Source organism: Orbicella franksi, chromosome 9 (assembly GCF_964199315.1).
Source record: "Orbicella franksi chromosome 9, jaOrbFran1.1, whole genome shotgun sequence".
Lineage (NCBI taxonomy): Eukaryota > Metazoa > Cnidaria > Anthozoa > Scleractinia > Merulinidae > Orbicella > Orbicella franksi.
Window position 1 is genome coordinate 18,427,818 of NC_138153.1, and position 71,536 is coordinate 18,499,353.

Sequence of the window (71,536 nt, forward strand, 5' to 3'; positions counted from 1 at the left end):
AAGACGACATGTAGTTTTCAGCGGTCACGCGAGACTTCACTTGAGAAACTTAGGGTAACTTTTGAGTTCACATGGACTTCTTACTGCAGTTTAATTAACGCCAAACCATTTTCATTTTAATCCCTTTGGAAACGGCTGCTTTTCTTCTATGCATTAGATAATTCGCTATTTAATCGTGGTCTACATCAAGTGACATACAAACATAGTTTCTACAATTTGGAGTATTATGTCGCTAAGGGCAAATGTCCAAAACTTATTTAATCAAAAAGAAACTTTCCAACTGGTTACAAATTGTATTTGGCACAGCAGGAACACTTATTTTCTTCTGCAAAGGGTGATCATGGCGTCACAAAAAGTCCAAGCTAAGGTGGGACGGTGAAGAGAACCGTGCCGGTTCAAGGACAAAATCGTAAGTGACTGGCTTCCTCGAAGAAAGCATGCCAGTCTTAACCGAAACAATACGTGAGGAGGGGGAGGGGAGGCAAGTGGGCTAAATATAGCGAAAACCCACAACGAAACGAAGCCAAGCATGTCGCGTGTCTTCCGTGATTACATAATCAGCCCTGCACGCGACTTGACATCTCCTAGTACAAAGAGACAGGACGGAAAACAAAATTTCAATTTGCGAGCAAATAAAATTTTTGCAAACTTTTCTTCCTCAAAACCCACGTTTAATAACCCGAAACTGATTACAATTGCTCCACGTTGGCAACATCCCGTGCAAATAACTTGAACTTCAGCAATAATAATATAATACCTAATAATAATAATAATATCAGTAGATTTCAATTAAAGTTCAAAAGTTAACTACATACTGAGGACATATTACTGCCCAGTTCTGTTGCCTCTGCATAAAATGACTTTTTTTTGCTTTAGGGTATAACGTCGGTATTTACAGAACATATGCGTATAAACGTGACTTTTTTTGACGAAACATTACGCACGGCAATAAGGTCCTTGCATATTAAAACGACGTAGCTATGTTATGGTCTGCTTAACCATTTTATAGTCTGTTTATCTGTTTGGTCAGTGATAGGTTTTTCAGGTTATTTAATGAAGATCGCATACTGGATGGAACTCTGGTACTTTACAGGAACTTCCACTATGCTGAACCCAGCTGAACACAGTCTTACGTTTTGAGATGAAAAAATCCTCCTCGTCTTCATCTGTTAAAATTGATCGTGAAGAACTTTCCGACGTTATGCTGGAGCATGCAAAGCTCGAGAGAGAATCACAGAAAGATTTTTCGTCGAAGGTGTCCTTGTCTGTGTTGACCGGCGCTGTAACGAGACGAGGAAACATCGTCCATGCGGTCTTTACCTCCTTCTCAAATGTTCCTTTTTGGCTTAAACTGTCCCAGTTTCCAGTATATTCTCCGCTTGGATCACTCCACGATCTGTATTTTCTCTCACATTGTGTGTCCAGGGTGACTATCCCGTTCGATTTCTTTCTCACTGCATTTTGGAAAACCAGCTTTGGAAATCTCGAGCTGCTTTGCAAGCTGCCACGATGGTTGTGGGATCCAATCAACTCTTTGTCTGAAGTCTTCCGAGGGTTTCGAGGAGAATCAGAGTAAGTCGTTCTGCTGTCGAACGTTTTCTCGACAAAAGGTGCTTTACGTTTCTTTTCCTCTAGCGAAAACTGTCTAACAATCTTTCTACTCATGGTACAGTCCAAGCCAGTTTAAGGCACGCAGGCCTATTAGCAGCAGTGAGGAAATAAACTTTGCAGTCCCAACAATCAGCACGTGTATGAGTGCGTGAGAGCACGCACGGATAGCATATACTTATTGACTGAACATTGAAACGCTCAGTGAACCATATTACTACCAATATGAAACGGTTTCTAAGCGTTTTGTGGCAAACTTGCTTGACCTGTTATAAAAAAAAACTGTCAATGAACGTTTCAGTTACAACGACAATCAATCAGTGAATATGTTATCGAGCATTACTTCATGAGATATGGTCGCAAAAAAAAAAACAGTTTCCTCTTTGACGTCACCTTTATAATGACGACAATGGAAAGTTGTTTTTCATTACTTTAATAAGCTTGCCCTAAGCTATAAAATATAACGTATTACGTATTAGTATTTACAAGAACTTCAGAATAATTGGATTGCAGGAGATTTTATTCCGACGCAAAACATTTAAGCTGTAAAACAAAGCGGTACTAACTAAATAAAACTATAAACAATCTCTGTAAGAACGTATGAGACCTGTACGTTTATGATTTGCAGGTCAAGCTATTGCATTGGCCTTGCAAATATTTTTCTCTTAGGAGTGTAGCGTAACTTATCATATCAAGATTAAGCTTTCACCCTTCGATGTTTGTTTTCTAACATTTTGAGCATTGCTTAATTAACACGAACGGAAAGAATCTTCGAACAAGTGTTCATTAAGTGGCTGTCATTAAAAATCACTGATTCATACAATAAATGCTTGACATTTTGAAGATTCAAGGACCGTGAAGCGTTTGCCTCAGCAAACTCCCGGCTGTTCGATATGTCACAAGATAATGGAATCTATGGTAGACCTAAGTAAGATCGAGGCTGACACAATTCCCAGTGAACAATCCGCAGTCTCTCACTTTTCTTCGTGCCAAATGGCCAAGCAATCGACACCACCTTAATTGTTTTTCTTCATGCTCGAGTTGAATAAATAAATTAGGTTCAAATTAAATGCACGTTTACGTCGAGCTATTTCGTGTTTGTCGTTTAGAACTATACTTTGAGAAATTAATTGTGATAATTTGGTCCGTTCTTTTGCAAACCGGTTAATCATTAACTTCGCCAGCACCAAGTAGAATCCGATTTTTAACAAAATACTACCGTTACAAAAGGTGCGAAGGGGGAGGCTCAATTTCTAAAATATCATGAATAATAATTTTGGGTGATTGTGAATTCTCACATCTGCAAAACTACGATACCTGCATTTGTTAGTTCAAGCCTTGTGAGAAATTTGCTCAGAGAAGACCCCTTTCTTAGCAAACATTTATAGGTATATGCAGCTCTTTAAAGGTTATGGTTTTTGAGTCGTTTCGGTCGGAAATAGGGTATAAAGATTGCGGCCGTTTTCATCTGTTTTGAAAATTTGGCCGGGAACAGGTCAAGTTGTTTCGATCAAACCATTTCTTTCCATCCAACTCAGAAACTCATTCCCTTTTGAAATATTTACACAAACTATAAAGGGCATTCCTGGCTAGTTGAGGTCTTGCATGTAGAAGGGACGCACACTACCTTAGAGGCCTGAAAATTGATTTTTTGGGTCAGGCCTAAATAGGCTGCCTCACGTGTGGAGTGCACATGAGTGCTGAACTCATTTGCCTAATTACTTGATCGCGTGATGACTTTAAACAATCGGGCGATTAAATGAACTAAATTAGAAAGTTTGATTTTCAAAAAGTGACCTGGTTGTGCAAGAAGAGTTTAGCGAGACGTGAGTTTATTCGTGAGTTTATTCGCTGACCTTCATCGGTTTGAAAGGTTGTGAGTTTCTCAGAAACTACTCACTCAAGTACAACTGAGCGAAAGAAGACTCCCACCCGGCCCTAACAAGAACATGTTCCTCGCAAAACGACTGCGAGTTTGATTGTTAATTGCCAGATGACGCATTCGGCAAAAATTCGAAACTTGCAGCTGTTGCTCTTCTCGAAACTTCTGCTACTCTGTGACACATAAAAGCTCCTTAAGCAGTGACAATCGCGCCTTGAAATGAAACAATGAATATCGAGGAAACAACAGTTTGTACGTGCTCATTATATAGACAAAAGTTAACACGTGAATAACAAGGTCAAGTTGTTTCTTGACGTAGAGGTTTCAAGGTTGTTCGTAAAGTTTCAGAAAGAACATTTATTTTGGGGTTTGGCCAAGATTACGAGTTGCTAATTAAATTCTTACTCATTTACTCACCCGAGACGTAATTACATAACCAAAAGAGCAATAAGACTTCCACATCGAAACAAAATAATGAACACGGAAAAAGATAGTGTTCTGATTCCACAAATAAGAATTAACTCGCGAATTCGGAATTCAATATTTGGCCTTCCAAATATTGAAAACTCAAGATTTCGAAATTCAGTCTTTCTTCGTTTGGCTTGCCAAATATTGAAAATTTAACAAAATATTTGGAAATCCAAGATTTGATTTGTCGAAGATTGAAAATTAAAGATTTGCATACCCATGATTCCAAATCTTGAATTTTCAAAATTCGGCATGCAGAATCTTGAATTTCAATATTTGGCAAGCCAAACTTTTACTGTCCAAATGAAATGTGGATAGCAAATTCAAATAAGGAAATTTTTCGCAAAATTCAAATGGGGAACTTGAATTTTCAATATTTGGCAATCCAAATCTTGAATTTTCAATTTTTTGGCAGGCCAAATCTTGGAAGTTAAAGACTTGAAAGTTTAATGTTTGACCCGCGAAATATTGAAAATTCAAGTTTCGGAATTCAGTATATTTGGCTTTCCAAATATTGAAAACTCAAGATTTCGAAATTTGCCTTTTCTTGGCTTGCCAAATATTGAAAATTTAAAAGAATATTTGGAAATCCAAGATTATATTTGTCAAATTTTGAAAATTCAGGATTTGCAAAGTCAAGATTCCAAATCTTGAATTTCCAATATTTGGAAATGAACATTTATAGCCTAGAAACACTTAAGCACAAGGACTAGAAAGTACCATTTTAGCATTACAAATAGACCGCGAACAAATGAATATTTCCGACGTTGAATTGCCATTAAAACGACCACATTTCAGTTCAAGCTATTTTGAAAGCTGGACTAGACTCCCTGTACCAAACGAGAAAGAGACTACAGAATCAGTGTTGCGAGGACAGTCACGATTTAACGATGATACGAAACGTTGTCAAAATAGCATTCAAAAACCTGTTTAACAAGTTTGCTTGTCTGTCGACTGTTCTTTATTTGTTATGTAAGCTTATTGTGGATATCACTTGTCATGTAGTCATTGTAAAGAGCTTGTTATGTAATCCTCCGATCTGGTAAAGCTGGCAAAGTGGCTGAATATGACTACAGTTGACGGTACCAAAATTTTTATTTTTCTTTCTTTGGTTTGAGAAAAGGTCGTTGCTGCGAGTCACATGCAGAGTAATAAATCGGTAGTGAACTATGAACACCTTCCGGAAACTGAACGATCAGCTGGTCCCAGACCGCGAGGTCCTGAGCGCCGCGTCCAAACTATATACTGAAGAGGTTGTGACGAGAAAGTCATTTTCTTACAACGAATAATTCAGGCCAGGATGCAAAAGTATTCTGTAACATTTTTATATACACGATTTCAAGCTACCATATTCCTCTACAATCCCAAGCCGCAGTATTTGCTTCAAACCTCGATTATCTATTTTCGAATTCACCATAATTTACTCTCTTTGCCTTCCCCCCTCAAATTTTCCCAAAACCCTTACGAAGTTGTACAAGCGCAGGGCTTGTAGGCGGCAGTTTATACGACAGACAAATTTTGATATGTTAAAATTCTAACCGGGCCTCGAGACTTATTAATTGCTTTTGTTTTGTTTATCTTGCCCTCTGAGCCAAGTTAGAATTTTAATTAACCGAGATTGGCCTATTCCTGCCTTGAGATGCTTCGCTCTCAAACGTTTTTCTTAGTTCACTTGATAAAAGACTGAACATGAAGGGATGTGTTGGTTTGTAAAAAACAGTTTTCTTAAGTGTTTACTTGGCCTACTACTTGAGTGATGTAATCCTTCACTGCAATGTAAGGTGAATATTCACATTTACAAGAAACACAACAGAATTTTATCAATCATGCGTGCACTCTTAATTGCCTTCAAAAGTATGAGGTGTAAATCACTAATGAAGTTAAGAGAAAATGGCACATTTTATGCGGTACGCCCCCAAAGTTGGAATGGTTTAGTAAGCGATCTCACCGCCTCTCACCGGCATAAGAAAATACATCAATTAAGAACATTTGTCAAGTTGTTCCTGTTTTTGCTTTAGATGCAATGAAGGGAACTTCAGCTGAGGAAAAAGCATAATTATAAGCTCAGCATGATATAGATACGTGACTCCAGCACTAACATTAAGGAAGGCCATTTACCTAAAAATAGGTCAAATGGCTGTGAATTGCTGGATAGGTTTGACATTTATTTCAGATACATAGACACGCTGACTACAACCCTTATTTTGCGTTCTTTATTTCTTTCTTTTTTCCGTTCTTAATTTTTTTTTTTTTTTCAGCCGCTTGCTTTTACCTTGTTATGAAGTGTTGGCGACTTTCATTTAGATTACTTGTTTATTTCTCTCTGTTTCCCTATCATTGATGCACAATACAAGAACTTGTCAAATTACTGTGTATTATATTCACTTCTCTTATTGGTTCCATGATCAAAGCACCCGGCTGTGTGTTGGTTTCGGGGTGACGTCTTAACCCGAAGGTGTATCAATTAAAACGTTTAATTCAGCACGGCGTGTAATTTATGACCGCAATCTGTCTAATAAACTGCGGAGTTTTGGAATGCAAATTCATACGAAACAGTTTCATCAGGTCATAGTGTAAGAAAACAATTACCTCCCATGGTGACGTCTACGATTAATCGACAAAAATACTTCCTTTATTTGTAGACTCGGAAATGTGACGACAGCAACTTAAAAGTGTCCACCTTGTATAAAGGAAGCTAAAATAATAAACAGAAATTGCAAAATACCAAAGAAAATTGCAAGGTATGTCAGCTTCCAACAGAACATTACAATGAACAATTTAACGTCGTTAAATTTTAGTGCGTTTCTGTGAACAAAGCAATTTTCGCTGATGAAACATTTGCGTAGACGTGGGTGAAAAGGGAGTTGAATAATTTAAACCCATATTTGTCCACACATAGAACTTTCTCCCAGTGAAGCTGAAAGGATCATAAGTGGATAAAGTTGACATGGGTTGGAACTTCGATGAGGTGCCTTTAATGATAGTAAGTGTTTGATTTCTTCTTTATTAATCGAGTGAATCTTTTTTCCTTCGCTTTTCGATTTACAAATCGCGCGCACTTTAACCGGAATTATTCGTTGTCATAAAAACCAATTTAGCTCTAAAGGCTAGCTTAATTCTTTCAAATACCCTTTAATCTTGAGGCAGCTGAGATAAAGACGCAAAGCTTTTTACAAAAGAGTACCTGTGAGTAAAAAACAAGAATACCAATAAGTATGAACGAAGACATTTACACAACAAAAACAAAAACACAGAACAGTCCGGAGCGAAGAGTGGCGAAACTGAGCGGAAGGAAATTTTAATATTAAAAAATGCCATCGGAACCCTAAAATCTTTAATATCAATACAAGGGCCTAAATTATGACATTTTAAATTAAACGTCAGCCATGTATAAGCGCTATTACACCATAAAATTCGAACTCACAAGGAACTTTTACACTTGAATAGTAATCGTTCGCGCTTGTCTTGAGACTGATAGTTTTCTAAGATCTACTCAAGATAATGAGAACTCATCAAAGATTTTTTTTCTAGGAAACGAATTTCATTTCACCGAGATGCATTGTCGTGAGGAGTGAAAGTTGGCACTTATGAGTTTGATCTACATTTTGAGTTGTTTTTCTTTTGCGTTTACGAGACAGTTCACAGAAACTCGAGGTATGTTAATGTGCTTTATCCATTCTAACACATGCATTGTTTATGAGCTAACATAAAAGGTCTAACTTCTTCTTTTGCAGCTGATAAGCTAAAAGCTTTGCCTGCTGGGACATCTGCGGAGGAAAACTCTTACAGCTGCGAACGGTGTTTTTATTACATGATTTTTTTATTTGCACAATTCTGAATCTGGCAAGTAATAAGGACATTTGAAAAATTCGCCTCATAACAAATACAGAGGGACCGGTTGCTTCGTTTTTCATTGAAGATATCCAAAGATATTGCGACTTTCTCGATAATGTACTCTTGAACTGGGCGCTGTAAATATTTAAAGAAAATAAATTAGCTCAGTTGAAACTTTTAGGTATTAATGTGTTTTGCTGTGAAAACAAAATGCAAGACAAAGGCGATGCGGTCAAGGGCAATGTTTTGCAAAACGTCCAAAACAAGTTTAAAAACGCACGTCATTACAAAAAAACCATTAATATTAAAATGCAACTATTATTAAATTTTGTTATTTTCCACCAGAAAACGTTTCGAAACCGTGAAGAACAATAAGACAAGGCTTTCCTCGACAATACTCCAGCAGTTGAAGAGATAAAATTTCTCACTTGGTTTACAAATGGCAGGTCTTGGTATGAAATTATAGAAAATGAAAGCGACGAACGCAATACTTACTCTCTGCTGTTCGTATATTGTTGGTTTTTTATCAGCTTTACAAAAACGTTTTAATGCTTTAAACATCAGACTGAACAAATAGGTCACAGCACAGGTAAAAAACATGGTTCTGTCTAAATTATAGCTTTGCAATGTTTTTCGCAATCGCTTCATTGCAGAAATAATCTTGAGAAAATTGCAGCAAGTAGTATACCAGCCGCCATGTTGGTGTCCTTCCTTTGGGAACCGATATGGCGGCCAAAAAATTGAACAAGAAAGAAAGTAGATTCTGCCATCAATATCATTCGTTTCACTTCTTTGCTCTTTAGGTATAACTTCTGAATTAACCTCCGTGTCTGAATTTAAAAAAAAGGTATAAAAATATACGTATAACATAAGTGTTTTAAGTATTCTTATACCATGTCATAGAAAATACAGCGAATCAGAATGTAGGAAAGCTATTGTCTATTCGGCGGTATTGCATCCAACCTTCCCATCATGCATGTGTCTCGCGTGTGTCCCTTTGATTCTGTTGGCCTCTGCATTTTCTACGGCGTAGTATAAAATAAAGGCTTGTTTGTATACCAAGAAAATACAGGTGACTCGTGGGATATTCCATGGTTTACCACTCGAAAGCGTGAGCTAACTGCATAACTAGCTATATAGTATGTAGAGAGGTTAATTTCTGTTATGTCTATATTCAGGACATTACTCTTGCCATAACATGAAAAAAAAAAAAAATACTACTATAGGACTCTTTACAAGTCTTTTCTGTCGCAGGATGCCACACAAACGTAACACGTCTAAATGGAACAATAACAAGCCCCACACTTCCCCCGAAGCAAAGCGTCTCCTCAGGGTACACCTGCAACTGGAATATTCAGCTGACAGAAGCTGACAAACCCCGCCACGTTGAGCTGCGTTTCATTTTGTTTGACTTCACGGGTGTAATGCCGCATTGCTCACACGGAACTTACGTGGAGTTAGTCATCGGTTGTAACAGATCGAAATCTATCGGAAAATTCTGCGGCCAGCTTTCACTTCCGGTGATATATTCCTCCGACCACTGTCTCCAAATTGTGCTTCACGCCGGAAGTGGAGTGGGTTTAAAATCGGGTTCAACGTTCCAAGCCGTATTCCAGCAACGCTTACTATCAAGGCGTAAGTAGGAACTTTGTAGATGTCTATCTATCATAAGTAGAAATGGCATCCAAAATTTATTGTGGAAGGGAAATCTTTGTATACAGCATTTGCGTCATTAGCGAAGAGATCCGCTTTCTGATGCTATTGCCCTTTTCCTCTGTTTCAGAAAGATTCCTGGTACATAACCTTTCCTATGGAAATGTGTTCCACTGGCAAGCTCGTTACCTTGCATATCAAACTCATTTCCAACCTAAATTCGAAGAAAACTGTTCTTTACCGGTTTAACTTGTGATATAGAGCATATTTTCGCCTTCTGCTGTCCCTTGCACTGTATAGTAACTTTTCCATTCGAAGCGATTCTACACACTGTACCCAGTCCCCACTCCTTGTGCTGCACCAGTCCCCCAAGTCTGGGCCTGCTGTCCCCGCAGCACAGTTAATCGTGTTATGCTCTGACGAGCATAACACGATTAACTGTGCCAGGGAATTTGAAACCGATATGCGATGTATTACATACTTTTTGTGCGTGTGGGTTTAAAAACTCAGAATTTTCCAAAGAATGCACGGACCCATTAACCAGATATTTAGCAGTTTTTGAAAGTCAGCATCTCTTATCATAATAATATTACTAACTATACACCCGAAGAACTGATGGCGCCATGACGACAGACAGCTTTCGTATAACTCTCCTGCAATGCTCTCGCTGGTCTTTGAATTGTTTGAACGAAGACTTGCCAAACCAGCACTCATTCCTACGACTGGACCAACTTCTTAAACAGATGTAATCTGGTTCATATTCTTAATGCTGTTTTTCTTCTTTGGTCTTTCAGCCGTTTCGCAGCATTACCGTAAGTACCTCAACAATTTTAAAGTTTTAAAATCGCCTTTGACCAGTTCGAAGAGTCTTGGGGAAAGAAGCTTTTACCGTTTGTAAATAATACAACAATTTTGGTCGTCTGTTCTTCCCAAAGAACATCTGCTTGCGATTTCTGTAACGTTTATCTAGACACGTTAGATTTCAATATTACCTCTAACTTAATCGTAATAAACTAATAATTTCCCCACACTTTTGGCCACAACCAACGTGCTTCCTGTAAATTGAAAAAGATGTAACCAAGTACGGCCATTCAAAGGAATGAATTTAAGTCTTAGTCAGGGCACATCTAACAAAATTGAGAGAAAAAAACGGAAAAAAAGTCGAATAAACAAGCAACTTCGACATTAAATCTCCAGAATATAGCTTTCTTTTATGTAATAACTAAAACTGAACTAGTCGGGCGATTGACAGTTCATAATCATGACATCTTTCAGATGGTTGTGGCAAAGAACTCCGCTCCAATGTACGACATGGGAACATCTTCTCCCCACATTGGCCCCTACCCTACCCCCGGTACGTGGACTGCGTGTGGCACGTGACTACCAGGAACGATTTACATTTCAAGCTAGTATTCTTTGATTTTGACGTCAGGCTCACTGACGCGTGCTCAGAAGCTGACTTTGTGGAGGTGAAGACTGGAGGTTCGCTATTAACAGTTTATATTGTCAATTTTTAGAAGATTTTCAACAATTGCGTGGTTTGCTATGAAACGTGAGAGGTCAGAAATACAGCTTATACTCTAATCACCCTGAAACGAATATAATTTTTTTTTAACTAATCTTGATAAACATAAAAACAGCATCAGGAGCGGGCATCTCCTTTATTGATACAGGATACATCTAAAGTAAATACAGCAGTGAATAAACAGAAAAATTAAAAAGTAAAGTTGAAAGAGATGCCTCGAGCGGCTCTTGCGTAACTTACAAATTCTTAAATAGCCTACTAACCTCTAAAATACTTCTACAGTTAACACGAATCATACAAAGGGAACATACTCCAGCGTAATTAGTAAAACCGTCGTTTCAAAATATATATTCAAGGAGGGTTTATGCTTCAGAGTTCCAGCCATTCTTGGCCCCAGTGCCTCAGCTTTTTTTGGTCACGTGCTCGACATTTTGAAACGATTAACACCAGGGACAAGAATGAGTTCTGACAAACACCATTTTACAGGGTACCCCCGGTTACGATCCTCTTTCTCTTTAAACTTACCCTTCTGTCCACAGTTTTATTTTGTTGATTGATTGATTGATTGATTTCTTTTTTCACTCTCACGTTTCTCTATTACTGCATATCCTCTCTGTCTTAATTTCCCAAGGAGTTGGCTTCAGCAACGGAAGATCTGTAACAAAATCCAAAGAATGCGGTACAAAAGAGCCGTTTGTTCTAACTATCGAAGGAGATTCAATATTTATCCAGTTTAAAAGTAACCTGGTCACTGGAAAACGTGGATTCATGGCTGGATTTGTCACTTATAGTGCTGGTATGTGACTGCTGATCTTGCTTCAGATACTAAACTTCAATCGAATTAGACGCCAGCTGCAAAAACCTTTTATACATAATTAAGAACGTGAAGAATTCATTTTGAGGCGAATAAAACAAGGGCATCGTTTAATCAATATAACAAGGGATTGCAAAAGAACTTGGTTGCAAGACATGAAGGGTAAAAACCTCACAAAAACCTAAGGCCCTGAACACACTAATACCGTCCACTCTAAAAGGCCCGACAATGCTGGTGAAAAACGGCGGCTTTCGAAAACGGTTTCTAAAGTGGAGTCATAAATTTGAAAACGCATCATTTTGAAAACGCTGGGCTTCTAGTGTGGACAAGTGAAAACAGAGGCTTTTGAAAAATGCGGTAATTAAAAAAGCGTCATATATAGTCGCTTCCATCAGCATTTTCGGGAGTATTAGTGCGGACGATAGGAGAAAACACATGAAAAAGTACGGGTTTTCGAATGAAAACGTATCGGTGTGGACAGATGAAAACATAACGAAAACGACAGTGTGGGCAAAAATAATATTTGAATTCGTTTTCTTTGGGATGAAAACGGAGACTTTCTAAAACGCATTAGTGTGGCCAGTTTCTGAATTCCACTATTCAACAGTTAATTTAAGAAATTTACATGAATAATAAACCGTATCCCATAATATGGCGCATACCTTTCATCTTGGTTATAAGTACATGCGTGTTCTTTAGTTGTGTACAAACTGACTTTGTCTTAAAATTTTTCTTTCGATGATTTCCCTCAACAGAGAGAGCCGGATTTCAACCTCAAGTTTTGATCATGCTTAGTGTCATATTTTTCACCCTCTTTGCCTTTGCGGGAAAGGCACTGCTTAAAAAGCTATTAGAGAGGAAACGATTCAACAACAAGTCTATTTTCGACCTGTCAGGAGGAGATTGCGAGGTTACCAAGAGTGTTTCACCTGTATTGTATTTACGAACGCCGAGGGAATCAGTGAACGGGCCCAAACTCCTGTCAGCGGCGCAGTCACCAGGCAACGGCTCTGAAAAACATGTAACGTTCGAAACAGCCGCAGCCAGAGACAAGCAAGGTTCAGTGAAAACTATCATTATCGGAAACCACGAACCAGAAATTATCTGATCATCATTTTTACTTGATCCTCAGTCATTCGTAAGCTTTTTGGTGAAATGTCTACTCGGAATCACCCTTTATAAGACGTAAAGCTGAAAGAGGTGTTCGGGGGGGGGGGGTGTTCATTTTTAGCGCGTCGCCATTTTGTACTTGATGCCGTCACATGCTTGATACTTCTGCTAAATAGACCGGCATTTAAAACCAAAATGATTGATGTGTTTACAATTTTTTCTATTTTGAAATTATAATTACAACAATTTTGCACCAGATTGTCTAACAGTAGAGATCTGCTTGTAAGTTAAACAGCGACCAGTCGAGTAGCAGTAAACTGCATATCAAACAAACCTGTTTTATAAAATTTATTAACTACGCGGAAAGAAATATTAAAAAAAAAGTTATACGGAAACAAATGATCTCAGCAAGTTTCAAGTCAAAGAGAATAAGGCAACTAGTATGATGACAATTAAGTAAATTTTATACATTTAAGCACGTCGATCGGATCTCGAAGAATTAGTTATCGTCAAAACATTAGTTGTCGACGAGTCTCGTCGACCCTCGTTTACAAGGACGTAGTTTATTCTTTGTTCAGAAACTCTGAAATTATTGCAACTGAAAGGTTATAAAAAAAACTGGTACTGAAAAATGTAAATTTACATGCATGGTATTTTGTGACTGGTACAATTGCATAGTCGTTTTTCCAACACATCTGGGGAAAATGGAGATAAAGGTGGGAGGGGCTAACAATTAATTTGCGTGGATACTCAACGTTCGAGTTACTTAAACGCGTAAGACAAATTAATGCCCGAAAAGCATGCAACGCAACACCATTGCGCCTCAAATTTTCTCCTCCCAGGTTTTCCCAACCTATTCTTTTTTTGTTCTTTTTGAAACTAAGGAGTTCTTATACAACAAAAAAAGAAAGAGCAGGCTGTTCATGATGAAATTTATTAAGCAAAAAGAAACGCTACAAAATAAATACAAAAATAATAATTAACATGTAAATTCCATGTTGCCGTGCGTCTGTTCAATAATAGATGGCAGCTGACGTCAAAATATGGTAAGAAAAACGTTGCACACGAGGCGATCGCCAAGAGTGTCACTGATGTTCTTACCACATTCTGACGCCTTCTGGGATCTATTACTGAACAGACACACGGCAACACGAAATCCACTTGTAATATTCTCTACTTGCACAAATCCCATAAAATACCTCTTTAACCCCCCACAATTTTGCATAATCATTGTTTGTAATTTCTCCTGGGACATGAAGATGTTCCAACAGAAATCTAAAACAATGCCTATGCAAATTATTGGGGGTAAAAGAGGTGTATTATGGGATTTGTGTGAGTAGGAGAACAAAGAAATACAAAAGAATGTTAATGACGTCATTTATACATGTATCCTCCAATAGATCATCAGTAACAACCAGCAAAAATGCGGACTTTATTATTATATTATTATATTATAAATTTGACGGGTATTTCACAAGAGCCTTTCAAATTTTGTATTCAATCAGTGATTAGGATCAAACTTATTGCAATGGAACCCGCCTCACGGCCACTCCGTTAATACGGCCACCTCGTTATCACGACCACTTTATTCTGGCCTGAACAAAAGTTCAGTCAGTCATTTTCTTACTCCAAGAACCTATTTAATATGGTGACCAGATTAACAGGCTTCCACTGTATAGGAAGACACAGTGAATCCGGCCCCCATGGGCACTAAGCATCATTTACATCAATACAGTCACCAATATCCAAATGAGTTCAAGTTCAGACCATCTGGGACCTGAGATAACTAAGTACCTTCCACATGGAGTTTTGCAAGCCATTCTTTTGATTCTCTCTCGTTATCAGTCACTCAATTGTTTGTATAGCATTGCTACATGTAAAACCACACAAAGTATCTCAAGGATTAAATTGCAACCAAAACTACGGGAATAGAGCGGCAGTCTTCAGTTCACATTTCTGTTATCCACGTTCAACATGATTTGAAGGCAGAAAGATGCAAAACTCTATTAATTATACCGTCTGGAAAATTTGCCAATTAACTTTAAGGACCATTTACATGTATAGTGATCCTCAACTTTTTAATTCTAATAAGCAGCTACTCCTATGCAGACGCAGGCGGTTATGACAGAGTTGTCACAAAACAGGATCTATGTTGAAGAAAAAAAGAAAGAAATAGTCAATACTCTGAACGTTTTGAGAAAATGGGAATATTTGGGCCCTGTTCGTATTGGTATATTAAAACGTCTGTTTTGCAGCTGTGCTAATGAGTAGAACACCAAATGTCATTTACAACATGCAAATAGGCAAGCGTCATTGTTTTACAAGAATTCTCCCAGAGTGTGAAGATATACAGTCAACATAAAATATTGTCAAGCAGAGATGCAACAAGCATAATGGAAATCACTAACCACAGTCTACTATATTCTGGGAACTACCACTGACCTTACTTGATGCATTTGGATGATTACTGTGGGGGGTAAGGTGGAGCAGTTGCAGTAGATGGTGCTGAGGGGTAGGGTGCTACACCTCCAGGTGGCTGCTCCGGTGGGTAGGGAGGCACTCCCCCAGCTTGTCCAGGAGGGTATGGTGGTACTGCCCCAGGCTGTCCAGGAGGGTACGGTGGGGCTCCCCCAGGATAAGGAGACACTCCACCAGGTTGTTCAGGGGGGTAAGGGTAGGGTCCGGATTTGTCTGTGTGATTAAAATTGACAATCAGAACTATGGAAAATGAATCTGCAAGGTCTTAACACAACTCAAGCTTTTCTGTGGGGTGGGGGGGGGGTGTTAGTTGAGCACAAATGCAAGGCAATGGCTGTCACATTGTATGGCTGTTGTTTTGGATTTTGACCCTTTCAAATCAGAGTTGCCTGATTTCATTATAGGTTGTCAGGGCAGAGGTGATAACGATACTTATAATGTGACGACATACACTGTAGGGGATGGAACACTGACAAAATTAATTGCAAACAACCATGCATAATTGCACCTGTTCCAATCATTTCCAAGAGAAACAAGAATTGGGTTGAAAAATCGGACAGTCAATAAATCTAGGGTAAAGTTAGTGTTAGACTGAGCGGAGGGAAATGACTCCCAAAGCATCAGGAGTTTTGAAAAATTGAATGTTCCAAAAATATGCATTCCACTGTAAATGCAACAAGTAATTTTGAATACTAAGACAGTATGTAATGCGACATTGGTAAAGGGATCCTAATCAAGTAGCGAAGAATATACCGAGGCTAAGTCCTGCTGCTTATGTGTATGCCGTAGATTACGAGCAGAATATTAACACATGGTTCAATTCAGACATACATGTATTGTACAATAATGCTGAACTGTGTATCCAAGGCCTTAACATGCATGTTAAAACATAACTGAACAGCAGGCTTTACAGCATGGTTTCATTCGTTTGTTCGTTTGTTCGTTTGTTTGTTTGTTCGTTCGTTCGTTTGTTCATTCATTCATTCGTTTAAACCGCAGAAAAAGTCTTATCAGTAATTAAATCATCATATAGTATATATCTAGTATTAGGACCTCTATGTAAACCACTTTTAGTGATGGAGCTTCCTAATAAAAGATTGTTACTACTACTAAAATTTTACTTCACTGCAAGAAGAGAATAAACTGCTATTAGTCCAAATAGGTTATCAGATTAATATATTAAATTGATCACATGGTTCAAAAAAGTACACAAAACATTGATTTCATCAACTTTACCTTGCGGTGGGTAGCCTGTCCCTGCAACCTGGCTGTAGGGTGGAGGTGCTTGAGTGGGATAGCCTGGCTGTTGAGGGGGTCCATACCCTTGCTGAGGGGGTGGCCCATAGCCAGGTTGTGGAGGAGGTGCATAACCTTGCTGAGGGGGTGGTCCATAGCCTGCTGGTGGGGGTGGAGGAGGATGCTGTACAGTCATTTGTTGTGCTGCAGCTCCTTGTTGTTGTGCCCTCATGGCTTGCTTCCTTCTGTATACACACACATAGCAAATGCAAGCGATAATAACTATTGGAATGATAATGCCAACCACAATTCCAATTATAGAAGTACTTCTGCTGCTTCCTGATCCTGTTTCTGTTGAAGTAAGTGGAAGAAAGATAAAAGTTGCTTTCATCCTTGATCAGTGGTCAAACATATATAAATTACATCGTAAATATACAAAATATAACTAATATTTAACAATAAATTATTATTCACCAAAGGCGAAGTGAACATTAGTGAAAACTCACTGAGACAAAGTTGAGGTGAATATTCACCAATGTTCACTGGGCCTGAGGTGAACAATTGTTTAAGTATAATTTTCAGAGGTGAATATCAAGAACAACAAAATAACGGACTAAAACATAAAAACACAGATGCAATTGTTTGTTTGCATACCGGTCAGTGTAAAACGCAGACTGCAGACGAGTCGTAAAATGCAGACTGAGGGTAAGATAAAATATTAATAATAAAAAACACCAGGATCAAATGCAGATCAAATGAAGACTTGGGGTGTTCGTACGCGTATCCGTAATTTTTTTCCCCAAAATCCTGAAAACTCAAACCAAAGGCATCTCCTAGCCTTATTTAAACGTTACATCAGAGTAAGAGAAAAATTTTGAAATCCACTTGTCTGTCGGACAACCATCATAGAGAATTTGGTTGTCCGAGACCCAAAAGTGCTTGTCCAAAAAGATTTATTCAAACTGTATTTAGAAATAAAATCAATTCAACATGTGGCTTTTGGTGTATTTTAATTTATAGCAACATTAATTGTGAACTATTTACAAGGGTACAAATGTTATTAAAGATAAAAAAAAAAAAACGAACATTTTCGACTTTATTACAAGTAACTCACCTTATACCCAGTCCCTGCAGATACGATGACTTTATTGACTCAAAAACATTCAGGTGTTTTTTTTCTTTTTCATGACATTTTAAGCCTTGTAAGTAATTTAATTCTCCTAAACCTAAAGCGAATATCACTGCGTTTTCTCTCCTTTTCATAATCCTGCTTTGCATGGACCTTGCCTTTCTTCTTGCCATAACTACCCGAAGACTCAGTGGATTCTTTGCTTGATTATTTGGTTGACTGGTTTGGAAGGAAAGAAAACAGCGTGGACTGACGCTTTTGAGATTCCGCCATTATTGACTTAAATTTAGAGCCTGGGGATTAGTCTTAACAGGCCTGGTTACTGAGGCCAGATGAGGTCACCGAAACAAATGAATGGCTGTGGAATAGCGAAATTTATAGGAATCTTTACACTAATTTTTTCAAGTTAAAGGTTTGCTGTTATTACTGTTAGACATATTTCAATTCTAGTGCAACTTGAAGTCAATTTTCCACTGTTTCTGTAGTTGTTTAGACATCAGAAATGTGCTTGTCCCACGGACAAGTCATGTTTAAGATTTACATGTCCAAACTAAATTTCTACTTTTCCTGGACAATCGGACATAGGTTTTGGCACACCCTGTATATTATCAACCTCAAGTTCTTGAACTCCCCATTTTGTTGAAACAAGTTTCCCACAAGTGCCTGAACTAATTGCAATTCTATGCATCTTACCTTTGTTTACGTGTCAGCCATTTTGAATTTTGTCTACGCGATTAGGTCTGGGAACGACCAACTCTTGCAGCGCATTTCTTTTTTTTTTCCTGTTCTCATCGACAAAGTCCTAATGACGTTCAAACCACCGCCTGTCTTAGTTGCTTCAAATGGCCTTGGAGTTGTTCAGAACACAAGGCAAGCAAAACACGACAGCACAACAACTGGGCACGCTAAACTTGTAGGTATCGAGCCTACAATGTTTGTGAAAGACATTCAATCTTTGTACTCAACTTTAATATATCAAGAGGTTTGTAAATTGGTATTTGCTGAAAGGTGATAGTCGGCTATCCAAACATGGGAAAATTAGAACATTTCGCCATTGTCAAATAATCGTTAGTATGACTTTATTGAGTGAGGCCTATGTGTGTTTCATGAGTCCTGACCTGACATTTTACAGATACAAACACTCTTTATTTTATCCTTATGACTCATTTTTTATTATTAAGGTCATTCCACTGAAATAGAACCACGACCAAGGCAGGCAGAGGAGAGAGTGCCTGGGGACAAGGTTGAGATAGAACCTGCACGGAGATTTTTGTCAAACTTTGCCTATTGATTGTCTATGTTATAGGAACTTAAATTTTGAAATAAAAATGAGGGGTCCCCATGTTCGTTTAGGAGCAACAGAACCTTGTTTTACCTCATTAATCCTTATAACAGCACCATGATTATAGTCACGATTGCTTGCTAAATTCACGTTTTCGACGATTGCTTCATGTTCTCCACTGAGAATTGGTCCATATTTATTTTACATAGAGAAATTTGTTACTCAATTCAAAACAACAGAAAAAAATGATAGGTCACCGTACTTGTTTTCGAGGTAATGATGATTTACTTCTATGGCGAGGTCCAGCCGTAAAGAAAAAGGCGCCATTTTTTAATGCGTGCACACTAATCACGTGTGAAATTATGCACAGTAGGGATGCACAGTGCAATACTGGGGAATGACCTTACGGTTTGCATACACGTATGCAGCCGTAGTTTTAATAATAAGCTTACAATTGTACATCGATTGCCAATCAATTTACCCATAGAGCTTGGCAGTTAAACCAACGAGCGAAACACTATGAAAAATAAATTCATCCGGTACCCTGTTTTATCGTTGTTGACTTCATTCACAGTTGTCATCATCGCCTAAAAAGGAGTAGCTTTAGTTTGAAAAAAAAAAATTTCGGTCAATCCATCTGACCTGCTGGCAATCGATACAAACACTGCGTTTACAATTCTTATACGTCTTGAATACGAGTTCTTGAAAAGCTTTTTGGCCCAAGGGTGACAGCAGTCATTTTGAAATTTCTCCATCCCTTCAAATATCCTGGACTTGGAGTAATGTCTTTTGAATAAAATGAAAACTTCATTCAGCAACTGTCTGCCATGTTTACTTGCCACGATGGCAAAGATGACGAGCTTAGTAACCAGGCTCCAGCAGGGTGAATATAGCATTATATGATGAGCTTTTCGACCAATCAGAATGTCCAATTCTTATATTCACCTCTTGAAATTATACTAATAACAAATATTCAGTATCAGTCCTTAAAATACATTTTTCAAAGATTGAATATTCTGAAAGTGCATTTACATGTATTTACCAGTAGATTTTAGATTTGTTTATTTCCTTTAAATATGTCCTTTCAAAGAGGACTGTTTTGTACGCTTAAAGGATATTTACACCTGGTAAACTAAAGGACAATTTGCATTATTGTACATATGACGCATTATTCTCGAACAAAGAAATCTCCTGGTCTTTTACTCCGAAATTAAATGTCCATCAAACTTCATACAGGGTGTTGGACACTCATGTAATAACAAGCAGTACATTTTGTACTACTGAACTGAGTTCTAAAAGTAGCCTTAAGGAATGAAGAACTTTATAATATCACTTACTTGAATCATACATGACATATCCAACAACGAACCCTCGATCAGTAAAAAAACTGTTGGATTTGAACCTGATCCAAATTCTCCTATCAGATGACGTAAAGTAAAATGGATTCCGTTTCCCACACATTGAATCCTTTATTGTGTCTGATCGATCATATGAATCTCCACTTCTTCCCCCTACAAAGGTATTTTATATATATAAAGCACTATTATGAAACACCATACACAGTACATAAATTGAAACGCAACTATTAACATTCTAAATGTTGAATAAATTCACTCCATGATACATGTACAGGCACAGATTTTCAAAATTCTCAAGGGCCAGCACTCTGTCCACCCCCCACCTCCCCCTCCCCCCCCCCCCAATGCAGCAGAGGGTAACCCACTCTGGCAATCTTCCCCACATTGTCACATGTATTGTGACCGAATAGTGCTCCACCTACTTTACAATTTCTGCCTGTTGTTCTTTATTTCAATTTGAAAAGCCTGTATCTCAAGCTACTTTGTGGACCAATCAGGATTAAACAAAACACAACCATCACTCGCTCGCACAAGTTTTACTACAGTCTACGCACTTTGTACTGTCTAGATGTATTTGCGTACAGTTTTGATTGGTTAACTGGATTGTCTGGGTCCTTTATGATTGGCAAGAGTGATTACGCTGCTTTTGGTTTTACGACACTCAATTAAAAACTGCTCTCTAAATGGCATTGTCACAATAAAAGCCACGATGATGGTTTTCAACTTGGGAATTACATGTAAAGCAAATGTTCTACTTACCTTTTATTTTCAGTTTGTCCTTATCACACCCAGAGTGATATTCCAAATCAACGTCCATAACAGCAATTTTAACATTTTTTCCAACCTCAACGTCAATCCTCCAATAACAGTCCCTAAGAGTTGGGTAATCCCTAGGCCATCTTGGAGAACTGAAAACTCCAGAAGTGGAGGTCAGAGTCTTAGGGGAACTCTCGTAGTATGAAGAACACTCGGCTGTTTGTTAAAAGAAAAAAAAAATACAAATTTTCAAAATTTGGTAAAAGATATAAAGCAACACCAGGTTAGAATGAGCAGAATGTTATTAAAATAGCTAAAACAGTTCACAATTTATTAAATACAGGTTAGTTTCATTGAATAAAGATCATTGTATAGCAAGGTACTGTAGTCTCGAGGTACATATAAATCCAAGCATGCTTGCTGGCTCTTTCTTGATCGGAATATTGCCATAGACTATTTCCATGGAATTGGTCATAAGCCATGTATTTTTTTGTTTTTGAAAGCATGGCCTGAGTGCCATATAACAAAATACTTACAAACATAACTTGCTTGAGCCATATTGGGGAACATTGACCCTCAGATGTCTGCACTTGTTCCGTACTGCCACGACCTAGGGCCACTATTCCACAAAACGGCCCTTGTGCGGGGTTAGTAAGAGGTTTCGAATATTACGAATAAAATCTATTAAGTTGCATAAATTAATGTACATGTATTTACATCTACCAACTATATTTGTGCCGACTATTACGCAGGACCACAAGGAAACAGATTAATTAAAATTGAACCTAATCTAAATGTAATCACTTACCCCCAACACCACTTGGCCCGCCTATAATTAAAACAAATGAAAAGCAATCAGTGTGGAGCAGCACATAGAAAAAGATGCAATACATAACCATCCAGCACATTCCATATTGCAATGCACAACGCTTAGTTGCATTTCATAGCACGCCATATTACATGTTTTGTGCTATTAACGTTAGTGATGATCATGGCTAACTCAAGCTGACTGGAATGTGTTGCCTTATTCCACATTCTTTTTCTGGGCGATTGAAAGTTCTGCACAACGAAATACAGTTGAACCTCCCATCGCGACCACCTATCCTCAGGGACCTGTTTTCCAAAATACCAACAGTTTCACAGTCAAATCACTATATTTAGAACCTCCTGTATGCGACCACCTCTCGTAAGTGAAAGCAACCACTTTTAGGGCTAAAAGTTTGAAACTTTCTTTTGTTTTCAACCTCCCGTAAGCCACTTGACAGATAATAGAGCAGAAACTGGATAATAAGGTGTTGTAACATTATCCCATTCCTGGGTTGTAAAAGATACGCAAATTTCTCAATGGGAAGTACCAGATTTTTCTCAAAATTGACTTTTCACACAAATAAAACAATTCAAACTTGGGGTAAGTCTCTTCAGTTAGCATATGCTAATGAGGTAAAATTTTGACCCAATATGGTCTAATCTCTTGCAAGCGACCACCTCCCTTAAACGACCATCTAGGCTTGGCATATTAGGTGGTTGTTTACCGGAGGTTCAACTGCAATGTAAAAATTTGCTGAAAATTTTACTTTTATTATCTTCCATCAGTTCATGGCATCCACACAACATCTTTTAATTCAATACCAAGCACTCTGGGAGCATAATATTATTAATTTCCCATCCCATGCCATAGTAAATTTTTTTCTAAATTAATTTAATTATTTTGGCTTGAAATTGCAGTTTTACACTTAACAAACATGTCCATGTACATGTACACTGTAGTCATATGCCTCCATTTCTTACTCAATTGAACACTGCTTTTTAAGGGTGCACTTAATTCAATGAGTGGGTGTCTCATTGAGGATTTATGGTACATGGAAATCAGTCATGTATGCAGACAAATTCTTTCCATTTACAGTCGTGAAGAATTCCCATTCCTGTGAATTTTTTTAAAATATACAGGGCTCAACGAAAACTTAAATTCCAGCTTGCCCTCGAGACAGGTAGCTCTCAAAGTTTGCTTGCCCTGGGCAAGTCTTAGTTTGCTCTTTTAATCAATGATTTTGTAGACAGATGACTTGCTTGATCTCTTGCCCATCAGGCTGGTGAGAATGAAAAGTTACTTGCTCAGAAGGAAAATATATGTGTACTTGTCTGGGACAATGGGATGGCACTTTTTTCAGCCCTGATACAGGATTTTTATTAATTTTTCACATAGAAGGGCATGTGGTATAAAGTAGGCAGGTACCTGAATTAGTTGAGGGCCAAAGGCCCAAGAAGCTAGGGGGTCCAGGAGCGTGCTCACCCGGAAAATTTTGAAAAATTGAACTCCCAGGAATGCATTTTCCTTGATTCTGAGAGGGAAATTCTTGTTTTGTCATTAGTCCTCGTTTACACAATTCTACTGGAATTAAACAGTGCTAGACATTACAGAATTGCTTGCTAAAAGTGATGTGTTACGCATTCCATTTTGGTTTTATTCTCTGGCACTTTTAGTTTTAGCAGAGCCTGTAAGTCCTGAATTTATGTTTTTCTATTCAGCAGACAGAGAAATGATTTTTAAGCCTGTGTTACAAAACACTTAGCTTTTTATAGGCTATTCAAGTAAAGCAATTGCGTTATGTGTAAATTTCATGTTCAGGTTCAGTGCACTATAATCAGATAATAAATGCAAATTAAGATTAGTGCTCATGTACATATGTTACTGTTACTGATAAACCAGCATGCAAAACTTGAAATGCATTAAATTACTAAAGCTAACCTTTTAACCTTTTGGATACAACTGAAAAAAATTATCCAGGACCCCTTGAGATCTGCGTTTTCTCATCATGATGAATTTGACCATTTTAATGTACAGAACCATGAGAATGCATGGTATTACAAACATGCAGCATGTCACGTGTAAGAGTTATGTAACAGCACAGGCACTTCACAGGAGAAAAGCCTGATGAATGTAAAGTGCAACTGCCCAAAAAACACTTTTCTTACAAAAGAAATCAATGCAAGGTAATTGACAAAAAAGGTTTTTAAAGGTATTACCCAACTCACAAAGAATAGTTAATTTTTGTTAGATGCTGACATGTGTATTTTTGTTTTTTTAATTTTGTACTTCACATACTTAAAGAAGCTGGGTACTCCTTTCAAAGTAGACAGGTGCCGGTAGCCGGCTTCTAATAACAACCCTGCTGATATAAAGTGACCTGTGCCTAATTTAATGTAGCATACCATGTCCAGCTTAATTCACTTACCACAAGTATAATAGCATGTATACATGATTGTATGAAAATAAAATTTCAATTTAATTACCAGAGAAAAGAGAAAACCTTGAATAAGAGCCTCGAAACCCATGGCCAGCGCCAGAGCTGTTCGAATGGAACTTAATATGCAGGCAGTTGTCAGGGGAGTACACATTAAAAGGCATGTCTGGTAAACGATATTCAGCACAGTATTTTCCGATTGAGCGTCTTCCACATCCAATGTATATCTCCACATAATCATCGTAACAGTCTGGCATGTTACCCTTGATGTCAAACGTAGACCACGACAGCTTGATTCCGTAACCAGAAGCAACTTGGATGTCATACTGGCAGTTCAAGTTGTTGGCATAAAAAGAACTAGTCGAAAAGGATGGTGATGATACTATTCCAGTAGAAGCAGTAAATGTCTGGTCACAATAAACTGAAATAGGGGAAAAATAAGTAACACCAGTTACATGTAGTTTAGTTAATGGTAAATAACTTATGGCACAGTGGCAGTTAATGATCTTGCCACATGGAAATCCACAACTAGTGAATTTTTTGGATTTAAATATCTTAAAAAAAATAAATATCTTAATTGACCACTCCCCCAGTGGGGCTTTTCAGGGCCAATGAAACCAAATGATGAAACAAATAATGCAAATGAAAATAACATGGTTAAAAACCCCAACTAGTGAGAGGCAGACCAGTTGGCTATTTACAAGCATGACCAAGGAGTTGAACTAGGGTCTACTGAGAAACAACTCCAGCTAAGTGGTCAGAGCGGGACTTGAACCTGCGGCCTCCAGATTTCAAGTCCAGTGCCCTAACCACTCGGCCATACTGCCTCCGTTACATCTGTCTGGCTGATTGTGTTTTGTTTCTTACATGTTCAAATTAAACCTTTTTATTTTCTGCAGTACTATAAATATACAATTACATTAAACAAATACTAGCTGTTCAAACAGCTCCCACTTTCTATGCTGTACACATCTCATTTTGTACTAGTCAGACTGTCATTAATAGATTGAACTACAGTAGCCAGTACATGTACGTGGAAAGCAATATTATTATTGAAGTTGGCAGGCAGGCAAGCCTTTTTGAACTGAACTATTTATCAGAAATTTAAAAGTTCTGAAGATGTTCAAACCAGGCAAGCAAGGTGGTTCTCGCGACCAGTCAATTTATCTAATGCTACCCTTCCCCCCCCCCCCCACCCGTACCTCTCAGGCCCCATTTATATGGTCTCAGGCACCCGAGACAACCCTCCCCCCTAGTTACTGTATCCAGGCCAAGGTAACTTTTAGCTTTTTTCTTTGCAATATCAACCAGTCGTTTACATTAGAATTGAGAACCTGTCTTGGGGGCGGAGACAACTCGGGTGGGCAAGTTGTCTTCCCTCAGTAGGTAGGGTAACCCTGGCAAGCGTGACCACTTTTCTTGGTACATGTAATATAAATGCTTTGGCTTGCTTGACCAGGACAACTCTAAGTGTGTTGAGTGTCACATAATGCCTAGATTTAGGATTTAAAGCAGAAATTTGTATCAAAGAAGTGAAAATTAACTCGGCAAAACCTACTGTGATCGAACGACCGAGGGAAAGTCAAAGAAAGAGGGATATCTGGATATTTGATTGTTCAATAAGGGTTATAAATAATCACGCAGGGTCAACTTTGACTCAGCCTACAGGGACTGTACATTAATTTTCACATATAATAATAATAAACACTCAGTCAAGTTGCCTCAGGGGGAAAATTGTCTTCGGTACCCGAGACCATAACTGGGACCTCACTGTAATTATTTTCATAGAAAGTAATTTAAATTAATACCATCCTACCTGCAATTGCAACTTTCAACAGTGACAGTGCTGTCAAAACCAGAAAAAGTTTAGTGAAACCTCAGCATCAGATATCAAGATAAAGACGACTCATACTGGCAAGCCAAATAGTTAAATCCTGATTGAAATTACCTTATTGCACAATGATATGGTAAATAATTTGTCTATCACTCAAGTCTTAAAAACTGGACCCCAAAGTACATGTCCAGAGTACAATATGCTTACATTTAGAATAAATCTACTAACATTCATCACATTGCTGCTCTCTGATTGGCTACTGACTACTATCTAATCTGAACATTGTAGATTCATGTATATATGTACATATAGTGAGTAGCCTGTCAGTGTGCCTTTGTTAATAAAATGACAGCCACTTCTTTGCATTTTTGACTAGAAGCTTGGTAAACACTAAAACAATTAGATAATGAGCTTGAGATTTTTTGTGTGATTAAGTTGACTCAGGCTGAGCCTTAGTCAACTATCCACATTACAATCCATCAAATATTTTCCCTCATACACGATTGGTCTAAAGGTGCCATGTGACCAAATATTCCCTTGCTAAGCCTGAGGAATATCCAAGTGAATATTCCCCAATTTTTAGATCCTGCGTGACAAGAAAATTATTTAACAGACAATGAACACAATAGCCTCCAACTGACTTTAAAAACATGCTCAGATAGTCGTCCTTCAATATTACCTGTTCCCCAAAGCTCACTGTTCACGTCTCAGAACAAATAAGGTCCACAGACATATATCCAAGCATATTTTTGTGCCAAATGGATGCTATTGTTTATGTATTTTTGTGTCAGATGGAGGCTATTGTTTATATAGAAATCTTGAGTATATATAATAATATTCTAGTTCCCAAAGGTTAAAAGCTCTTTGCTACATTCGTGAGGTTTGGTAATTACATGTGTGGATTAATTCTGTCTCCTTTTGGTTCAAGTAATGTGAGGACTGTAGCTACTGGCACATTGGCTACAGATATATATATATATATATATATATATATATAGCTGTGTTCTTTACTAAGTTCCAGAAACTACAGACAGGTTGAGTACTCTTGGCACTACAATCTGGATCATCCCAAAGGAATTGAACCTTGAGTCAATTTGCCACAGCCAGTACTACAAAGACAAACCAGTTGTAGTATTTTTGCTTGCCTACTGATTCTCTCCGTCTCCAAGCTACACATCATTAACAGCTTCTCAAATTCCCACCACAAATAATCAGAGCCATGTCTGAATTAATTACTAGTGACTCAGCATTTCCAAATACATGTAATATTGACATCCGTCATTTGCATAATAAAAACAATTTTGGTAAAGGCATCAGCACTTTTAAGGCTTCATTCAAGGTCAATTTTATGTTATGACGGCTACATACCTGTTAGTAGTTGAAGAAACATTATCTTCCTAACTGGAATAAAGTTACCTTCCCTGCAAAATTTAGTCAGATAAAAATTCTGTAAGGGAATTAACGACAGAACCTATCAACGTAGAACTGTAAGCTTGTCATGAGCTTCAAAATTAGTTTATGGCACATATCCAGTCCTACATCAAAGTACACTGAACGTCGAAACTAACAACAAAGCTTTTTGAGCTTAAAAGGGAATCTTTATTCGGAGTAGAAACCCATAGTTTACGACATACAAAATATCTGCATGGCCACCTGGTAGTGCAGCTTTCAAAATTCTAGTTGTTATGCAAACAACTGTCGCTAGCCTGTTATTAACGAACACAGCAAACACACTTCCCGTTACAAAACAGGAACAAACATCTATAGACCCGACTAAAGTTTCCGCAACGATTTCATAAATAAACAAGCTTAAAACAAGGTTTCTGTACATCTTGAAGTTATCGCGATAATGTGAACGCCCTAGCTTCGCCATACACTATGTATCTATGAGGTGAATTTCTGCTCACCGTTCACTGTAGGTTGTCTTCAATCGTTTGTTTTCTTCCAGTGCAATTTCTCATCCACACAACGGGATTAAACAATCCAGATGACGGCGAGAGTGTGTCAGAGAGGGGAAGGTTGTGAAGAACAATGTGAAGAACACGCTTACAAACAGTCAACAAACATCCGCCTCAACCTCGTCCCCAGGGCCTTCTCCACTTTTCATGCATCTGCTACAACGATAGGGCTCAGGGAATGTAAAATCTGGAATATCGTAGGACTTCCGGAACACCAGAATACCTGAGCTGTACAGCGCCGCAAATGATCCCCGACCGCAAATGATCCCCAGACCGGAAATAATCCTCAAATTGGACCGCAAATGATCCCGAACCGCAAATAATCCCCGATGTAGACCGCAAATGATCCCGCCGGAAAACGAGGAATGGCATGGAGCCTCCTTCCATGTTTTTATTTATTGATTTTATTTTCATCATCCAAACGATAAATGTAAAGAAAAGATACTGACAACATAAACTACAATTTAAATATAATTCTCATGGTAATTCTCATTTTCTCTTGACAATTCTTCCAAGATATCACGGAGAAAAACGATCGTAAATAGCGATACCATTTCTCAATTGGCTCAATCTACAACAATAATAGCTTAGTACCACCAGTGAGAGCGATCGTGAGTATTCATGACAATTTGGTCCTACGAATGATATTCTGTGAGCTAGAAAATCCGCATCTCAACACTTCAAGCCGGTTTGGCTTTCGCATCTGCAATTTACAGCCTGAAATTCCATGCTGACGATCTAAACGTGTACTGACTCTGGACAGGAGAGCTGATTGGTCAAATTGCATGGTATGTTGAGCGATCTAACTGTTACCTTCATTACCCGTGGGAAACATAAGCGGAAAACCGAGAAACCGGATATTATTACGAACTAAAACCGTAAGCCGTTTTCGTGTAAGATTTTCAGACCAACGAAGTCTTCCTTCACAAACAACGTTAACCTGATACACGGGTTACCACTGCAACCCGATATCCGCTAAAAATTTCTTGCTACTGATTTTTAAAATCTATAACAAGAGTACCCTGGGTATCAGAGTTTTTTTTAGTTCGCGTGATTAACCAAAACCGGAAACCGCACTTGAAAAGTCTCTAGTAGTCACGGTATGACCAAACGTGCAGGGGAGAAAATTATACACGATTTATAAAATTGAGATGTAGAATATCGAGTGACTGATCTGACTTTTCCGTTCACAATTTTCGTTTCGGTTAAATTGTTATGAAATGTTATGGTTATAAATAGGCAAAGCCGATTACAAGGCATTCCGCGGAGCTTTTACGGTAATTAACCTACCCGAAGAACTATTTCTCCTGAGGGTGTCTGGAAGATCCGAATAGCAAATAGCGAATAGTCGCGAATAGCGAATAGCGAATAGTTCCGAATAGTGCGAATAGTCTCGAATAGTGCGAATAGTGGCGAACAGTCGCGAAAATTGGCGAATAGTGACGAATAGTCGTCAATAGTCACCGCTTTAGATCTAATATACAGCGTTAATTAATTATTCAAATAAGCAACAAAATTTCAGGGAATTTATTACCCTTTCTTCTCCGGACTCAGGCTAGTAGGCCGTTCATCGCCGACATTAAGAAAACAGAAAACACAAGGATAACCTAATAAGCAGCGGTTAAAACAGAAGAAATTACGTTTAGAAACACCTTTCGTACTGATAAGCGTCTGTGCTTTTTAGCGGAAAAATCCCATCCTAAGTTGCTACGAGGCTGACTGCGAGATACTGGGTACCCTATTCGTTACTATTTGTCACTATTTGCCACTATTTGCCACTATTTGCCACAATTCGCTATTCGCTATTCGGGACTATTCGCTGTTCGCTATTCGCGACTATTCGCTATTCGCTATTCGGGTTTTCCAGACACCCTTATGATGAGAATTATATCTTTATAGAATATGGTCACTTATGACTTTTTTCCGGCGGGATCATTTGCGGTCCACATCGGGGATCATTTCCGGTCCAATTTGGGGATCATTTGCGGTCGGGCATCATTTGCGGTGCTGTACATACCTAACCAGAATACCTTGTATTATAGAGGAGAGCTTTGGTATTTTCGGGTTTGGTGTTCATTGCGGTTTGCGGATTTTCTGTTTCTTCGCATTTGGTTTTCGATTTTTGTCAAAAATACTAGCGGGTTTTCGGATATGGTATCCGATGTGGCGTTTGCTTTTTCCTATTTGGGTTTCGGTTTCTCTTCGATCTCAGCGCCTGCACTGATCTCGAATAGCCGCGAAATGCAATTATTGTACCGGTTACCTTCCCATGTACAATCGCATGTTCGACCAAATTACAGGTCACACGTGACTGATTGATTCAACGCTCCGATCAAATCTCCAAACATTCAGTTCTTAGTTCTGAAATGGAAGTGGTAGATGAGGGATTTTCGATGGAAGTTTCCAGAGCTACAGCTTTTTGCGACTGCAAAATTGTAATCCTATAGAGGACTTTGTGCGAATTTTCCTCATTTAACCAGGCTCTATTACCAGCTGCTTTACGATAATGAGACTGCAAAGACTGGGCTCGCGAGAGCGGTGGAAATAAAGCCGATAATTTATGCAGATACCAGCTATGGCATTCACAAATACTGTGATGAAATTATTGTAGTTTACCCTTTATGCTCCATTGTATCAGATCGATTAGGGTTTTACTAATTGGAATGTGAAAAGTTATTCGTTTTGACGATTTTGAATGCGGTTTTTGTTTGTAATTGAGTTTTTTTTCGCGATTCTACGGCTTTGGATGATTTTTTTCGTTATCTAATAGAACCCAACGTCCTCTACATTTTCCGGCGTGGTCTCCTAAGGCTTTACTCCAAACGTTTTTATTTTAGCGCCTGGAAAACTGACACTCTTCGCCCCCTTCCACGTTTTTAAGTCAGCTACAGTTGTAGGACTTGTAGACATCAATCAACCTAGTCTGCCACGCGGGTTATCGGCAACCCAACCGCTTGACCAAGGGCCGGCCACAGAGATTTTGGGCTCCAGTCGACATTGGCTAGGTCAATTGGGCAATTCAACCAGAAGTCCTGGAAGTCTGACACAATTTTTGGACTCCCGACTCCTGATCCAGGCCAGGGAATGAAGATTCTGCCTGCGAGGTTCTTGCCAGAGGTGCTCTAGGCCTTTCCACAAATATCCAGATATTTGAGGGGATATTTAGAAGTTTCCAAGATATGGTAGTAGTTTTACCCATTGGAGTTTTCTTGTGCCAGGTCCAGCGGGTGAACGATTTTGGAAGTGTGAAACTGGCCGTTCACTTTGATTTCTTTCGGTCGGTTTTCCACTTTTCCGCTTCTTCTAGTGTTTTGTTTTTTTTGTTCTTTTTTTAGTGTTTAGGTTTTCGCTCATTTCCCAAAGTTCGGCCATAAAGTCATCATCAATCTTCTCGAAAAGAGATGTCATTGCTGTAAAACAATAGCAAAGCAGTTTTTACCGTTGCCTAGCGACCTGAGAGAGCCAGTCACTTCAAAGTAATCCCTCCGAGCAGGGAAATTTAAGAAAAAATGACCTCTATTTTTTGCGCAGACGCCCTTTGAGATCGTCACGCAATCTTCTTCTTTCGTACATGGCGTGGAAGAGGAAGATTGGTTAACGAGCCAAATGAGCGTTTGCGTAGGAGGCTACTGTTTCGGCCAATGAGAATACAGTAATTTTGCCCTCTATGTTATAAACGGGATTTTTGCCTTCAGAACCTTTATTTGTGGCAAGGCGTGCAAATACAATAGAATACCATTTTCTCGAACCTCCGAGGGAAACGAAAATTGGGTGCCACATTCAAGACAAATGACGTTTTCGTACCCCTTGAGGGTAAAAATTGCGATTCCTCAGCCGACAGTGAACCTGTTACATATCAGTTGAAACTGAATAAAACGAGTAATGGTGGAATCTCCATTTCTTGAGCCTACCCTTCCTCAGACATCGAGAAAACACGAACTAAAAATGGTTTCTCTTGGATTTGCTGCACTGTAATTTTACCCCGAAGTCTTTTTACTCGAACGAATCCTCGTTTCCCTACGAGGATCGATAAATCGGGATTTCTAGTACTCTTCGATAGGCTCTGTACTTTCGAACAGCCAGGCTAGTGCTCTCAACTCTAAAAATAATGCTAGAAAATGAAATCATCTTCTAGGGGTTGCTGTTGATCATTGATAATTTATGCATCAAATAAATATAACTATTACTGAAAAGGGGAAAAAATTGTTCATTTCGTTTTCCAGTCGCGAGAAGTCACGACAACGTTTCTCAATTTTTGGAATAAATCAAATGTAATTTGAATATAAACTGGAAGGAACTATTTTCGCCGGGCCCAAAGTTCCTTGGCGTGCTTTTAGGATCTTCTAGTTTCATAGATGGCACGATGTTCACAGATTTTTATGGCAGTCAGTCTGCTCTGGAGTTTGATGTTGTTAAGCAGGAAATCAGGTATATATGTTTCAAAAGAAACTTGTAGTTGTAAATTTACTCTGCTCAACATCTGTTTAAGGCGAATTTTGCGTCCCTTGGAGGATCAAGAAAGCAAATTACATTGTAAAATTTATCATTGTTCGAAAAATATGCTTGCAAGTTCGGTGTTCAGAGTCAAAGGGTTTGTTTTATCTACCTGTATAGTTGCACGTCTCCTTTTAGAAATCAAGATTTGATTTTGGAAACTAGATGATTTCGTATTGTGTCAACAAGAGCGACCAATATATGTTGGATATTAAGACGCCCGAAACTGAAATCTTCCTTTTATTTCTTGTAAATATTTTCAAAACAAAATATTGATTACGTGTGGAGATATTTTTCAATATATAAGTCAGTTAAAAAACCCTCTTTTATTATAAGTAACTGAATTAAAGACGGTTATTTCCAGGTGTTTTTGTGATGGAACTATCCCGGTTTGATTTTTTCTTGCTGTAACCCATCCTCTACCTAGACCGTAATTATACTTAATTCGGAATTTTTGTTCATCATTTCTGCATCAAATTAAATTATATCAACCTTAAGACCACAATGAAGAGGATATTTTTTTCATCATGCATTGCAAAAAAATTGCAAGGATTAAATAGATCTGAAATGTCTTGTAGACGGGTTACCCAACAAATGTTTCCACCATTTGATGCAGACTGTGAAACCACTATAAATTTTACCCTAAAGCTATAGAGATGAACAGAAATTTCTACAGGCCCCGACTGCTGCGAGTTAATCAGCCAAAACCATACTAGTCAGTATTGTCTATATTTTTTCTTAGCTGTACAGCATCATAGTCACACAGAAGTCTATGTTTCTCTGGAAGGAAATGATTGTGAAAGATGTGGTACAATCACTCACCCATGTCAGTCCATTGCGATGGGAATCCATCAAGTAGATTGGGGCGGACATATTTACCTGGATGGTACTGGAACCGAGCGAATGCCTTACCACTGCAACTCTTCAATGGCGCATGAGCAACATCTAAATATTAACATTCAGAAAAGTTTGAGTTTGATTGGTCTGAAATCCACACCATACATTTCTTGCCCTAGTGGCTTGTATTTTGACAAGTCAAGTACTCAGACAACAACTATTGTTTTATTTCGTGTTGTTTTTCGGCAAACGCCACTATTGTTTCAGGATTCTGATTTCAAAATTTTCAACTGCTCTTTTCAAGATACCTCCAGTGCTCTGAGAATTCACATAACAGATAATGCAAGAAGGCATTTAAATATTCATGGCTCTTTTTTCTTTAACAACAACATTTCATGTGTGGAAATCATTTTGTACCACAAAGATTCAAACCAGGATCAACTTCTTGCTTTAAATATCAGCGAGACGACTTTTATGGCAAATGGATTTCACAAACAGCGGTTTCCAACAGGTGTAGTGACCATTCGCTCACAAACTACGCTGCCATCCAGCAACATACATGTCCAAATATCTTGCTTAAACATCACATCTGTCAATAACGTTGGGTACTTTATGAACCTTGATCTCCCATCAGCTGTGACCAGCGAGGTTTATGATGATGTCAGATTGTTCAACAATACTCTTTCTGATTTGGTCAAGGCATCCACTGGTGGAAAAACACAAAACGTGGTGAATAGTTTGTACAATTCTAATACAAAGAAAACACGTGTTATGTTCAGCAACGTAAGATGTTCTCACAACCATTTATTGCGATGTATAAAGATTCATTCTGAGGAAGCCCAAGCGGAAATCCACAACTCGTCGTTTGTCGGACAGCGTCTTCGAAAGGAAAGAGGGGGAGCGATATTTTTTAACTCGACAGCACACGGGTCAGTGGTCATATTCAACAGCGAGTTTCGTAGGAACATAGCTAAAGGTGGTGGCGCATTGTTTACTCATAGTAAAAACGGAATTTTAACTCTTAACATGACAAGGATTAACTTCACCGAATGTGCAGCAGAAATGGACGGATGTGCAGTTTTGGTTGGCGACCCTGATTCTTCAAAGTTGGAAAACCGATCAACGCACAAGTTTTATGCCAGCATCAGAGAGATGTTAGTGTGGGGTTGCTTTAATTTCCAACAACAAAGCTACATTGTCAGAATCGTTTTATCTAATGGAAAAGTGGCCATCACTGATTCTTCGTGGAAAAACGGCATATCATCAGCACCTAAAGCTTTAATGATATCAAACACGGGTGGCGAAACTGACGTGCTTATTTCTGGCTGCAAATTTCTTGTCAACGCTAAAGTACATGTAAGAAGCGCTGTTGTAATCAGAGCCCGTAAAGCGCAAGCTAAAGGAAGCGTATTGATAGAAAACACTGTTTTTTCTAACCAATGGGTCACAGATCGAGATCGTCACGGTGGTGCCTTGTGGATGAGTCCCCAGTTCTCCATCAAACTGATAAACGTTGTTTTAGCTTCATTTGCGTACTCACTCCAAATACTAGGGTTATATCCAAAAGGACCTTCTGATACTCGCCCATTCCGCATTTCTATCTCAAACTGCAGCTTCCTTGAGAACAGCTTTGATATCTTGGCACATACAAAGGATCCAGCCCGTGTAGAGCTGGGCATCGAGAACACAATTTTCAAGAGCAGTCAAAGGACACATAAAAACTTCGGGCTCTATATCATTATTAGGCCTTTGGATGTACTAAATAGTTCCAGTGCAGTTATTAAAATTAACAATGTCACATTTGAATCGAGACCATGCAACGTTTTATCCTTGTTATTTAAAGGCAACAAAACTTTACAAATACAAAACTCAGTTTTTCGGAATGGTATATGTTTCCAACGATATGCGTGGAAAGGCGATATTTACGAGACCTCGACCGGTGCGATAACGGTCCTCACACCTCGTGATAAAGTCGTAAGTACAGGATGTGTCAAAAGAGCGGAAAGGAAAGAAACTCATCCTCAGTGGAGCTATCGAACTCATGCTTTATTTGAAGACAACATTTTTGAGGGAAACGTGGGGTTAATCGCTGGTGCTGTGCACGTAACCAACGGCTACACAACATTCCAAAGATGCACTTTTAGGAATAACTTTGCCATCGAACATTCTGGACACGTTTATTCCGCATATGGAACTGGCCAGGTGGATTTCAAAGATTGTTTCTTCTCTGCAACGAAGAAGAATATCACGATAAACAATACTACATTTTACAAAACGACCTTCTTCCTTTCCGAAAGTGGAGGACCTATAAATCTTCAAAATACAACTATGTTATCGTCTGCTGCTGAAAGCTATTCCTATCCCGTAATTGACATTTCCAATGGAGGCTTCGTATACATGGATGATAATTCGACCATCCAGTGCGAAATCGGAAATAAGCTCGAGTTGGATAATGCGACACATTTTGTATATACAGAACAAAACAAAAGCTTTTGCCGAATAAATGTCACTGTCTTGAAATACTCTTGCAATCTGTGTGGCCCTGGTTTTTACAGCATGCAAAAAGGAGTTTCACGAGGTGTAGTAGTCAACAATACTGTCAAGTGTCTACAATGCCCATTCGGTGCCACTTGTATAAGACGGAATATAGCTGCTAAACCAAATTTTTGGGGCTATCCGGTAAATACTAACCCACCGTCACTAAGATTCATTCTTTGTCCAGAACATTACTGTCAAAAACCATCATTGGGCTCAAAAGGATATAACAGTTGCCAGGGAAACCGAAGCGGCACCCTGTGTGGTTCATGCATTCCAGGATACAGTGAAACTCTCTTTTCAGCTGAATGCCGCAAGAATGAGGAATGCAATAATTATTATTTTTGGATTTCTATCATTGTGCTAACAACTGGATTGGCTTTGTACCTAATAATAAAACCTCCGATCCTGGTTTTTCTTGGAAATCAGATATTATGGTTTAACGGAAGGAAAGCCTATAACCAACGGGATGACTTGGGCCAAAACCATGATCACAGGGACAGAGGATATATAAAGGTTACATTCTACTTTTATCAAGCTGCCGAGCTGCTGATGGTCAGTTCCATAGAAAACCTCCTTGAAAAGATACCGTTCATCTACATAGTTATTGCCGTTTTTAACTTCCAAGTTCGAACCATCAATAAAGGGTTGGGATGCCCCTTTGTAGGGCTAACTGCGGTAACAAAGGAGTTGCTTCTTTCAGGTACCGTTTTCTTGACAATGGCCGACATTGCACTCGTGTATGTCGTCCATTCTGTCATCAACATATCAAGGCGTAAAGAAAAACCACATCTTCTCCATTACTTGGCCGTTTTCATGGAAGTATTGTTGCTAGGCTATGAACGGCTGGCAGAAACATCCCTGAAACTAATGCACTGCGTTTCGATTGGACCCAGAAAGTGGCTATTCATTGATGCAAATGTCCCATGCATGCAGTGGTGGCAGTATCTCCTTCTGGCCTATATCATAGTTTTTGTGGTTCCTTTCATCGTTGTTCTTTACTGGGGATCGTCCAAGCTCTACAGGGCTTCTGTTACTGCAACTGAGTTTCTTGCTGCGTGCATGATTCCATTGCCATTTCTTATCTACTGGTTTGTTAAAGCAATTTTGAATAGGAGAAACGAAGATTCCACGAATGCACAAGTTGTCAACAAAGATGTTTTGGAAATACTTCATGGTCCTTTCCGTAAACCACAGGGTAATGATAAAGGAACACTCAACTGGGAGAGTGTGCTGATTGCTCGAAGATTTGTTCTTCTTGCTTGCCAAGCGTTCATAACAAACTTGATGTTGCGTATGGTTTGTATGGTCAGCGCATGCGTACTGATAACCATTCATCACATTTTGAAGAATCCATATCGTGATTCATTGGCCAACAAAGCTGAAACACTGTCTCTCGGCGCTTTGTCTATGATTGCCGTGATCAATTTGGCAAAAGCGACCTTAATGTCGTTTGGTACAGCTATCGATGGCCCAGATATACCTTATTTGGAAGTTCTAGACTGGTTTCAGGTGTGCGCCTTAGGTTTTGTTCCAGTGTTGATATCTATCTTGTTCACTTTTGCAATTCTTTCCCAGCTGGCTAGGTTGGTTGTTTTTCTCATCAAGCTGCTTATTCGATGTTGGGAGAAGCTCTGTCGTACTTATTCCAAGCCAACGGCCCAAGAGAGGAGACCTGTTCTAGATATTGCTGAGCAGAACAGTGGTACCAATTCTTAAGACTGGGAGTAAAAACATGTCACTTGTTTTCAAAGCGTTTAACAACGTTCACGATTATCGAAAAGCTCAAGAATATAATGATCGGGCTTTTCCTGGTACACATACTGTTTTCTAATTTGGAAATTGCTCGATGAGGAGTTTAGACTTGCCCTTAGGCGTACGTTTGGCGAAAACAGCATTTTGTGTACCAATCAAATGATAATGAATTTAGGTCAATTAACTATCCTGTTTAGACCGGTTGAAATTTTGACAGAGGTTGATACATTTACACTAAGGATATATGCATGAACTTTCATATACTCACTTGTACATTTATACCAAGTTACAATGAATTTTAAAAAAAAATCAAAGTACCGCAATTACATATATATAAGCACTCAATAGGAATCCCATGGGAAGACAGGGTTGAACATCATGTCTTCATATCTTACTCCGCAGTTCATTTATATAATATTTCATATATTCACTTGCAAGAATAGTTTTTTTCCAATTAACCTAAAAGAGGAAGGTTCTGTTTGCGATAATAATAAACAATAGTATTGTAGACTTAGACTGTAAAATAAGCACTGATGAACTGTCAAACAGCCGAAGCATGTACATCAATGAAAACCTATAAACATGACCTAGTTTTGTTAAAGTTTACTGCACTAGTGCTCTAGTACTATTTTAATAGTTTTAGAGCACTTCTTAAAAGGAGTGTCATCGCGATGTACACGAGCCCAGAGTTTTAATCTCAGATTTATGTAAGATTATGGCCCGGTTTGTTCAAGCCCGACTAAGCTAACCCAAGAATAGAGAGAATTTTGATTTGAGTTTTGTAACTTTTCGGTGAGGGTTCTTGTTTATATTGTTTCTCCTTTATTTCTGAGTTTGAATAGTCTCAAACTTCACAAGATATAAGCTAGCAATAAAAAATATTTTTGTACAAGAAAAATTAGTACTTCGGTTAACTTTTAATCCTAGGTTAGCGCTAACCGGCTTTCGAACAACCCCGTGGCCCTTACTGAGGAAGAAGATTAACATCGCCGAAGGGCGTATGTCATTGCAGATCGAACGACATCATATTTAAGAGACTCGGCAAACAGGGCCTCAAGCAGCACTTATACACAAAATATAATTGTTAAAGAACAGTTCCCTTTTCAACGAATTATATCATATTTTCCTTAACCGAAGGTGTAACGTTCGAAACTTCATTTTTCTGTTTCGAATTTGTCACATGCCATTTTATCTACATTATCAAGTCTCCAAGCGTTTCATTCGACCGGCGACATGGTACTAGTATGTTTTTTTTATTTATTTCCAATTAAGCCGCCTACCAAGCAGTAAAGAAGCTTGAAACTAGAAAAGTCAAGGAATATTCTAATCTCTAGATAACACGTGATTGCGTGTCAATGTGCATTTTAATACATACAGTCGAAGCTCTCGTAAGCGACCACCTCGGAAATTCGAATGAGCTCTCGCAAGTAACCGCGTGGTAAAACAATGGAGGGTGGTCGCTTACGGGAGCTTAAGAAACTCATTAATAATTCACAGAAGAAACTAATGTTTAATGAGTGTCTTTATATCTGATATAGACACGGCTAAACTTTAAGTTTAATTTTTAGACCAAAATAACCATTACCGCAGTGTGCAGTTTCATGAAAGTTTTGATTTACATGTAAGCTTTAAAGACTCTGAGCGGTCGCTTACAAGAGTTAAAAAACAAAGGAAAAGTCCAGTTGGGTAATCGCAAAAGTGGTCGCGGTCGCTTACGGCAGCGGTCGGTTACGAGAGCTTTTCACTGCAAAGTCACAGTTCAAACGGGTTTCACAAAGGTGATTGTAACTATAGAACTGGTCGCTTAAGAGAATGGTCGCAAGGAGAGCTTTCGCATTTCCGAATTACGTTAGTGATTCTCTTTACTGAGTAAACGCATCGTCATGGTTATTAACCTGATGTTGATCCCTTATTTTACTTTCAGTAGCATGTGATGATTCACGGAAACGGAAACGGAAACTTTGCTATACTGCAAAGACCTAGCTGTGCAAGTGGCTATTGCTATCATATTGATTACTTGACAAAAAGCAAATGTTTACTTTAGAAACCTGTTATGGTCTATACCAACACTTTTGTCAGCGGTGAAGGTTTTATGTATAGCCAACTGACTGCAAAGCTGCCCGGCCCAAAGCCAAGATTTTGCATTGAAACTGAAAGATTCGGCAAAACCAAACATTCAGTGATGTCCCGTCAGCTTTTTATAGAATAGAGTATGACCAATAATTATTGAACAGCGATTGGTGAAGAAATTTCTTCCGGGTTCATGAATATTATTTTTTTAATTATTTAGACTGATTGCTCCTCCCCTTGAAACATTTCGGTAGCTCTTTCATCTCCGCAAGGTTTCCTAACTCTAACCACAGAAGAAGACAAGTTTAATGTAACGACATAAACGGGAAAACATTCGAGCTGATTGCTCCGCGTTCCTTGGAGCATTTGACGATGGCTTGTTGGTGGACCTGCATTGTGCTTCTTCTCGGTTTGATGCTGTATATCCGCAAATCAGGTAATTAAAATATTTGTTGTATAGCAGCGTACAGTGTACGTATCCTACAACTATTTTCGCTGAAAAGTTTCTTTAAGGCGGCAACGTAAGAACGTTGTTGTCTGGTGGTTATGACCAAATACTAGTAAGAGACGTATTTACGATTTTTAACGTGATCAGCTCCTCTCAAGGCGTGGTTTATAAAACAATAATCTGGAGTGGTGCTTCAAGTTCTAATTCTGTCGGTACAATAATGTTTTATCCAAATTTTGAAGTTTTCGTGATATTTCAATTTGCGTGTCTCTGATATACTGGGTCTTGCAGGTATAATTTTGTTTGTAACAAAAAACCGAAACAACGCTAGCTTCCTTAGTCATGGGGAACGGTGTGAGCAGATAGCATTTGAGCGCAAAATTAATATACCAGTGATCGATTGGCTATTTCTTGTTTTTGATTTTTTAAATATTTAAAATAGACCGCACTGATCTTGTAATATTTCTCTTAAAAACAAAGAAATAACAAAACCTCCTATGGAGCGGTCAGTTTTCAATTGATTCGCGAAAGCATACTGTGATCAGGCAATTACTCTGGGTTTGGTTTAGGTTTTATTGCCGTTAGAGACTGGTTGAGTAGTCTAACTGGTAAGTAATTGGTTTGATTTTGGTTTTACGATAGTCAATTAAAAACCTCTATATAATGTAAAAATTCAAGAGAGTACTACATCAAAGCATATATTATAATACGACTATGCTTTCCAAGGGTGTGGCAATTGAACATGTACCGTGTCTATATGTTAACCCACAGTATTCTTAGACCAAATCAATCTTAGTTATTTCACACGCTTTCGTGCTGTCACTATAAAATTAAAGCAAAGACAAGATGGAACTTTTAAAATGACACTTCTTTAGGTTTTCATGTTATTAATGTTGAAAGCGAAATTTTCAACAAATCGGCAGAAGCCCCGAGCTTCCCTCTTTTTCCATGTTTCCTCCAGGCGAAGTTTTGCTCAGTTTACTCAGCGAAACCAATCACTGCGATTTAACGAATAAAGTTCACTCTATTGAATTTCCGATAAAAGTGAAAGTTACCGGTTGGCGGAGACAAGAGTTTTGGTTCAGTACATAGAGGATATTACACGGTGGGGAGAAGATATGAATTTTACATTCGAGTGGCGAGAAAAATATCTCACGGGTGAACGCTTTCGTGCTGTCACCACAAAATTAAAGCAAAGAAAAGGTGGAACTTTGAAAATGATACTTCTTTAGGTTTTAGGTTAGGGTTTTTTAGGTTTAGGTTTTAGGTTACGTTAAGTTTAGGTTTTTTCTTAGGAGGCAGTGTAGCCAGGTGGTTTAGGGCGCTGGTGTTGTAATCCGGAGGTCCCGGGTTCAAGGCCTCCGCCCTGCCACTTGCGGAAATTGTTTCGCGGTAGTCCCGAGTTCAAATCCACGGTCACGCTTTGTGAATAGCCAGCTGATCTGCCTCCTACCAGTTGGGATTTTTAACTATGTTACGTTTATTTGAAATATCTGTTTCCTTTGTTTCAGTGGCATGCCTGTAAACTAGCTAAGCTTAGTGCTTGTACAGCTAGGTGCATGACCACTATAAATAAGATTTACATTACATTCCATGTCATGTTATTAATGCTAAAAGCGAAATCTTCAACGAATCAGCAGAAGCCCCGAGCTTCCCTCCTTTTCCCTGTTTCCTCCAGGCGAAGTTTTGCCCAGTTTACTCAGCGAACCAATCACTGCGATTTAACGAATAAAGTTCACTTTATTCAACTTCCGCTAAAAGCGAAAATTACCGGTCGGCGGAGACGAGTTTTGGGTCAGTACATAGAGGATATTACACGGTGGGGAGAAGATATGAATTTTACATTCGAGTGGCAGGAAAAATATCTCACAGGTGAAAGCTTTCGTGCTGTCACATCAAAATTAAAGCAAAGACAAGATGGAACTTTTAAAATGATACTTCTTTAGGTTTTCATGTTTTTAATGTTGAAACCAAAATTTTCAATAAATCGGCAGAAGGCCCGAGCTTTCCTCCTTTTCCATGTTTCTTCTAGGCGAAGTTTTGCCCAGGTTATTCAGCGAAACCAATCACTGCGATTTAAAGAATAAAGTTCACTCTATTCAACTTCCGCTAAAAGCGAAAGTTACCAGTTGGCGGAGACAAGAGTTTTGGGTCAGTACATAAAGGATATTACACGGTGGCGAGAAGATATGAATTTTATATTCGAGTGGCAAGAAAAATATCTCACGGGTGAGCGCAGCGAACGAGTGAGATATTGTTCTTGCCACGAAAACATAAAATTCATATCTTCTTCTTCCGAAAATTTTCAAAGATAACCGAACGTTGCCGAAGGTCACCGAAGATTGCCGAAGACTTTCGAGGAAGACTCGAAGATGTTTCGACGCTACACTAACAAATTTAAGTACAATTTAAGAGGCAAGCTTGATATCAGTGAAATCATCGATATCTTCACTAGTGAGGATATAGAAAATATGCCACTCGAGTCCCGGATGTGGTTTCGCATGAATTTTACGAGTGGTGTATTTTCCAGTAAAACACTCCTGTCTATATAATAAATCCAGGTAGTCGCATACACCCGGTAGTCGGTGGAATTTCTTTTTCTCGCTAACAAGAAATAGTATTACCCCAAATGCTCCCAAAACATGTCGCAAAAAGCTAAATCATAAATTTGCACTATGGCCTTAAATCAATCTCATTCTATATCGTGGAGAAGTAAGTGGAAAACTCAATAAACACATCAAGCCCGTTCTCTGAAGTCAACTAGATGTTAGCGAGACTGAGGCAAGTAAAAGTTCGGCCGGCAACAAATCGGAATCAATATCCATGCCAGATAAAATGAAACACTCGAAAAATAGCTGATCGTTTTGAAAATCCTTGTGAAAGTGCATAACCCTGTGACTGACGAAGTCGCTGCGGCGATCTTGAGACTGGGGCAAACAGCAAGAAAGACAGGGTTTGCCACATCAATGCACCAACTAGAAGTTACCGTAACACAGTAACTGTTGCAAGTTTGGTTATAAATTGGCGTAATATCAGAGTTCTGACATATTCAAAACACCTGTTTAAGAATTCTCCGTGTTCAGTAGACAGATATAAATGTGTTAGAAAGCTTATATTCGCGCCTCCGTTTCTGTAGGTTTCCATTAAGATTCTGCTTCACCTGTTGACCTTCCATTAACTTCATGTTTGGCGTGTCTGCCCCCCTCTCAAAACAACCGCCGCGACCATGAAACATCCTACGTGTAACAATTCATGATCAACATGCACGAACTTCATTTTGTTAGCTTTTACGCCATCCGATTTATTAAGCACTGTTTCCTCCAAAACTGCAGTGGTGTGTGATCTGTCCTCTGACATAATAATACTAACGTGAAAATATAATGGATGACAAATTAATGACAAGTTCTTTGAAAGATTACCAAGGTGCCTTTGTTGTGCTTTTTTATTTATTAAAACAGATAGAAAGGTAAGAAATTAGAACCTGTGAGAGCACGTATCGATTAGTTTTAACCCAGCCAGGTGCACTAGCTGAGATACTGACCAGTCAGCGGTGACTAATTTTGTTTCCTTATTTTCTTTAAACATTGCCAAATCTCAGACTCAAATGATGCCAAATTCAAGAGCGTTTATGTATCACTTTATGGAAACGACTCCAAAAGTTGCGGCTCTCAGAGTCAACCATGTCAGTCGATTGCACAAGCCGTTTGTCAGGTCCAAGCAGGCGGACAAATCTACCTTGACGGAAAAGGAACCGTCCAGCGTCCATACAACTGTTCAAGCAGTCTTCCGGATAGTTCTGGTATCATCATTAGCAAGAATCTGACTTTGAAAGTCTTCTACTCGACCCCTAATGTCTTCTGTGTGGAAGGATTTCATTTCCAGAAGACAAATGGTGAACAGCAGGCATTAAGGCTTGAGTTGTCAGGGATCGCTTTTTGGACAACACCTCTTACCTTTGAAGACTGGCATCAGGTTAAAATTATCAACTGTTCTTTTTATAACACCCCTAGAGCTTTGAGCATTCAAATACACAACACCATGGCTTTCCGGCTGGATATTGAAGGATTTTCATCCTTTCACAATAATTCGCAATGTATCAAACTCCTTTTACTGGAATATATCGGAAACAAAAGCCGCTTGATTTCCATTAATATCAGTAACACACATTTCGAACAAAATGGACTTTATGGCGTACAGAGATCTGAAAGAGGAATTATGAAGATAGCATCCAGCGATCACAAAACTTTAAAACAAGTAGATGTTCACGTTTTCTGTGAGAAGGTCAAGTGCGCTAAAAACCAAGGTCCTTTCGTACACCTCAACGTTTCAACAGCTATTACAAATGAGACATACAAAGATCTTGAGCTAAGCTTTAACAAGTTACCTTCCCGGAAAAACTCATTGGATAAGAAACCAAAACTTGCTGTGAACAGTCTGTGTTTCTCAAATGCAAGAAAAACTCGAGCAAAGTTTGTTAAGCTGAAGTGCCGTAACTATCGGTCCGTCCAGTGCATTAAAACTCAGTCTGACGAAGCAGATGTAGATGTTCAGGACGCCTTTTTCCACAAGCAGTCTACAATGAAAACAGCTGGCTCATGCATATCTATCGAGGCTAATATCCGTGCTTCGTTAAGAATTTTAAACTCTACGTTTAAAGAAAATGAAGCTGACGCCGGCGGATCCCTCTTTGTCGATAGCCCTGATGGTTTCTTATACGTCAACCTTACAAACGTTACATTCACCAGATGTAGAGCAAAGAAGTACGGATGTGCAGTAACAATTGGAAAACCCTCCTGGCGTGGACATCATAATCAATCAAGTCCGCAGAAACTACATTTGACCTTCCGAAATGTAACCATTGAGCGATGGAAAGGTAAATATTTCAAATGCACAGCTGTCCATGTTTTGCTAAAAAGTGGAAACGTTACAGTAGAAGAGTCCAAGTTTCATAAGAAAACGCGAACGACAGTCGAAGGTGCTTTACGTGTGGTTACCACTGGAGGTGAAAGTAATATATCCGTTTCCAAATGCACTTTTAAAGACGAAGCTGTAAAAGCGAGGAAAGGGTTCATTGTCGAGGTAGTTGCTGGGAACGGTAATGCAGGCATCGTAACGATAGCAGACAGTTTCATAATAAACAATGCAAGTGCAAAGAAAAAGGTGGCTCTGTTTATAAGTCCCAAATACCGCATTAGACTGGTTAACATCACATTGATCGCGTTTCGTTGCGGATTTCGTGGAGTATCATCATCTCCTGCAAATACCTCATTTCTAGTCGATATCTCCATTGATAACTGCAATTTTATTAATAATGTGTATGATGTAAAATTGGCAATCTATGATCCAACATTTGCCAAAGTGCTTGTCAAAAACACTCTTTTCACCAGCAGTAGTAGTGAAACAGTGAAAAACAGTAGTGAAACATATGCCTTTGGTCTCCTTATTCCACCACTTAAACACAACATTTCTTCAAGGGCCGTCATCGAGCTTGATAACAATACATTCCACTCCAGACCCTCGAGTTATTTGGTTCTTTTCTTCGAAGGAGATAAAAACGTGACAATCAAACGTACGATATTTCGTAACTGCATCAATGCCCACCGATATAAGTGGTCTCACAGCAACCGAAGTGGGATTTTTTACAAGACTGCTACTGGAGCTATTTCAATTTTAACAAACCCAGACAAACCTCGGATTTTGGGTTGTATTCTCTCAGATTCCTCCAAGGAGATTTACCCATCATGGACATACGACAGTCGTGTGGTATTTGAAGATAGCATCTTTGTGGAAAATGTGGGGTTGGATTCTGGAGCAGTTTACGTCAGTAACGGTTTCACGACATTTCGAAGATGCACCTTTCGCAACAACTTTGGCATTCGAACTGGACATATCTATTCCGCCTATGGAACTGGACAAGTAGATTTTGAAGATTGCTCATTCGCCACAACAAATAACGGAATGACAATTTCTAAACTCTCTACATTCAATAAACCTTCCTATATTCCGATAGCGGAGGTCCTATAAAGCTTAGAAATACATCTATGATCTCGATGGATTCAGACAGAAATTCCTTTCCCATGCTTGATATATCCAGTGGAGGATACGTCGGCATAGACCAAACATCGAAGTTGCAGTGTAGCGAAGGACAACAGCTTCTATTAGAAAATGCAACACACATCGTATACACGGAGAAAAACGGCGGCTTATGTCCATTGAATGTCACAGTTCTAAAGTATTCTTGCACATCCTGCCCCGCTGGTTATTACAGCCTCCAAAAAGGTACATCACGAGGTTTAGTTGTAGCTGCTGCTGTTGAGTGTCTGCCATGTCCGTTTGGAGCCAAATGTATTCAAAGTAACATAGCTGCGAAACCAAACTTCTGCTACCAAGATTCAAACTTTCCACCAGCGCTGCAATTTATTGCTTGTCCAGAACATTACTGCCCTTCTAAAGATTCACAACATTACAACAGTTGTCAAGGTAACAGAAATGGCACCCTCTGTGGACAATGTGCGGAAGGGTTCAGCGAAACTCTGTTCTCAGCTGAGTGCCGAAAATCTGCAAAATGCAACAAATATACTGTGTGGATCCTGACAATATTACTAACAGTTACATTGGTACTTTATCTTTTAATAAAGCCTCCAATCCTAAGTTTCCTTGGAACCCAGATCTTATGGTTTAACAGAAGGGTAGTGAATCAGTCAAGAGATGATTTGGGCGTCGTTGAGGATCCGCCAGAGCATTTAGACAGTGGATATATAAAAATTACCTTTTATTTCTACCAAGTTGCTGAGCTCCTGATGGTCGGATCTATAGAAGAATGCTTTCAGAAGATACCGTTTATGTACTTCTTGATTGCTGCTTTTAATTTCCAGGTTCGAACCCTCAACAAAGGAATCGGATGCCCTTTTGTAGGGTTAACTGCGGTCACAAAGCAGTTGTTACTCTCTGGTACTGTGTTCTTGGCAATGTCTGAAGTTGTCATCATTTATGGCGTCCATTCTGTGATAAACATAATAAGAAGAAAAGAGAAACCAGCCCTCATCCATTACATGGCGGTTATCATGGAAGTATTGCTGCTGGGATATGAACGACTGGCAGAAACGTCTCTTACGCTAATGCACTGTGTTTCGATTGGACCTGGAAAGCGGCTTTTCATTGATGCAAATGTCCCATGCATGCAGTGGTGGCAGTATCTCCTTCTGGCCTATATCATAGTTTTTGTGATTCCTTTCATCGTTGTTCTTTACTGGGGATCGTCCAAGCTCTACAGGGTTTCTGTTACTGCAACTGAGTTTCTTGCTGCGTGCATGATTCCATTGCCATTTCTTATCTACTGGTTTGTTATAGCAATTTTGAATAGGAGAAACGAAAATTCCACGAATGCACAAGTTGTCAACAAAGATGTTTTGGAAATACTTCATGGTCCTTTCCGTGAACCACAGGTTGATGATAAAGGAACACTCTACTGGGAGAGTGTGCTGATTGGTCGAAGATTTGTTCTCCTTGCTTGCCAAGCGTTCATAACAAACTTGATGTTGCGTATGGTTTGCATGGTGAGCGCATGCTTCCTGATGACCATTCATCATGTTATAAAGAATCCATATCGTGATCCACTGGCCAACAAAGCTGAAACACTGTCCCTCGCTGCTTTGTCTATCATTGCCGTAATCAATTTGGTAAAAGCAACCTTCATCTCATATGGTGTCGCTCTTGATGGCCCAGACATACCTTATTTGGAAACCCTGGAGTGGTTTGAGGTGTGCACCTTAACATTTGCCCCAGCATTGGTGTCTCTGTTGGTCACTTTCGCCATTTTGTCGCAGCTCGCAAGGCTCGTGGTATTTCTAGTCAAGAAATGTTATTGCACCTGGCGGCAGTTTCGTTCTCATCGATGGATCATACACCAACTGAGGGAACCTCTTTTGGATAATGCTGAGCAGAACAGTGAGGACAATTAAGACATATATATGTAAATTTTTGCCTGTTGATTTATGCTGGGTAACTGAACATGTTTGTTTTGATCCCACAAGAACTCTTACTGAAGACTGTCCAGAAATTAGGGCATACAAAATAAAGCGCAATGTAGAAAACTGTCTTAGTAAATAACTTCGATTGAAACTCAAAGTATATGAAATCTTAATCAGTCTCTTTTCTTGCCACTGAGCATGTAACGGACAGAGGAATATAGCCTTATTCCTAGCTAGAGCCTACCTTCCCACTATAGTCGTAAAGGGATGGATGATAAAACAGTGTGAGCTGATAATTGATTTGCTTAATATTAGAATAATAAAATATAATATGAGACAAGAGTAATTTGATTCTAAATTCAATTTGCGACAAACGTTTATTTGCTATCGTGAAGAAAATTGTTCTTATTGTGATTAAAATTCTGGAAATTGTTGAAAATGTCTAGTAGTATTCTTATGTTTCTTCACTTGTAGTTCGAGATTTTATTGGAGTTTTTCGAGAGTGTAAACTTATTGACTAGAGCATTTGACTCAAAGTCTCCTTTGCAACCTTTACCTGGCTCGTGTTCTCATGAGAGCTTCGCATGGCAAACCAAATAAGACAAGTAAAGGCTGCAGTTGAGACCATAAGGTAGTCTATTCTGTAATATCTCTTCTAGGACCATATGCCGACAAGATATAGTGTTAACAACCCACAGGGTCAAGCACTCGTCTTACACGTGTAGTTCAAATTAAAGTAAATAGGTTCTTACAAATTAATATCAGAGGTCAGAGATCTTTGAAGGCCGGGTCCCGAGGGGCGGGGAACGACCACATGAAAAGGTCTGGGACTAGATGCGCTCGTTGTCTCGGTTAGGGGTATAACTGAAGGATTCTGGTCTCACTTGGGTGTCCATGACGAAACGCAACTATTTTTAGCTGTCAAAGTACATTTTAGGATACCCTCCAAGAAATAATATTAGAAGAAGACTAAAAGAAACTCTCTTATTTCCGTTATAGTCTCTGCCGGTCTCTCGAGTCCGTTCTACTAGCGCGGGCTCCTTACTTGAAGAGCGGGTGGTAATCGAGGCCGCGCACAATTGAAGTCACGACATTTTAACCGCCCGGTGCGATTCAGACAAACAAACCATTGCATGGGCTACTTCTTTGAGAGCGATGTATGGAACAACGGCGTTCGTGAGCTCTTCAAAGCGATACTCAGCGATTAATTTCGCAATTTCGATGGCCTCTCTAGCTCAAAATGTTAGAGAAAACCCATAACATGCACCTTGGAATAATAATAATAATAATAATAATAATAATAATAATAGAGAGTCTGAAGGGGAGAGGCAAAGTATGATGGGCTGTTTATGAATACACTCCTTACGTCCATGGCAGAAAAAAATACTATCATTGTATCCGACCTTCAGGTGTATCACTCACAAGAACGCCAGCAAGCCAGCAGAGAAATACCATAAAGAAATACCGTAGATCCGATCCAATTCGTTGCCTTCTCGTGATGAAACTGGCCCGCTTGCCTTCGCATAGAAGACATGAAACAGTTATCCCTCGCTATTTATGTTACACTGACGTGTCGCGTAAACATATCTCGTATGAAATATATGCAGTTGAGGTCTGCTCACAGTCACAGATTTGTTTATGTGGTTGGATAAATGGCTCTATTAAAATCTGGTTGTTCAAATTGCACAGTACACCAGGAGCCATAATCGGGGACGGAGACCGTAAGTCCTGAGATCCGCGCGCACCTATGATATGGGACAATTTTTCTATTTTTAGAACAAATTGCGCCATCCTGACGTCATATATCCGCGCGGATCCACGCACATGAGGGGGGCTCTCGCGTGGATGTTGTCACGTTGCGTGATCAAATGATGAGAGTTGAGAGATCTTGAGAGATTATCTTGCGTATTTTTCACGGCGATGGCAGGGAATAAGAACCAGGGCACTTATATGTAGTTTTATGCTCTGAGCTAACGGAAAAGGTGGGTTTTTCGGGGTCGAAAACAAGACTTCAATCTCCCGCTGGGAATGAATAATAAGATCTGGTCGCGCTAGTTGTAAGCTTACGCGTATGTTTTTGCGTTTGTTCTGACTTAAGAATATAGCAAGAAAACTCTCTACTCTGGTATCGAGTTAATTTGTGAGTTTCTCAGACAATGGTTAATCTAACCAAAACCTGTTTTGATGGTTTCTTATTGTTTCTGCTTGTTTGGTGAGTTTGCAAAAGTTTTTGAAAGGAAAGTCTGACGCGTACAATTAGCTCATTTGCATAGTGCAGCTCGTGCACTTTCAAGTCCGAGTCGGTGTTTTCAATTGTCAACAAATCTTGACAAAGATTTCTTTTGTTATCTTTTGTGCTGAGATGCTGCAACAAATTTCACGAACGCAAAAAATGCTACTAACATCATGTGTGTTTCTTCAACATAAGCATAGTGAAGTTTTACACTGCGAAAATGAAAATAAACAAGGATTTTTGATAACTCGATCAACAAAATCGAAATCGTTATTCGAAGTTGATTAAAGAAAGCGTCAATGTAACTTTGCTGATTATTTCTGCTTTATTCACATATTTTTAGCTTAGCTTTTAATATGTTCTCAAACATTTATCAATCTTAAACATATTTAAAAACTATAGAGTTATTGTTTGAGTTCGATGTACGTTTTCGCACGAAAGTGCGGCGAAAGTACAATTTGTCATGTTTACTGACTGTACAAAACAAGCATCGGCGGGCGCTGTCATTCATCGACAACAGAGAATTTAGTGGATTGTTACACGAATAAAACTGAGCAGTATCTACGGACGTAAAGTTATTGGGCCTCGATGAAACAGCAAGCGTTGCTTACAATTCAGGCGAAACTCGAACTGACCAAACTAGCAATTATTTTGTTTTACTTTTCAGTGGCGATAGACTGGCAAATTGCTCGCAAGCGTGTGGCAAGAAGAGCTAGGAAACTATGAAGTCCTAAAGCTCTGCTATATCTAAATATATCCAGCTAGTTTTTTGCTGTGTAATGGAAAAGCAGTTAATCTTCAACATATGTGAAATTTAAAGTGGAGTAATGCACAGCTCATGTAAAAGAAGCATCCGTCGGAACACAACTTGGTCAGCGATATATATAAGCTTGAAGCGGAACACCTAAATTCGACACTGTCTTACTTCACTCAAACTGGAGCAGCTTACGACGAAAATACTTAAGAAAAATTCCAACAAACGTAAACGCGTTGACTTGTGGGCCAAAAACATGAAAAATTTCGGGAATTTCGGTCGCCATTTCCTCCGCGCGACATCCGCAAAAATCCTCGCAGCATGTACGCGCGTGTGCCGCAGGCGATGGCGTAATTTGTTCTAAAAATAGAATTATTGTCCCATATCATGGGGACAACCCCAATACCAGAAATGGCGCGCGCTTACGGTCTCCGTCCACGATTATGGCTCCTGAGTACACCTAATTCGGCTCTGCATTTTGAATTTTTGTATGTCGTCCTGTTCTGTGGTATTCGTTTGAGTGGACAGTTCGGGTTGTCAAATTTGGGAATTTCTGGCAATAAGTCAGCTAATAAGTCTTTTCTTCAAGATCAGGATAAACAGCTGATACGTTTCTTCGTATTACGTTTCCCTGTGAAGTATTCTGATCGCGTAGTAGCAACCGGCCGCCGCGCTAAAAGTTCTCGACTTCCAATTCCTGAGGGTTTTGGGATCTGTCGGACTTTGTAACTGACCCTCGTGTAGTAGGCTCTTTTCTGAACACCATTACCCACGGCAGCAGTGTTTGCTTCCTAACATTATTTATGTATGAGGTATATTTCTACACGGTTTTCGCCCAGTCTGTTCTGCCAAGAGAACATGCTTGATTTCTTTTTTGCGTTCTGCTTCAGGAAAGACCATTTGACCTACGTAGGCTAATGGACCCCTTTATGCCACAAATGGAAGAGGGTATAATGCACGCTTGAGGCGTAGAAAATTTGTTTAACGATGCTCGAGCAGAACGCCGCTTAGGTGGTGTTTAGCAGTTTTCCTAAACTTCAAAATGCCTCTGTCACAGTGATTTGGGTATCCCTGAGTTTTGGGTACCCCCGTACCCAAATCCCTAGTGTTTTGGGTATCCCCAGTGGGGATACCCAAAACACTGAAAGCTTAAGACTGGGACAAGTGAAATCATCCACAAGTGTGCTCAAAACCCAATTATCTTCTTACTAAACTTTGTCTCAATAAATTAAAGCATTATTTTACTTGATATAAAGACAACACGTCGCTGAAAATAGTCGCAATTTAGAACAGACTGTCTGATCCGAGTCCGCAGTATAACGACATGCAAAACCGAATTCGCGCGCCAAAGTGCCTTGTATGAACATGCGCTTGGTGCCTATCGATAACCCTTGAAATGCCGTTATTTTAAACACGAAAGGCACATTCTAAACCTCGTATAGTTCGGCAATTAAATTTAATCAATATGCGAACGAACACACTGAGATACGGTCGTCACGCAATATGCACACTAGTCTCAAGCTGTGACTGACCTCAGTGTATGCTGCCTGTCTGAAATAAATTTTGTCTTAGACTTGTTTATTTATCGCTCTTTCCTTGACCATCCCTCCCATTAGATTTTGCCGGCGAACAGTTCTCTATGCCATTTAACGAGGTTTTTTTTCCTTTGTTTTGGGAAGAAATCTAAAATAAGTATAAATAAAGTGGACAAGGCTTAAATCTTTGGACAGGGGAAACAAGTAAAAGTAGGATACCCAAATTCCTAGTGATTTGGGTATCCCCTTCTGAAGTGTTGGCTTGCAATCATTTCTTTAATTCAGGGTAGCCAAATCGACCGAAGATAGAAAGGCAAAGCAAACTTGCAAAGTCGAACGTCAATCAAGAGAGAAAAGGACTCGAAATGCTAAATTGTAAGGGATACCCAAATCCCTAGTGATATGGGTATCCCCTTCTGGAGTGTTTGTTTGTCCTCGTTTCTTTAATTCAGGGTAGCCAAATGAACCGAAGATTAAAAGGAAAAGAAACCTTACAAAGACGAAATTCATTTAAGGGAGAAAAAGACTAGAAATGCTAAATTGTAAGGGATACCCAAATCCCTAGTGATATGGGTATCCCTTCCTAGAGTGTTTGTTTGTTATCGTTTCTTTAATTTAGGTAGCCAAATCCACCGAAGATTAAAAAGGCAGAGCAAACTTCCAAAGACAAACGGCGTAGAAGAGGGGAAAAGAAAATAGAAATGCGAAAAATTAAGGGATACCCAAATCCCTAGTGATATGGGTATCCCCTCCTAGAGCGTTTATTTGTTATTGTTTCTTTAATTCAGGGTAGCCAAATCGACCGGAGATAAAAAAAAACAAAGCAAACTTGCAAAGACGAAAGTCATCCCGATGAGGAAAGGACTAGAAATGCTGAAATGTAAGGGATACCCAAATCCCTAGTGATATGGGTATCCCCTCCCAGTGTGTTTATTTGTCATTGTTTCTTTAATTCAGGGTAGCCAAATGAACCGAGGACGAAGAGGAAAACAAAACTTACAAAGACGAAATTCATTCAAGGGAGGAAAGAACTATAAATGCCTAAATGTAGGGGATACCCAAATCTCTAGTGATATGGGTATCCCCGTCCAATATGACTAGATGTTATCCTTTCTTTAGTTCGAATTGAGGGTAGCCAAATCGACCGAATATACCATTCACCATTCAACTCGGAAAGGACTGAGATGGGCTCCTTTTGAAATAAAAGTAACAAAAAGAAATTCATGCCTTAAAGTAGACCGAGAGTGTCCCCGGAGATCTTTAGTAAAATTGTTGATTTTTGACTGAAGAAAAATTTACGTGATACAAAATATTTAGTCCAAACATTAACGCGATATTTGCATGGTAAAGTATCCAGTTCATCTTGAATGCTGAATGCATAAACGAGCCAGTAAAACATTACAATCAACGATTATGTCAAGACGATCCCTCTAAATAAAATTTGTTACACCTTTTTTCGAAAGTTTTCCTGAATGTTCCCTACGAAGCACTGTGTCGAAAATTACAATAATGTAGGATAGGTTACCGTGTTTACAAAAGAGATAAGCTGGACCAATATTACTCTATTTATCCTAAATCACGTGCGATATGTCATCGGTTCACGTTACACTTCGCGGTAGCTGTACGCAAAGCTTTGTAATAAAGAAGTTGAAAAAAAAATTGACAGTTAGAACGTCTATTTTTCTGGTCTCGAGCATATGTAATAATGTAATATATATCCGACGGAAAAAACTACACAATTTTAAACTGCATCCACTCAAAACGTTCCTCGAGTCTTTATTCTCATTAGTTAGTCGTTAGTTCGTCGAGGCGTTATTGCATTTTTTGTGCACTTCTAGCTATGCCTTTTTTTCCCTTCCAAACAATCTTTTCTACAATTTTTCAAGTTAAAAGGAATAATTTTTACACCAAATTATATAATAGGAAAATGGTCACCATAATCATTTAAGAGAAAACCTGTGCTTGTTTTGTTGTCCAGCTAAGGAAATCTCTTGATTTTGTGTATGTTCACGCGCTCGTGTTTGCGCGCTAGTGACGAAAAAATCGTGCGCAGTAGGGATGCGCAATATAAGGAATCCCCTTAACGATGGGATGCGCAATATAAGGAATCCCCTTAACGAACTCTTCGCGGTGTTTCGTTGTCATGTGTATGGGAAAGTGGCTGTTGTTTATGGTAAATTGTTTTTACCATCCTTGTTTTTTGGAACAGATGGCCCAGAGCGTATGTGGAAATTGTGAATCTCCATTCAGCAAGGTAAGTAAACCTGAAATGCAATGAAAATGAGGAAAGTATCCTTACTCTCCTTTATCTGTAATAGAAGTCGACCATCTCGACTTGGCCTCGAGAAGGACGACATACATTATTACGATGAAGAAACGATATTTCGTGCTTCTCTTAAATCAAATCTGTACGTATGTTAGCGGCCACAAGGGAAACGCGTAATCTGATTGGCTTATGACAGCGGCCGTCTAACAATCGATAGAAAAATGAAAGGGAAAATGGGGTTTGAACTTCGTATTTTCTTGCAGTTTGCACATCAAAATATTGATTTGCTTTATAGATTGGTCAATGAGTTATGCTAAAAGAACTAAACAGTTCTCCCTCGTGTCCTACCGACTTTGATTAGACAGATGCCATGGAATATGGTGTGACTGACGAATCACGAAACTTTTGCATTCCTTTCAGATAAGCCAGTCAAAGCTGTGGAGCCTAATAATATGTAACGTTCTAAAATGTGATGAGATCATTGATCGTTGCCGGTAGGGAAAAAAAATTACCCCTTATACAAAATAATAGGAAATTTCTCATTTCGCACACTTTACGCGTTCTGATCAGTTTAGATTTATTTTAAAGATAACAATATTGTTTTTTCATTGTATTACTTCAGCAACCGAAACACTCAAATTGAAGAAAAGGTGGGTCCTGACTCACGTAATACGGTGGAAAAAAATCAGACGGTGCTGAAGGAATCTGTCAGTCCGTTGGTAAAGAACGAAGAAGAAAAAGAAAAAGATGAAGGAATGAAGTTGCGACGCAGATCCAAGATTAAGGTCAGTGTTCTTTTCTTTCCACCTGTCAGTTTTTTGTACTTCGTCTTTTCAGTAGTTTAATTTACTGTCAATTTTTGTTATATTGGTTTTAAGAGAGAAAATACAAGTCGTCGGAATGGTTAATGGCACACCATCTAAAACCGAAGCATGCGCAGTAAAAACTAGGGTAAGCTAGTATCATGGTGAACTGTGCACTAGCACTAGCAGTAGCACAAGCGATCTATCTATTTATCCATCCATCCACCCTTCCGTCCGTCCGTCCGTCTGTCTGTCTGTCTGTCTGTCTGGCTGGCTGGCTGGCTGGCTGGCTTTCTGTGTGTCTAACCCAGTAAACTGTATTTCGACGTGCAAGGGCCTTACTATACTTTTCTTAACTTTTTCTTCGAAAACAGTGAATCGGAAAATGAAGCAGCAGCGCAGAAGGAAGCCAAGGAAATGATCGACGAGGTAGAAAAACAGGGCGTGCTTAAAACGATCATCAAGAAAGCTTGTGAAATAAGCGAAGAAGCGCTCGCAGACCTTGGTCGAGGCGGTAAAAGAGGCTATTTAGCTTTCCGTGAGCTTACCACAGAAAAAGAAGGCGACAATCAAGGCGTTGCAAGCTTTCGACAAAGCTTAAACGCACGATTGCAAGCCTCAGAAACCTTGTCAAGTGCCTTGGAAGAACAATTAGCTCGTCGCTTCCCGAAGCACTTGAGATCGGACAGAGAGACAGTTGCTGGCCCAGCGGTGAAAATGATCGCCCACCGTATGACATACGTAACCGGTGAAATACTGCGTCGTTTTAAAAAGTGATTTTTTTTTCTCCTTCTTGTGAACTCAATTTTGACTATGGGTTTGCCGAGACTCCAATCTGGTAGTACGTACCCAACTGTCTCTATACTGCAGAGGACACAAAGATTCCATAATATCATTAGTAAAAACGGTTGAAGAAATTACCGTATTCAGGCAATATTATGAGGTAAAACTAGAAATTTCCTATCCTTACCCATAACATGTCACTGGAAATATGGGTATGATCGGTCGACTAAGGATACCTTAATAATAATAATAATAATAATAATAATAATAATAATTATACATTTATATAGCGCTAATACTATGAAATATTCAAAAGCTCTTTACATATAAAAAGAAGCTCACAAACTAAAACAAAGATCTATAAAAAGGATAAAATGTGCTGGAAATACAACAATATAAAACGGCTCATGCAACAAAAATTATAAACAGTCATAGGCGATTTTAAAAAGATATGTTTTCAATCTTTTTTAAAAATGTCCAAAGACGAGCTTGATCGTATGGCCAAGGGCATACGACCATTTCATTTTTCATCAGGGCATACGACATGTCATTTCTCCTACTTTCCCTAACATTATAAAGCCTAGTTTCAACATTGCCTACTAGATTATATTTTCTTTGTTTTGTTATTATAGTCAACCTAACAGTTGGTTATTTCCCTTTACCCCTATTATATTTTCATAGACCGCGTCTAAAAAACAAGATAATTATATTAGATGGAGTGTGTAACAAACTGCTGATTTGTAAAGCTGTATTCTCGTTTGGAATGTTCTCGGTAGAGAGCCATGTATTGGACGGGGATACCAGTATCACTACAGATTTACATATACCAAATATTCAGCTTTCCCTTACATTTTAACATTTCCAATCATTTCCTCGTTGAATGGTGAAGTCTTTGTAAATTTCCTTTGCCTTTTTATCTTCGGTCGATTTGGCTACCCTGAATTAAAGAAACAATAACAAATAAACATATTGGAAGAGAATGCACATATCACTAGGGATTTGGGTATCCCTTACAGTTTAGCATTTCGATCTAGTCCTTTCCTCGTTGGAATGACTTTCGTCTTTGTAAGTTTTCTTTTCCTTTTAATCTTCGGTGGATTTCCATACCCTGAATTAAAAGAAGAAAAAAAAGAACAACAAACACTCGAGAAGGGGATACCCATATCACTAGGGATTTGTGTATCCCTTACGTTTTAGCATTTCTAGTCCTTTCCACATTGGAATGACTTTCGTCTTTGCAGGTTTGCTTTTCCTTTTTAACTTTGGTCGATTTGGCTACCCTGAATTAAAGAAACAATAACAAATAAACATATTGGAAGGGGATACCCATATCACTAGGGATTTGGGTATCCCTTACGTTTTAGCATTTCTAGTCCTTTCCACGTTGGAATGACTTTCGTCTTCGCAAGTTTGCTTTGCTTTTTTATCTTCGGTCGATTTGGCTACCCTGAATTAAAGAAACGATAAGAAATAAACATATTGCAAGGGGATACCCATATCACTAGGGATTTGGGTATCCCTTACGTTTTAGCATTTCTAGACCTTTCCTCATTGGAATGACTTTCGTATTCGTAAGTTTTCTTTGCTTTTTTATCTTCTGTTGATTCGGCTACCCTGAATTAAAGAAATGATAAGAAATAAACATATTGCAAGGGGATACCCATATCACTAGGGATTTGGGTATCCCTTAATTTTTCGCATTTCTTGTCCTTTCTCCCCTTCAAGGCCTTTCGCCTTTGAAAATTTGCTTTGCCTTTTTAATCTTCGGTCGATTTGGCTGCCTGAAGTAAAGAAACGATAACAAACAAACACCCTAGAAAGGGATACCCATATCACTAGGGATTTGGGTATCCCTTACAGTTCAGCATTTTGATCTTAAGTCCTTTCCTCATTAGAATTAATTTCGTCTTTGTAAGTTTGCTTTGCCTTTTAGATTTGGCTACCCGAAATTAAAGAAACAATAAGAAGCAGGCACATTGCAAAGGAAAGTAATAGGAGAGATAATCAAGGAAAGAGCGATAAATAAACAAGTCTGAGACAAAGTTTATTTCAGACAGGCAACATACACAGAGGTCAGTCACAGCTTGAGAACGGCATGTTGCGTGACGGCCGTATCTCAGTGTGCCCGCTCGCATATTGATTTTATTCAATGGCCGAACTATCCGAGGTTTAGAATGCGCCTTTCTTGTTTAAAATGACGTGCATTTCAAGGATTATCGATAGGCACTAAGGGCATACTCATACAAGGAGCTTTGGCGCGTGAATACGGTTTTGTATGTCGTTATAAATGCGGACTAGGATCGGACAGTCTGTTATAAATTGCGACTATTTTCAGCGACGTTATGTGTTTATATCAAGATTAAGAAAGCTTTTATTTATTGAGACAAAGCTTCGTAAGAATATAAATGGTTTTTGAGCAGAATTATGCATGATTTCACTTGCCCCAGTCTGTGGTATTTAACACTTTCAGTGTTTTGGGTACCCAAAACACTAGGGATTTGGCTACGGGGGTACCCAAAACACGGGGATAGCCAAATCGCTGTGACACCTTATTCTGCGTGCCCGGCATAACATTTGCTCTTCCAGGAGCCTGGGAACGATGTCTTTATTTTGCCGCGCCTTTTCGGTCGGTTGGTAGAAATCTGGAGCTAGCCAAGATGTTGTCGTTCCCAGTTCTTATCGTTCCATCGAATGACGGTTACAAAATGGCGGACGAAGCGTATTTTGAATAGAGTTCAAATTCTCCTGGCGATTGCAAGGGAAAAATACGTTGGAGCAACTTCAGTGCTTAACTTTACCTATGGCACGAGTGACATTGTACATAAGCTTCACACCTTAGACCAGTCCACCGCTTTTTTATCGGTTGGAATGCAATGGCTGCTTCGAATACAACAGATAAGCTTATAACGAAACCGTCCCTAACTGCTTCTGTCACTTTACCGGTGGAAACGACATCAACCGGAACCAGCAACGAGGGAGGTGGAGACGTCCGAGGAGGACGCAATAACTCCTCAGCTTATCCATATCGTTTGGGCTCCGATATTCCCAACATCCCTAACATACCTTCGCCTTTGTTACGACCGCCAAAAATCGGACAGAAGCCGACTGATGTTACTGTGACTGCGGAATCGAACGCTCATTTTCCGTTTTCTTCTGCTTCTGTTACAACTGACGGTGTTGGTAAGTATAATGCAGTCTGTTTAATCGTTTGCGCGATATATCGATGAGTTCTTGTCGGACAACTACATGTATGTCGCAAACTTTAACGTATATACACTTTGACAAGCGCGTACATGCCTGAGGTTGCAGGTTGAGACTATTTTTAGAAATATTACACATGGCTTACCTGGTATGGCGTCTCGTTCAGGCAGCGTAGTAAAGAGTCTGTTTCTAGAATTGTTAGGCCAGTTCCAAACGCCGCTCCATTCATGCGCCAAACCTAACTGATGAGTTAAGTACTGCAGAAGAGCGGCATTTGAATCAGTTTGAATCAGGCAGGTTAGGTTTGGTGCGGCAAACAACATTAAATGCGGCAGGGTATGTCACATGTGACGTTGGAGCAGCAGCTGATTCATACGGCGTTCTCCTCATGTGTCGAACCTAATGCATACAGCTATAAATTACTGTAAGGTATTTTTCATAGAACAGGACTCGTGATTGGCTCAAAATTGAGTGGCAAGACCAGTCATGCATGAAGCTCAAAGTCGTCGCTAAAAATAAAGACAACAAAATACCAGTATGTCTTCGATTTATAAGAAACGGAACTGTATAAGCGAGTTCCTTTAACGCAAATTCAGTTTTTGCCTTTCCTGCATGATAATAGCCCAGCTTATGAGATTTCCCTTTAACAAGTCGAATTACCCAAGAGAAAACCTGTCTAATTGCAAACCCTGAACCTTGAGTTTGAATTTGCTTCCCTAAATATTGCTATAACAGCGAAATTTTTGTCAGCTTTTCTGTTTGGACAGAGTTCTTGAATTCAGAACACATATTTTCTCGTCGAAAATTGTTACCACTGGCTTCCCGAATTAAGTGCGATGCAAGTACGCTGTCTGAACCAGCGGTTGCTCCGAAGTCACTCTAAAGTCGTACTTTATCAAGTTTGGCTCGGCACATGAGTAGAGTGGCGTTTGGACCGGGCCTTAGTCTAGTTTTGGTCAGGTTTTTACTTTAATTGCATTAATAATTATTTCCTCTGTTTGGGTGATGGCATAATTTGCCACTTCTTGGCATTGATTTGGTCATAACAATATGAGCTTAATCAATAGCTGTTATTACAGTTGAGCCCACGTTTCAGCGATATTACTTTCAGTGCGCGCGAAAGCAAGGCTTTCGGGTCAACTGAAAACACCTCAACAAAGAATCGTCCGTTCTTTTGACCTGTGGACTGTTCTCTTCGTTTGTGTTTGTGGATCTGGTCGTTCATCTAGCCATATTCTGTCGTGAAAAGCATGGTAAGGCACTGCATTGCTTATGGATGTGTTAACAGAAGTAACAAGCCCGAATGTTCAAAACTGTCGTGGCATTCTTTACCTGTAAACAATGCTAAGCTTCTTCGAACTTGGTTGCTTAAAATGAAGAGAAAAGACCCTCCTGTGTCGAAAAATTCTTACCTCTGCAGTGAGCACTTTTCTGAAGATTGTTTTATGTGGTGTGTGGGAGGAAAAAGGTATCTGAAAAGTGGATCTGTTCCTAAAAGATTCAGTTTTTCATCGGAGGAAAAGTCAAGGCGGAAAGCTCCTGTTTATCGCTCCGCTGCACATGAGACAACAAAGCACCAAGTCAAAGATGAAGTTATACTGAACTCTCAGTCTAACCCTGTCAATAATTTAGTTGAATTAGAATCTGTTAATATGCCATGTCAAGAATGTGTATTTCCTAGTGTCACTGCTGATAAAGCTGAGGTGGTTAAAAGCAAAGAAGAACTTTCAATGGAGCAGCTTAAAGAAAAGGAAGAAGAAGTGAAGCGCTTAAATGAATGTTTAGAGGTTCAGAGGAAGGAACTCCAAGAAGAACTTATTGAAAAATGAAACAACTTGAACTAGGACGAGAGCTTAGGAAAGAGTTGGAAAGCATGTTCCAACAAAGTCTCTTTAACATTGATAACATTAAGAGTAATTCAAAGTTGTTGAGATTCTATACTGGGTTTCCAAACTATGGAGTTTTCAGCATAGCTCTTAGCTTTTTAGGTAGGGATGCAGCCTCTAAACTTGTGTACAGCAACACTGAACAAAATGATGCTCAAAAAAGAGAGAAGGCAGGCCCAAAAAGGACCTTGTCAGTGGAGGAGGAATTTTTCCTTGTATTATATCGCCACAAAGTTGGTCTACTTGAGGAGGATTTAGCTCCAAGTAACTAATATTGTCACTTGGACAAAGCTTATGTACTACAGATTCAAAGAATTAGATATTTTCCCTGACAGACAAATAATTGAGTTACACAAGCCTGCATGCTTCAAAAACAAGTACAAGGGAACAACAGTAATCATTGATGCAGCTGAAATGTACATAGAAAAACCTAGTAACCCAGAAGCACAGCAGCTCACATTTTCAACTTACAAGAACACTAATACCCTCAAGGCATTGGTCGGTATTACTCCAAGTGGCAGTGTTTGTTTTTATTTCAGATCTCTATGGTGGCTGTATTTCTGATAAGGAAATAACCAGTAAATCTGGTTTTATTGACAAATTACAGCGAGGAGATGAGGTCATGGTAGATCGGGGGTTCAATATTCAAGAAATGTTAGCCTTGAAAGGTGTCAAGGTGAATGTTCCTTCATGAATCAGTCAGGACAGTTTACTAAACAGGAAATTCTGGCAACCCGAAGGATTGCAACCCTCAGAATTCCTGTCGAATGTGCAATTGAATGTGTAAAGAACTACCATATTTTAGACTTCATTCCAACAACTCTATGCAAGAGTGGCCTTATTGACATGATTTTCTTTGTGTGTGCAATGTTCACTAATTTTTTGCCACCTCTTGTAAAGTAAAAGTCTGCCTTTAGATAGTTTTTCCTCTATTATATCTAGTGCCCTAGGGTTTGGTTCAGGCCTCTAGGCCCTTGGTGAGGTATCTTATTAGAAGAGGACTTTGTAGAGTTAAGAAGCTTACAAGCACAGTTGCATTGCATGTTTCATAAATAGATTGTTGCAATTAGCATATTTACTTAAAAAAGTACCTTCCTTGATTAAGATGTGACAAATGAACTCTGCCTTCAAATATGTAATAGTAAAATACAGAATAACTGCGTTGAACACATGGGACAAGGCTACATGCTTCATGTCATTGTTTTCAGTCACACGAGATCCTCTTTTTGTTAGCATTGACCTAAGCTACCAGTTCCAGTAGGGAAGGGGTGGGGTGAAAGGGGTGTGCCCTCAAGTCTTGTGTTGGCAGATTTTCAGCTTATTTACACATCACCATGATCAATGGACAACTACATGTATTTTTCTCTTCTTCATTTCAGTTATATCAAATAATAACAAAACACGTCTTTACTCTTTTCCTAACATAACAGGTTTACATTGCATTTTTGCATTTTTTTTCAGTTTAAGTATTACTGTATTACTGTATACAATAACAACTCTCAGTGGAGTACAATCTTGAAAAAGCTGCATCTCTGGGATGTTACAAAACTAGATCCTGACTGCAGCAGGCATAGGTGATCTCACCAGCTTGCTCTCTGGAATTGATCATGGTAACATTGAGCTTGTACTTTATATGGATCACGTCTCCATTTTCAGTAGTGACAACTTCGATATTTTGTACATGACCATGTCTGAATAATCCAAATGCCTTACTATTTAAATTTAAATTCTTATAGTCTTTATTGCCTTCATTATCTCCTGATTTTCTCTTAATAAAGTGATTCATCATGTTCTCAATTGTGGACAGTGGAAATTCAGCCCTCTGGATGGAACATCAGTTTGCAGCCTGTGGGAACTCGTGTAGAGTGTTCGGAGAACTCGTGCTCGACGAGGAAACAACTTTATTTTTCGCATCAGATGCAAAGTGTTTCCAACTTTCAGTGAAATTGTTTTCCCATCCATTTTTTATGTAAGTCACAACTCTACAAAAAAGAAAACGTTATATACGTTTGAGAGGGCAAAAAACTGTTATTCTTGCACGAAAGTAGGGCAGGAAGAACGATCTTACATCCCACTGCTCACCTGTGCATTAGTTCACGTTTGTAGGCGAAGCGAAGGGCAGTAACAACACTGGCAGGTGAAACACACACCCCGGAAACAAAAGTAACTGTCAGCGACATCTTCAAGAGTTGTTTTCGTTGTCGCATGAGGTTTGCCATCTTTTGCTGTTTCTGCATGGTATGAAAGCCATGATCTCAGCCTAAGCTTTGTCAAATGACGAGGACAGTTTCCGCTGAGTAGTTGTAGCCTCTCTTGTGAGAAAAATGCAAAATCCAGAGAGGAACCCATAATTATTATTATTTTTCTCGAAGTTTTCTCATAAGGCGCTTGTATTCTCTTGGAATGTTGACCCGAAAGCCTTGCTTTCGTGCACTCTGCAGCTAATACCGCTATACCATGGACTCAACTGTAATAACAGCTATTACCTTTAACGTTTGGAGAGCAGAAAAGAATTCTTTACTCTGTTATGATCCTAAAATTTTAATTCTACCTTTTTAAAAAGATTTTGTAAATACCACTTAGTTTAATAACAGTGCTAGTTTAATTGTCCACTGTTCGGTACATGATTATTAGGACAGTGTTTCTGCACTGTAACTGCTTACTTTCTTATCCTCTTCACCTCTCTCCTTGATATTGTATTAACACAAATTTCTTTCACAAAGGGCCGGGCCGCACCGCACTAGAGCGAATTCAAATATTTCCAATTTTTGGGGAGGAAAAAAAATTGGGAAAAAGTTCCAAATTTTGGCAGTGCTCACATTAGACCAACATGTTGGAACCAAAATGTTCCTGATTGAAATATACGTCATAAGATGTATATTTCTCAATTAACTCTTCCCAGATTTTTCTTTACGCTGCATGTTCTTGACTCTCCCCTCTTCAGCAACTCGTGATTTTCGGCCCATTAATGGGACGTGCAGTTTTGCTGGGCTTGCGCATTTGTGTTGTTGCTTGCACCACTTGCAATCGAAGAAGATTGTCTAGCTGAAGCCATCTCTTCAAATTGCTGCCAGTAACTGTATCCAGGGTGCAAGTCACAAGAATTTGAATAAACACACCGCTCATATTCCTCGTTTGCATTGAAATAACTGTAAAAAGCGTCAGATGGACCAGGTAAAAAGAGATCTTGCCCTGCCATCGCACACGCCAAACTGGACTACATGAAGCTGTCAAAGTTATTTTCTCGCCATAATTTTATCCGGACATGTTTTAAAAAATATGACAGTTTAATGGTTAAAAAACAAAACTGTTTGCTTTGCCAAAACTTGGAAACCTCCGAGGCAGCACTTCGGCTTCTTTGAAGATTGGCGAAATTTTGGCAGTCCGCAAAAATTTGGCAAGTTTTTGAAACTGAGGGTCGCACTCATTTTATGCTACTTGTTTACAGATTTAGTACTTGTACAAACAAAATTGGCTCTGGTGCAACGCGGGCCTAAGTAGACACACCATAATGTATCCGCAAGCCATTTCCTGACTATTCCTTCTCTCAATCATGGCTTGAAAAAAATTGATTCCCAGCTTGCCCTTTGGACAATTAGCTCTCAAATTTTGCTTCCCCTGGGCAAAGTCTTAGTTTATTATTTTTTTAATTTAGTTGGCAGATGACTTGCCCTTTTCCATCAGGCAAGTGAGAATGAAAAGTTACTTGTCCAACAGGAAAATCTACTTGTCCCAGATGACCAGACAGTCCTTTTTTCGAACCATGTCAATTTTTTTGTTTTTCTCCTTTTGTTTTAACCAGCTACTCAAAGGCTGGCCAATCCTGCTGGAATTGAAAGAGCACCAGAAGACCTTGACAGCGTGATAAGAAATCAAGTTGGCCGACAAGTGGATAAAGTGTTTGTATGTCATGAAGGAATGTCAACATCCAGTTGCCTTAAACTTACAGATATTTTTTGTAGTTTCAATAATTTTATTTCAGAAATAGAAAACATGTTCTGTGTTTCTATCAAGTTTTAGGTTAAATCTACTAGTGTTCTATCATGAATGCCATTCTCTGATTGGCTGCGCTATTCACTATCTAATCTGTTTTTTATTAAATTAAATGTAATTTAAACTCCATGAAGTTTATTTGTATCACACAAATGATTTTCTCTATCCATTCACCTCATACATTGTAGTTTGGTGCTATCAAAGACCTTCAAGGACACCTGATATCAAAGGCCAGTGAGGTTGACCAACTCAGAGTCGATCTTGAAAACATGGAAGTAAGTTAATTTTGACTAAAGGGTTGACAATGACCAGGCCAAGCAGTACACATGGTCTGGAAAAATGTAATACAATAGTCAACACAATACAATACAAGACCTTCTATCAGTGGGAACTGTAGGACTTCCTTGCATTAAATGTATATTCATCAACAATTTTAGCTATTTGCAGGTGCTTCTGAAATTGGATAATTACTACATACATGTATATATACATGCCCAACATGGTTGCAATGGAAGTCATGAAAGACTGTCATTGGGCCATATTTTGAGTCACCTGTTACCTTGATCTTAAGCTTCACAGGGCTAAAAAAAACCCTTGAATTCCAGCTTGCCCTTGGGACAAGTAGCACTCAAAATTTACTAACCCTGGGCAAATCTTAGTTTGCGCTTTTAATGATTTTGTTTGCAGATGACTTGCCTGGACCCTTACCCATGGTGCAAGTGAGAATGAAAAGTTACTTGCCCAGGAAAATCTACTTGTCTTGGACAACGGGAGGGCACTTTTTTTCGAGCCCTACCTCACTAGTGACAAACTTGTTGTTCTGTTGGTGAATTTTACCAACAACAGGCAACAAGTTCACCTGTAATGACAGGGACCCATCTACATTTTGTAGCATACTCAGCTATAACAGTGTAATGGGTGACAGCCCTTAATGACAGCCCAGTAGCTCATGTGAGAAAACCCTGGACTTCAAGAGTATGCAAGTTAGTTCTCAGTATGTTCTGTGATATATAACACTACTGAAAACACTGATGTTATTCTCATGTTAACAGCACAAGGAGAAAGATCTGTTTTCTGGCATTTCACAACAAACTGATTTCCCTTCCAGGACTAAACCCTCTGGTAACTAGTAAGTTCATACAGTCATTAGATACTTTACAGCGTGTGCTGTTAATAATTAGCAAAATGTATATTGAGTACAAATTATTAGCAGCTATATTGAGACATGTTGTCGCACAAAAGTATGAAAGCATAAAAGCATGCATGGCCATTATAACAGTAGATCTAGGAACCTCTGCTACGGGTAGTAGTGGTTTTTATTTCATCATTAAGTTTGCAGTTTCTGTGTTTCAGCTTGATAGGTGAAGATAGCATTAGTACATGCTTTCATCTTTCCTTTCCTTTCAGCTGAAGCACTGTGAACTCAACTCTGATCTAACAACAGTGAACCAACACTACCCATAATGCATTGTACCTTTCAGCATAATTTCATACCTCGTAAGCATGTATGTCTTGTTGTTTCCTTTTTTCAGGACAGCTTTGGTCAGGAAAGCTGTACATGTATATGGGCAATTCCACATGAGTGATGTCAGAATCCAGACTTTGAAAAGCAGTTGCACATGAAATTATACCCTGTTCTACATTATGGACAAGTTAAAGTACACAGAAAAGTAAATTTCAGCTCCCTTGTGACATGTTATCAGGGGGGGGGGGGGGGTCCCAAAGCAAGTATTTGTTTTTTACAGCAAACAACAGGCAAGAACTAAATTTTTTAACTTGCTGTATCAAACTTGGAAAATATAAGGGACACTTGTATCAGAAAAAGTCCCTCACTGGAGTTAATACATGAGTGATATAAAATTCACCCTGAACTTTTTTAAAAAGTAGATGTACATAAAAAAAATAAGTTTTGTCACCGACATAATGTCCGCAATGCTTTAACAATCTTTTTTCTTTTCCAAAATAACAACCAGAAAGATTTTAAAACCATTCTTGTCGCACAGCTAGATATCCAATAGAAACACTTTGGTAAAAAGAAATTTCTGATAAACAACAACATTTTTAAAATAATGGCAGCAAAACATTGTTCTGGATGTTACATCGTGGACGTTACACTACTTGAAGTTAAGTAAAAACATTTTGAAATGGTTCTTAAAAGCTATTCCATTACACCACAAGACCATATGTCCTTCTAGATTTGCTCTAGTTTGCCTAACAAACATTTTGACAAAGACAGCAGCTTTCAAGTGGGTTGTTAACTATTCTGAAATTTCAACAATAGAGGAGGTTCTGCCATTCTGATGAACATAGTCATTTTTAACAATTTTTATACCCTTTTATGTATCCTATTACTTTCAAGAGTTTTTTTCCACAGAAATGTTTGAAAAGAGGACCCTTTTGTTTCCTTTGTCTAGGCCAATAATAAATAGTTGTGCCAACTCTGTAAAGAAACCTTGAATTGAACAAAACTGCCATTTTTTTCTATTCTCTGACAAAATAAGTTATTATTCTGGTGACCAATGTAAGTTTCCAGGCCCAGAATGCCAAAAGCAGGCTCAAATGCAGGTTATACTTGATGTAAAAAGCATGTTGTGTCCCCCAAACTGTGCTGTGATATTTCAGGGTTTTTACATGAAGGGCCAACCAGTTTCATTCAAAATGACATAAAATATTTGCCTATCTTGCCTTACATGACTGAGAACTATACAGAAAAGCTCATTTGTTTTCTATACTTGGCAATGATTCACACAGTGTAACGTCCATGACATTTAAGTTCAAATACCCTTGCAAAATTGTGAATGTCAGTTCAAATTAAATCAGCCTTGTTGGGTCACACAACCACTAAACTGCATATATTTTGAACAGTTCATTCAAAACCCCCTGATACTTCACAGGAAAATTGTGGTTGTTTTTTTTATGTAACGTCCGTAACAGTGTTTTTTCGCTCTATATCTCTCATTAACAATTAGAACTGTAGCCCTTGCGGGCTACGGGTCAATAGCCCATGAGGCGAAGCCGAATGGGCTATTGACCCATGGCCCTTGAGGGCGAAGGGTCTAATTGTTTTAGTATCACCCAACTACTCAGACAGAAAAGGCAACAATAATGTTATTTAGCAAATGCAAGTTGAAGAAATATTTATTTGGGAATGAAACGAAAGAAAGTGTCACGCTCGATCGCGCCAGTTTCGCTACTCGAGGACTATTACTAATAGTCCTCTAGTAGCGTAGCCAATTAAAATGCAGGATTTGCGTTAGTCCACTCGTTGGGTGATACTAATAGAAATTAGTCAACTGGAAAAATTGTGCAGCCCAATTGACATGTCAGTAGGCACAAACATGTTCATAAATGGAAAACTGGACAACTCCTTTTTATACTCTGTCTGTGCTAAATTAAAGTTTCAAAATTGAGTCTGAATGTAATCTCCGTGATAGTGGAATTGCCCATATGTACATGTACAGTCCACTCTCATTAGTAGGGACACCTGCTAGGCTGTCAATTGGTGTCCATAGTAGTGAGAGTCCGCAAGAGCAGGGTGCAATAAAAATGACAATATTCATTTATAAAGTGTCACTGATACATGTACTGCTATACTCTTAATTCCAGTTGCGTATAATGTGTAGTAAATATTTACTCCAGTTCATAATATGGGTCAAAATAGTGTACAAACTAGTAATAATTATTACTACAAGACTGCAGAATAATTATGTCATTCAAGTTGTTCATTGTAACAAGAGAAAAACAAAAAACAAGTGTCCAAAATTCTGCAATAGTGGGAGACTGTATTAGGGGGAGTCATTTCTGTACATTTTACTGTAGCGTCAACTGGGGATGTAGCTTCTGTTCATAATAGTGGGTGTCCATATTAGCAGGGTGATCACAAGGCGAGAGTTGAGCTGTAAGTACAAAAAAAGTGAATGAACCCCTTGAACTGAACTGTGCCATACTTGAGAACACTCTTTGATACTTGTCTGGCACCCTCAGGAGCTCTTAACCTCCCTGCTCCTCGAAAGGGCTATGTTGTACACACAGTATACTGTCTGCTGTCTAATCCACTAAAGGAAATTAAGTGACACAGTGATGACTCTGTAATTTCTCACCTCAGTCCCAGTATTAGCTCCACTTATGGTGGTGGACCTCTTCGAACTGGAGGTTTGGGTACCAGGACTGTTGGGTACCCGGTTTCAGGATTTGGAAACATTGGAACAGAGTTTGGTCTTCGAGAATCCAATGCTCAGATGGAGGATTTGAAAAGAAAGTTAAAAATGGTAATTATGTCAGTGGGATTCTTATTTTTGAAAGGCATGATATCTCAAACTCTAAATTTAGCAATTTCCACATGTATCTCCTTACAGACCACAGAGCTTTGCGCAAAGCAAGATGCATATTACAGAGAGGTGGTCAGTGAGTTAGAAAATCGCTTGAAAGAAACTGTGGCAGGAAGGGATCACGTTCTTGCCCTCAGGTAAAAAAATGTTCATTGTAAAAAGAAAATGTTAAATTATATTACATTACATGTGAGTTTGTCTTCAAACCTTTGTGGCCAAAACTGAAAAAGATGCGAGGAATTTGAAGCTCAATGAAGTGATGATTTCACCAAATGTGAAATTCCTTTATTGTGCTATTATTTTTGAAATGTAATTGATTTAAAAAAAATGATTTAATCAGATCACATTATGTTTGTAAATGAGAAGTCATTGCCATCTGAGATACATAACAGACATGCAATTTTCGTGACTTAGCCGGCATGACAGCCATTCTTCCTCTGGAATAAATTGTATAATGTACGCAAAAACCAACGCAGCTGCGAAAATGTCTGCTGAGGCATGACACGACTTTCAAGCCCGGCCTTTATGATAAAGGCCGGGCTTGAAAGATCGAAAGGAATCTACATATAATTCAGTAAATTGGTCTTTTGTTAAAAGTAATACATTTAACCTCCTTTGTTGCTTTTATGAAATGTATCTATTGTTCAGAGAAAACGAAGCCGCGGGTCAATTACAGTTAATTCATCAACTGGAAGCTGGACTGAGAAAACAACAACAGATCATAGATGCAAAGGACAAGGTGTGTTCAGCAGTGGTAAACTTTATTGCTCAATGAAAATTGACAGTCTCGTTTCTTCTGAGACCTGCATTTTGTTATGAGGCGGGTTTTTACAAGTCCTGTTAAGAAACATCAGTCATGTACGTGTAGGTGCGTTTTTAGTGACTGTTTCGTCGTTGGGGACTTGATTCATAGAGTACGAGTGTGCCACTCATTCTTCGCAAGATCAGTTAAAAGTGATTTTCACGTGCGTTCACATGCTGGCTCACTCGAATAGCCTGGGAGGAGGCTCACGTTGGAGTACAAGCGCGCGCGGCGTAGCCCTTAGCGCGAAGCCGCGAGACGCCTCTTCACCAGACTCCTTCCCGCCGGATCGCTTTGCTCTTCGCCGCTCACGTGCGTGACTCAAAGGTGAGCCGAACGCTGAAATGCTATACACTGTACATAACCTTCAATAAAATGAACTTTTTCTTGCTTTATTTCAGGACTTAAATTCCATGGAATCCAGTGTGAGCGAACTCGAAAAAGACTTAGCTGGTCACAAGTCTTTCTTTGACAAAATAAAGCGCATATCACTCGAGGAGGAAAAGAGAAGATTTCGTTCAGGCTTAGTAACTAGTGCACTGGAGAGCAATGTTTCTGTGACTCAGATCGGTGACGCGCTTATTGAAATCCTCCAAAAGTGTCTTTTCGAGGATGATAACGAGAAGGAGACACTACAGTCAAAGCTGGATGGGGTAAAGAGCTGGTTGCGTAATGT

At 39.0% G+C, this 71,536-nt stretch overlaps 5 protein-coding genes across 9 annotated transcripts in view; 4 read left to right on the plus strand and 1 right to left on the minus strand.

The window, feature by feature from the left end:
* The first annotated feature begins 6,816 nt into the window (after positions 1-6,816).
* Positions 6,817-13,307, plus strand: LOC145496627 (tolloid-like protein 2). Its single transcript, XM_081476334.1, has 7 exons — positions 6,817-6,941; positions 7,490-7,612; positions 9,047-9,427; positions 10,240-10,257; positions 10,721-10,927; positions 11,602-11,766; positions 12,540-13,307. Exons 2-7 carry the CDS (start codon positions 7,546-7,548, stop codon positions 12,890-12,892), a joined length of 1,191 nt encoding a protein of 396 aa, XP_081332460.1. The 5' UTR covers positions 6,817-6,941; positions 7,490-7,545; the 3' UTR covers positions 12,893-13,307.
* Positions 13,308-13,388: 81 nt separating this feature from the next.
* Positions 13,389-28,794, minus strand: LOC145496626 (tolloid-like protein 1). 2 transcript variants are annotated; one of them, XM_081476333.1, is made up of 10 exons: positions 28,117-28,794; positions 27,578-27,630; positions 26,192-26,221; positions 24,425-24,796; positions 21,942-21,962; positions 21,137-21,349; positions 20,357-20,530; positions 16,609-16,959; positions 15,337-15,585; positions 13,389-15,041 (listed from the first exon to the last, which is right to left on the minus strand). In XM_081476333.1, the coding sequence occupies exons 2-9, from the start codon at positions 27,597-27,599 to the stop codon at positions 15,359-15,361; spliced, it is 1,410 nt and encodes a 469-aa protein (XP_081332459.1). In that variant the 5' UTR covers positions 27,600-27,630; positions 28,117-28,794; the 3' UTR covers positions 13,389-15,041; positions 15,337-15,358. The 2 variants fall into 2 exon arrangements, with proteins under 2 accessions (XP_081332459.1, XP_081332458.1); XM_081476332.1 differs by having other exon boundaries at positions 27,578-27,656; positions 28,117-28,793.
* LOC145498527 (uncharacterized) lies at positions 28,197-37,752 on the plus strand. Its single transcript, XM_081478445.1, has 3 exons — positions 28,197-28,347; positions 33,338-34,205; positions 34,710-37,752. The coding sequence occupies exons 1-3, from the start codon at positions 28,197-28,199 to the stop codon at positions 37,750-37,752; spliced, it is 4,062 nt and encodes a 1,353-aa protein (XP_081334571.1).
* A 1,269-nt stretch (positions 37,753-39,021) lies between these two features.
* LOC145498528 (uncharacterized) lies at positions 39,022-46,330 on the plus strand. Its single transcript, XM_081478446.1, has 2 exons — positions 39,022-40,294; positions 43,905-46,330. Exons 1-2 carry the CDS (start codon positions 40,231-40,233, stop codon positions 46,328-46,330), a joined length of 2,490 nt encoding a protein of 829 aa, XP_081334572.1. The 5' UTR covers positions 39,022-40,230.
* A 13,045-nt stretch (positions 46,331-59,375) lies between these two features.
* Positions 59,376-71,536, plus strand: part of LOC145497729 (uncharacterized) — a 20,357-nt gene continuing 8,196 nt past the window's right edge. For 3 of the 4 annotated variants that reach the window (XM_081477566.1, XM_081477569.1, XM_081477567.1), the window contains exons 1-7: positions 59,376-59,830; positions 65,540-65,640; positions 65,919-66,005; positions 66,783-66,859; positions 69,836-70,195; positions 70,707-70,797; positions 71,262-71,513. In XM_081477566.1, coding sequence (XP_081333692.1) covers positions 59,524-59,830; positions 65,540-65,640; positions 65,919-66,005; positions 66,783-66,859; positions 69,836-70,195; positions 70,707-70,797; positions 71,262-71,513 — 1,275 coding nt within the window. In that variant the 5' untranslated portion in view covers positions 59,376-59,523. The remainder of the gene's footprint in view (positions 59,831-65,539; positions 65,641-65,918; positions 66,006-66,782; positions 66,860-69,835; positions 70,196-70,706; positions 70,798-71,261; positions 71,514-71,536) is intronic. The other variant, XM_081477568.1, reaches the window with a different exon arrangement.

Bases quoted from the DNA above. Each gene is read 5' to 3' on its own strand.
- LOC145498527 (XM_081478445.1), top strand. From the start codon at position 28,197: ATGACGGCGAGAGTGTGTCAGAGAGGGGAAGGTTGTGAAGAACAATGT. The intron at 28,348-33,337 runs GTAAAATCTGGA...AAATTTCTACAG, and splicing joins AACGATAGGGCTCAGGGAAT to GCCCCGACTGCTGCGAGTTA. The intron at 34,206-34,709 runs TGGTGGAAAAAC...CAGAATCGTTTT, and splicing joins GATTTGGTCAAGGCATCCAC to ATCTAATGGAAAAGTGGCCA.
- LOC145498528 (XM_081478446.1), top strand. From the start codon at position 40,231: ATGGCTTGTTGGTGGACCTGCATTGTGCTTCTTCTCGGTTTGATGCTG. The intron at 40,295-43,904 runs GTAATTAAAATA...GCCAAATCTCAG, and splicing joins GCTGTATATCCGCAAATCAG to ACTCAAATGATGCCAAATTC.
- LOC145496626 (XM_081476333.1), bottom strand. From the start codon at position 27,599: ATGTTTCTTCAACTACTAACAG. The intron at 21,963-24,424 runs GTAATTAAATTG...TTTTAATTATAG, and splicing joins AAGGTTTTCTCTTTTCTCTG to GCGGGCCAAGTGGTGTTGGG. The intron at 20,531-21,136 runs GTAAGTAGAACA...ATACCTTTGTAG, and splicing joins GGACAAACTGAAAATAAAAG to GGGGAAGAAGTGGAGATTCA.
- LOC145496627 (XM_081476334.1), top strand. From the start codon at position 7,546: ATGAGTTTGATCTACATTTTGAGTTGTTTTTCTTTTGCGTTTACGAGA. The intron at 7,613-9,046 runs GTATGTTAATGT...TTTCTGTCGCAG, and splicing joins ACAGTTCACAGAAACTCGAG to GATGCCACACAAACGTAACA. The intron at 10,928-11,601 runs GTTCGCTATTAA...TAATTTCCCAAG, and splicing joins TGTGGAGGTGAAGACTGGAG to GAGTTGGCTTCAGCAACGGA.